The sequence below is a fragment of the Pogoniulus pusillus genome, chromosome 39 (genome assembly GCF_015220805.1).
Source record: "Pogoniulus pusillus isolate bPogPus1 chromosome 39, bPogPus1.pri, whole genome shotgun sequence".
Lineage (NCBI taxonomy): Eukaryota > Metazoa > Chordata > Aves > Piciformes > Lybiidae > Pogoniulus > Pogoniulus pusillus.
Window position 1 is genome coordinate 7,254,742 of NC_087302.1, and position 58,470 is coordinate 7,313,211.

The 58,470-nt window shown below is 45.0% G+C and overlaps 1 protein-coding gene across 2 annotated transcripts; it reads right to left on the reverse strand.

Annotated features, from left to right (window-relative positions):
• Window positions 1-14,705: 14,705 nt before the first annotated feature.
• NGF (nerve growth factor) lies at window positions 14,706-42,053 on the reverse strand. Of its 2 annotated transcripts, none has more exons than XM_064173622.1 (3): window positions 41,604-42,053; window positions 18,578-18,706; window positions 14,706-15,625 (listed from the first exon to the last, which is right to left on the reverse strand). In XM_064173622.1, the coding sequence occupies exon 3, from the start codon at window positions 15,611-15,613 to the stop codon at window positions 14,894-14,896; it is 720 nt and encodes a 239-aa protein (XP_064029692.1). In that variant the 5' UTR covers window positions 15,614-15,625; window positions 18,578-18,706; window positions 41,604-42,053; the 3' UTR covers window positions 14,706-14,893. The 2 variants fall into 2 exon arrangements, with proteins under 2 accessions (XP_064029692.1, XP_064029693.1); XM_064173623.1 differs by having other exon boundaries at window positions 41,278-42,053.
• Between the last annotated feature and the right edge of the window lie 16,417 nt (window positions 42,054-58,470).

Sequence of the window (58,470 nt, forward strand, 5' to 3'; positions counted from 1 at the left end):
CACGAGCCCGCAGCCCGGTCCGGTCCGGTCCGGTCCGGTCCGGTCCGGTTCGGTTCGGTTCGGTTCGCCGTGGTGCGAGGGAGCCTGCTCGGGAGCCGCAGCCGCCGAGGCAGCAGGTAAGCGGCGGTGGGGCCGGTCCGAGGTCTGAGGTCCTTCCCGCAGGGCTGGTGCCCGGCGCTGGCTCTGTCTCATCCCTGCAGCCTCCTGCTCCCCAGCCTGCCCCTGCGCCTGCTTCTCGTGGGAAGTGTTTTACCTCCTGGTTCTGCTTGCCCTTAGTTACTGCTTCTTTCCTTGCGTTTAAATGGCTGCTTCTGGCCCTGGTGCCTCTCTTCAGCTGCTTCTGGCCATTTTTATTTCCCTTGCATGCAGATCCATAAACTCTTTAGTGCATTTGGCTTAGTTCAGCTGATTGAAGGATGCTTTCCTGATGGAAAGGAACTTGGAGGCAACCAAACTGTCTCCATTTCTTTCAGCTCCCAGCTGCACAGGCTTCTGGATAAGCCCAGCGTGATGCTGGGGGGGGTGTCCCCATAGAAGTTTGGCCTGCACAAACTATGCTCACCTGTTGCAGAAGTTTGTCTCAGACTGCTTCTCTGCTCCCCTCTCTTTGCACTCTGACATCCATGGCAGGCAGCTCCTGGGCCAGAATGTTGCAGTTTAGGCACTGCTTGGGTGCCTGCACCTCACCTGTGCCAGCTCAAGGCCATTGCTTCGCAGCTGAGTTTGTGCAAGCAGAAGTGAAGCAGCAGGCACCCAGAATGTGAGGGGTGCCTGTGGCTTTGCAACCACCATGGTGCTCAATGCACCATGTGTGTGCCATGATCCACCCTGCTTTGGGAACACCTCTACCAACCACCCATGGGTGGGAAATGAAAGGGAATTTGGGAGCAGAAGGCAGCACCACAAACTTCAGTTGGGTTGCAACGCATACAAAGCCGTGGAGAAGCAGGCTTCTGATCAGAGGGGTGCAAGTGCCACACTGGGAGCCAGGTAAATTGTTTTGGTTGGTTGTGTTTGGTTGTTGGCTGCCATTTTGCTCTTTAGACCTCATTACTGTCTACAGCTACCTGAAGGGGGGGGCATTGTGGAGAGGCTGCTGCTGGGCTCTTCTCACAGGTAATTTGAGACACAGCAAGGGGGAATGGCCTCAAGCTGAGGCTGGGGAGGTTTAGATTGGACATTAGGAAAAAGTTTTTCACTCAGAGAGTGGTCAGGGACTGGAATGAGCTGCCCAGGGAGGTGCTGGAGTCACTCACCCTGGATGTGTTGAAGGGTCATTTGGAAGTGGTGTTTGGGGATATGGTTAAAGGTGAATCTTGTAGAGTTCTAGATCGGACTTGGTGATCCTGAGGGGCTTTTCCAACTTGGATGTTTCTGTGATTCTGTAATTATTTTTAAATGATTTAAGGGTAGGAAAACCTTTGAAAGAACAAAGTTGTATTGCTGAAGTGTGGCTGTTGACTTTCTGTTCTGGTTTCCTCATGAGTAGCGAGGCACAGTGGGAGTTGTTACTGATCAGAGTGGCTCGGAGGAGATGTTATTTGACAGTCCGACGTGTGCGTGATGTTTCCTTTAGCATGGAAAAACTGTGTGCAGGGGATAAAGTTTTGCTAATAGCTGGCTGAGGGCTGTTGGACAAGCCCTCACAGGATCTATGAAGCAGCTCAGATCTCTTCTTGCATTCCATTCAAATGCAAGGTGTGCTCTTTTGATCTGACTCCAATAGCAAGCCTGGCACAGAGTGAAATAAGGGTTCCTCTGCCTGTTTTCCCATGGCTGGGGAAGGAGGGAGGGAGTCTTGTGGCAGATGCTGGTTTTGCATTTTAGATTACTGCTGCTTGTGCTTGGAAATTGTTAATGACATTAGTGCAGAAATGTGAGTGGGATAGGAAGGAAGGAAGGGGAAACATAATCTGCTCTTTACTACAGACATGTTGATCTAATCTGCTGCTTGCCATGTGTATCCTGCATCACTTCTGCATCTTAGTGCATACGAGGGTGTATCAAGAGAAGTTGTTTGGATAAATGGCAACAAATCTTGTGTTGGACAGTATTTTCTTTATCAAAACCTGGAGAGTATAAGAGAAACTCTGGAAGCAATTTCTGAATGGAAACAATGTGCAAAAAGCTGCCAGAGTGGAATTAAAAATGAGTGACAGATTGGAGGAAACCTCTAAAAGAGTAGCTGTAACTTAATAATGCATTAAATGAATGTAAGGGTCACAGAGCACTGGCACAGGCTCCCCAGAGAGGTTGTGGAGTCTCCTACTCTGGAGGCTTTCAAGGCCTGTCTGGATGTGTTCCTGTGTGACCTGAACTAGACTGTATGGTCCTGCTCTGGCAGAGGAGTTGGCCTCGATGAGCTCTTTGGGTCCTTTCCAACCCCTGACATCCTCTGATCCTGTGAATGCATTTATGGAGCAATAAGCATCACAAATGCAGCACTGTGGGTAAATAGCCCTGTGAGATCTGTAGCAAAGAACTTGGGAGATGCTGCAAATTGCAAGCTGAGCAAAACAATGCTGTAGGGAAGGAGACAAACACTGCTTTTTAGAGACAAATCAGAGTTTGTGGGATGAGTGTGACAGTTGGCATTCACCCAGCCTGCTCTGGGTTCTCATTCCCAGGGAAGGTGGATGGAGATCACCCAGGGACAATCCCGACCAACTTTTAGCACTCTTTGAGTTGTAAACATGAGAGAGTTCCAGGATAGCTCCTGCATGTGTCCTACACATGTCTCAAATCTTAGCGCTGTGACCTCTGCAAACAAATACTGCAAAGAATAATAAAGTGCAGCCCAGATGAGGTAATAGCAGGCTTAGAATGTAGACGGAAAATATACAAATAACAAAAGCAGAGTGAGTGTGGAAGCCTGCTTCTTTGTAGCACTGCCATCAGAATTCTGATTTCTGTCTTTATTTAGCTGCCTTGCTTCAGTTGCTCAGCAATGTGGGAAGTCTAAATCCATTTCCTTGAGTCTTGCAGTTGCCCTTTCTGTAGGTCTATTCTGCATTTCTAGCCTCTGCAGGTAACTTTTCATGGATGCTTGTGGAAGGTGGTGATTCAGAATGCCTTTGAAAACGATTGCCTGTGGAGCCATTCAAAAGATGTTTGCAATAACAAGATTCTTCTTGCTTCTGATGTTGCCTTGGATCCATTTTTCTTCTCGCTTGGCTTTCACAGGTTTTTGAGTATGAAGCACTTCTGGCTGTTCTGGCGCTGCTGTTACAGGACAGTCACTGTTCCCAAATCACCAATTTGTCTTTACATGCTCGTTTATGTTGAGTGCTTATGTGCCTGCCTGCTGTGTACTTAACAGGCATCCCCTGCTGCAAACAGTTGTCAGTCTTTGTTCTCTGCCAGGATGCTGTTTTAATGCTTTTAAGGCAAGGGTGATTATTTTAGTGGTGAAAATGTAACCATACACCCCAGCCCTTCCTGACCTGGCTGCCCAAATGATGACTGCAGGGGCAGGCCACAGATAGCCCATCAAAAGAATGCTTACTCCTCAACATTTGGAATCACTTCTTTTTTTCTGAGCTCTACTGTGGGCGTTGGATTTTGGTGATTCTGCAGTGCGTTCTGGACAGAGTTCAGGTATCTGAGGTGCTCTTGGCCCTGTGTTATTGGTGTGTTGGCTAACATCTAAATGTGTGTTGTATCCTGGCTGATAAAGTTGACAGTTTGGAGCTTCTCTGTAGTAACACCTCCTGTAGCAAATGTTTCTAAAGCAGTATCATTTGTTTTGTAACTTTTGTTTCTTTCCGGATAACAAAAGCCTCCTACGCTCGCAGAGGTTTGCAAGAGCAGCTCTGCAAAGAGCTGGAAACTACTTCCTAGGGATATAGCCTCTAGCACGGGCATAGGTACAGTAAAAAGATCCATACGATGGCATTAAGATCCTCTGAGGAGGAAGAATGGCTGGAAGCAGCTTGGGTCTCTGCACTGATCTGCTAAAAGTTGAACCTCCAAGTTTCTAATCAAAAGCTGGAACCAGATGGAAGTAAAATTTGAGAAGTAATATGAAAAATGTGTTGCAAAGAAGATCAAATAGAAGAAAGAAAATGAAAATATTCTCAGTTGACTGCAGAGTTCTTCTGGAAGCAGCTTTGGAGGGCAGTAACCATGTTGATAGTCACCTTTATTTGCACACAGGTGGAACAAAGGTAGAGCCTTGTGGAGCTGGCTGCACACATTGTGACACAGCATTGCAGAGCTCAGGGCTTTTGTGTCACTAAATTAGATGTGAGAATTTAACAGGCTTCCTGTGATCTCTGGAGGCTCTCTTTGCAGTATCCAGTTGAAAAGACAAAACCTGAAAGCAAGTATCTCCTCTGCTGATAACATTTTGCTCTCATTTCTTTGAGGCATTAGGATGACTTCTGTGCCCTCATGTGGAAGAGCAAGAATTAGAAGGATTGAAAGCCTCACGATCCAAAACTCCAACAATTCAAGAGGGAGAAGGGAAAGCAAATAATTAAATGACTCCAACAAGCAAGCTGTGTCCATATTCAGAGTGCAGGAATACCATTCTTGCCTTCTTTGGGGAATACATGAGCAGAAAAATGAACCGAGAGACAATAACATAAGAGTGTTGTCAAAGTAGTCCAAAAAACAACTGAGACTTGTGCAGATGCCAAGTCTAACTTGGGCTGATTCTCTTTTAGGAGTTTTATAGAACAATTTTCTGAATTCTATTAATATAACAAGCAAATGTACTTTTGGATCCTCTGGGTCTACATTGTGGGAAGCAAAGGTGATTTTTTTTTTTAGAGGCTGAGAGTGTGTTATGCTTTCAAAAGGCAAACTTAAAAGCTAGTGAAATGTTCAGGAAAAGCGGAACAAAAAGAATAGACAGTGAAAGTGGAGCCAGCTTTCAAATGTACAAATAATATCATGATAATAATTTGGACTGCATCCCACGGGAAGTTTATTTGCTGAGTCCATACCCAGCATTCAGAGTTTTGGATTTGCTAGGATTGTGTTACTATTTCCATCATGACAGCACACAGCAATGTGAGTGGGGCCTGCTGTTGCTCAGCCCAGGAGAAGGCTGTGCTGTCACTTGACCAGACACTGTAATTCGTTGCTAACATATTGTATGTTAGCACTGTTAACCTCTCGAGTGATGCAGCTCAAGGTCATCAATAGCAGAGGTTTCAATGGTAAAGCCTATGAGATATGCAGCCCGTGGTAGTGGATCACAGAATGTTAGGGATTGGAAGGCACCTCCAGAGATCACAGAATCCAACCCTCCTGCCAAAGCAGGGACACTCAGGGCAGGTCACACAGGAGCGCATGCAGGTGCGTTTGGAATGTCTCCAGAGAAGGAGACTCCACAGCCTCTCTGGGCAGCCTGCTCCAGGGCTCTGCCACCCTCACTGTAAGGAAATGTCTCCTGGTGTTGAGGTGGAACTTGCTGTGTTCTAGCTTGTACCCGTGGTTCCTAGTGATTTATGTATGCCAACCATGGCAAGGGAGATGATGAGAGGTGGTACCTACATATCTCTTAGCTGATTGCTTTTCGTAGCCTTCTGCCTCCTGCTGCAGGTTTGTGTCCTGCAGCTGAATGTACATTGATGTTTCCTTCTGCATGGTTCAGAAGGGATCAAAACTGAACTCTTTCCACTGCTGACCTGCAGTTCTCTTTCCCAGGTACACATTTCCCAGGCTCCTGCTGACATTAGCTTATTGCACACTCCAGTTCTGAAACCATAGCTGTTTTGGTCATAGTGCACGGGATAGTGCTATATATAGATTGCTTTCCCTCTAAGTCTATTCAAGAAGACAAAGATCTGCCTGCACATCCATGGTCTCTGAGTTCAGGAGTTTAATTAAATCTATTCCTCTGGCTTTCAGCCTGTAACTTAATGAATACAAGTTTGCAGTTGTCTCTCAGGGAAGCTGTCTTAATGAGGATAATTGAATAATGGAGCTGCTAGCTAAAGCCTCTTTCTCCTGCTGCATTCCTCCTCTTTTTTATACCTTCTTAGAGTTGATGATTCCTCTTTTCCTTTCCATATAAAAACATAACAAGTGTTTCTCTCCTGAGTGGCAAGATGCATGCTATGGATAGGCTCTTCAGATCTCACAGACCTCAGACCCATAAGTGTTTTAGTGTGTTTTTTAGGCCTTAAATTGTATCCAGATCTTTACAGCTATTAAGCAAATATGCACAGTGGCCTTTTTTCTCCTCTAAGCATCCAGTTTTGGACATTGTTGGAAGCAGAGTGCTGAAATAGCAAACCTTTGGCCTGACTTGAATGCATCAGATATTTTTTTAATGATCTAAACATATTTTTAAAGCATGGCTTGGAGCTACAGGGCAGCAGGGAATTTTCAGGGAGGACTCCTTCAGTTAAATCAAATTGTCTTCCATTCATTTTCTCTCTGCTATGACTGTTATTTGACTTCAAGCAAATACGTTTATCTCAGAGAAAGATCTTTTAATTGAGTTGAGGAGAGAGTGCATTTGTGTCTCGTGGTGCTCTCTTTAATATAAATTGGGGCCTCAGTTGTGCAGCTCTAAAATGCATTTGTGCATTCCTATGGACAGAGGAATCAAGTGCATCCCCAGCAAGTGTGCAGATGGCACCAAGCTATGTGGCACAGTCGACTTGCTAGAGGGCAGGGATCCATCCAGAGGGACCTGGACAGGCTGGAGAAGTGTGCCCAGGGCAACCTCATGACATTCAGCAAGGTCAAGTGTAAGGTCCTGCAGCTGGATTGGCACAGTCCTAAGCACAACTCCAGGCTGGATGGGGAATGGCTGAGAGCAGCCCTGAGGAAAAGGCCCTGGGGGTGTGGGGTGATGAAAAGCTCAACATGAGCCTGCAGTGTGAGTGCAGCCCAGACACAACCCTGTGCTGGACTGCAGCAAGAGCAGTGTGGGCACAGGGCAAGGGAGGGGATTCTGCCCCTTGGCTCTGCTCTCCTCAGACCCCACCTGCAGTCCTGGGGGCAGTTCTGGAGCCCCCAGCACAAGCAGGACATGGAAGTGTTGGAGCCAGTCCAGAGGAGGCCACCAAGATGCTGAGAGGGCTGCAGCAGCTCTGCTCTGAGCACAGGCTGAGAGAGTTGGGGCTGTGCAGCCTGGAGAAGAGAAGGCTTGGAGGAGACCTTGGAGTGGCCTTCCAGGATCTGAAGGGGACCTACAGAAAGGCTGGGGAGGGACTATTGACAAGGTCTTGTAATGACAAGATGAGGGGGAATGAGTTTAAACTGGCAGAGGGGAGACTGAAACTGGATATTAGGAAGAAGTTCTTGGCAGTGAGGGTGGTGAGACACTGGCACAGGTTGCCTGGTTGTGAATGCTCCCTCCCTGGAGGTGTTCAGGACCAGGTTGGATGAGGCCTTGAGCAACCTGATCTAGTGGGAGGTGTCCCTGCCTAAGGCAGGGTCTTGGAACTGGATGATCCTTGAGGTCCCTTCCAACCTAAGCCATTCTATGAGTCTATGAATAACATCACCTTTGGTAGTGTCTTGGGTGGTTCCCAAAGGCGTAAGGAACAGCCTTGTGAAGTGGTGATCGTGGCTGCATGTTTGCTGGATGCTCTTTTTTTTTGCCTAAAACCTCTTTGGGATGTTACTGCCTGTGATCAGGTCACTCACTTCAACACACAACCAGAGCATGACATTTGTTCATGTTTTTCTGTAACCTCACTTTCTCTTACAGGCAAACCACAGGCACATCTCTCAGGAGTGCTGTTTGGTGCAGCACTTTGTCTAAACATTTTCCCACTGGATCTAATCCAGTTTGGGATCGCAACTGTCGTGAGAATGCAACAAATCCTTCTGGGAAGTATCTAAATTTGCTGCCATTGGTCAGAGCAATGTTTGTGTGCACTCAGAACCACATGACAGAGGAGAGCATACTCTTGAACCCTGTTAGCAATATATGCTAAAAAAATATGAAAGCTCCCCATTTTTTTCTGTGAGTAAACCACCAAAACTACTGTTTGCTAGTTTGAGCAGCCCTTTACTTGAACATCACTGGGACAATGCCAGGAAAGCAACTGGAGCCAGCCCAGAAACGTTGGGGATTTTTTTTAAACCCCTTGCAGCCACTTTTATTTATTGATATAAACAAAAAACAACTCAGGGGAAAAAAAAAAAAAAACAACCCAAACAAGCAACAAACCAAAACACTCAAAAAGCCTCTGCAAAATGTACATTTTCTTTGAAAAGCATTTTAGGGCTTTGCAGTGCTTGAGAAGTGGCACCGAGGGGAGGATTACCAGCAGGTAACCATCAAACATAACACAAATGCCATGGCCTTGCACTTTTTTGCTTAGTTTCAGTCCTGCCTCAGATCAGGATAAATCAATGATTAGTTTCTTACATGGTAACTTCCTTACCTCCAGAGGCTATCTGCAAATGTTGAGCCGTACAAAGAGGTATATTTAGCATTTTTCCAATGGACTGGTTTGCAGAGCTCTCATACAAACAGGGCAGAAGACCAAGAAGGTTTGCTATTCCCATGGGTTATTTAGCTTTCTCTCCAGCTGTAGCTGATGCTTAATACCTGAGAGAAAGACCAAAGGTACTTGGATGACAGAGGCTCTGTCAGTCAAAGAGTGAAGCATGTTGACAGGAATCACAGAATGGCTTAGGTTGGAAGGTACCTCAGAGATCATCTACTCCAACTTCCCCACCATGGGCAGAACTTAGCTCTGAGAATAACCATTGTTTTTTATCCTAGTCAGGGTTGGAAGTGACCTCAAGAATCATTCAGTTCCAAACCCCCTGCCATGGGCAGGGACACTTTTTACTAGATCAGGTTGCTGAGAGCCACATCCAGCCTGACCCTAAAAAACATCCCAGGGATGGGGCTTCCACCACCTCCCTGGTGCTAGGAGCACTTCCAGTTTGCAAAATCTCATTTATTAATCTGATTACATCTCTGAGCCTTTGCATAGCTTTGATGTTCAGGAGTCAGCGTTTAATAAGCCTTGCTGCGGATGGCAGCAGTTATTAATCACTGAATGAGTCATCTCTTCACCTGCATTAGATGATGTCTAAGCAGTGTGATAAAGCTGCAGATGACCTGAGTTTAGGTAAGATGGGATTAATACTCTTTTTTCCCCCCCATTTGTCCCAAATGCATTGTAGATAAGACAGACTCTATGTTAAGTCCTCCAAAGAAATGTCTGCTTACTTTTAAACCAATCAGGAAATTAGGAGTGGTGATGTCTTTAAAACCTTGGTGAAACAGAGAGGGCAATTTAGTATTTCAAGTGCAAATATGAAGGAAGTTTCTAGGCTGATTATTAATTCAGTTGCTGGGAACACCAGCTTCCAGTTTCAGAAGGATAAATCTCTTGGTGTAATTTATTTGGGTGGAAAGTGGTGCATTTATCACAGCTGAGCTTAAATTCCTTCAATATATGTCCTTAATTACCTAGTGCCACTTTTGCTGGTGGGAGAAATTGCAATCAGAGTAGCTGATTCAACTCAGAACACAGCAGAAAGCCTTTAACTTTTTTTTTTTTCCCCAGAAACTTTATTGCAAAAGTTGTCTCTCTTTGGAAACTCAGAGACACAACAAGGAGGAAGCACAAAAACTTCCACCGGAGGTTGTTAAATGCAAGAAAATCCAATGTTTGCAGTTGGGGTTTTTTTGTTGGTTTGTCTGGGGGGTTGTTGGTTGCTTGGGGTTTGGGTTTTGTTTGCTTGCTTGCTTTGGTTTTCTGTTTTGTTTGTTTTTTTTCTTTCATATGTCAGCAATTAGTTATAAATTGTAACTGTGTCTTGAGCACACAATAAGCTGCATTATGTGTAGGTCACTGCACTTACATGGCAAGGAGCGAAGCAAGATGATGCTGTCTGTTGTAGGTGGCTTTTCTGCACCAGCAAGTGCTGGCAAGAAGTAGCTGCACATGGCCTGTTTCTTACCTGGTGTCTACAGTTCAGTGGCACAGTTGTGTGTGCTAAAACTGGAGCTGGCAAATAGCTCTGTGGGAGATGTAAGCTGGATGGCTGCTGGAACCGGAGCTAGTGCCTAACTGCTCTGAATTTAGCTTGCTTCAGTCAATCATCTAAAAGGTTTGCTGCAGACTAACAATAGCCCTCGCAAAGCTTGTTGTGTTTGGCTTCAATGATCTGCTTTGGGAGTGCACTTTGAAAGAGAACTCCAAGAACTCTTCTCTTCTTAGAATGAGAGAAATGGGCTTGCATCATTAGTCAGTAAATAGTCCCAGTTTAGAACAGCATTTCCCCTTTAGACCCTGCCTTTCCTATGTTACTACTCACCTGCAGGTATTTATAGGATACTAAAAATCATCTTTGTGCTGCCCTTGTCTGTTCTGATGTTGTAGTCTTAGGAAACTAATGGAGAACAAAGGACTTTTCATATCCTCTTAGCTCACTATGGTTCTTCATCTTACCTAGATACAAGCAGCTGTTCTGATTCAGAATATTTTTAACCTAAGGCTCTAGTTTTTCTACTTGCTGAACAACATTTATGAATATCAGTAGAGCTTGAATGGTACTGCAGTGTATCAAGCTGAATCTTGGAACCAGTACACAGTTTAACTCCTAAATCAGACAAGTTCTAATTAGAACCTGTAACAAAAGTCTTGTTATTTATTGGTTTGTAGATCTCTCACAAGGGAATTTGGATTGTGTGCATTCCCTCCTTCCTGCCACAGCTTAATTTGTTCTCAGAGCTGGATTTTGTGCAGTAGGATTGGAATCTGACCAAATCAAATGATTCCAGAGGAAAAAGGAAAACAACAGCATCCCCAGAGGATGCATATGATCAGTAGCCACAGCAGATGTGCTTTTCATAGAGATGCCGAGAGCATCTGCACTGTGTCCACGAGAGGCTGAAGGTTGTTACCTAGGGTGAGTATTATTGCATTGTTCACAACTCTATGATTCATCTCTCAAATGATCACACTTTGGAACATCAGTGTAAGGGCAGGATCTTGCTAAATGCCTGAAAGAGAGACCACTGTGTACACTGGATTATGTAGACAGAAGTGCTATGAAAGAGACAATCCACGAGTCAGTGCATTCAGTACAGGCAGAAGTAACTCAATTTCAGCGTTAAGTGAAGCATTAGTTTGGAGAGCCAAGTGTGGTGGATTTTGTGCAAAACTGTATTTAAAAGCCATGTGTGCCAGAGCAGTGCTTCAAAACAAGAAGCATTTAAAGTAGTAATCCATTTAACAGGCTGGGCCATGGGTGTTGTGAGAGGGCTTTTGGTTTTCTTTCGGTGTAAAGCACGAAGAATTTCTTTTCCAGACAGTCTGGCAGAAGCACAAAAGAAGAACCTCCTACTCCACCCCGGTGAGGTGTGACAGTCAGATGTTTAGTCACACTCAGGTTGCAGTTTCCCCATCAGCTTGGATCCCAGGTAGCAAAATGATGACTTTCCTGAAAAAGGTGCACAGTAAAACTTTGCAGCTTCATCATTCCTCTTGATTTCTTGAAGAGTTTAGGGAAAGTCTCCAAAAGCTATGAAATTTATGATTCCATTAGGAAATACTTGGTGCTGTTTGACGTCTGGGAGGACTCAAAGGAGAATTCCAAGAACACTGAGGAAATGCTAGACTGATAAAGCAAAAATAATCACTGCAGGAACAGTTATTACCAGGAGGGTAGGGATAAGATATTTTATCTGATAATTTGAGGCCAGTGCCTGGGATCTGCTCTAGAAGCAAAGAGGTAATACCTAGGTCAGAGAACTTGATCCTGGAGAGACTTCTCAAGCAAAGGCCCCTACCTGTGAAGACTCTTTTTTACCTACTGTTGACACGTTTGGGTTATTGTCTTCTGTTCTGTGCTGCATGGCAGCCTTACCTTTTCCTCTTTGAATCTTGGAAATACCAAAAGCAGTCATCTGCCTGGACTGAGGAGAGCCCAGCAAGAAGGTCGTGCAGCTAATGTCACCATTTCTTTAATCCTTTAGGGAGCAGTTTTGCTCTTTGCACAAACCAAACCGAAGGAACACTCACTTTTCTAACAAGATGTTGGTCTTGTCATGATTCCCTGCTACTGTCTCCTGGCCAAATTGGAAACTGAGTAATTCTATCTTGTATTTAATTAGTTTCAATCCTGCTTCCTGTGCCCAGGTGTTCTGCTTGGATAGTTTTCTCTCTATATCAAACTAAAGGATAGTGATTATTCCGTATTTTGTTCCACTTGGAGCTGCAATATTCAGTGTTCCTTAGGTTTTCCTACTTTCTTTGCACTTTATAACCCAACTTGGTTGCAGTATGCTGCTGAAGTCTCATTACATCATCTTGAATGGTTATACAGACCTAGTGCTGGAATTCAGGATTGCATATCAGGTCCAATGACTGTCATATAATACCAGAGATAGAATATGAGAACAGTTTCTTTGTAGGCATATAGAAGCTGACTTTTCCAGAGCAAAGAATTCCTCTAGAAGACAGAGGAAAATGAAAGTACAGTACACAGCGATTCCAAGCCCTACAGCCAGGTTCCCTGGCAGTGGTTGTGAGTGCTCTGATAAAAAATGTTGTTTACTAAAGAAAAGATAGCCAGGGAGTGGCTTCTAGAGTGTTTGTCCTGAGTGCCATGTTTGAATTAAGAGATCAGGTCATGAAGCAGCACTGTCATGTAAAGGATGAAAGTTAGCATGTAGGAAGAGCCTGGCAGATATGTAACCTGGCTCTTTCTCTGTCAAAGTCAAATGTTTCTGCCTGTATTACAGTTGAAATCAAAGTAATTAAAGCAAGGCCCAGTGAAATATAAGCTGAGTGCAGGCCTAGGAATGAGAATGTGCTTTCTGGCATCCCAGACTTTGGGCATCGACTCTTGCTAGCAGTGTGTCATCCTCTGCATCCCCCCGCAACAAACACCACCGCCGAACCAAAAGAGCAGAAACAGCAGTGACCAGAGGTTGAGTCCCTTGTTAGGTGATGGAAACTGATTATGGTTCACCCACTTTCATCTTTCTTGGGAATGATCTGTTTTCCTCCAGGTGCAATTTAACTTGCACTCCTTAGTCAGCGCAGATGAGCAGTAGTGGAGTCATTGGCGTTACGCCTGTGGCGTTTGGCTAAAGGTGAACCCAAGCCTGGGCTGATTCCCTTTTTGAATATAAGGATCTTGGTTCTCCTCAGAACCTAAAGGGATGAATTTCAGGTTATTTCAATAATGACTATGCAATTCTTCAATAAAGCTCCATTTCTTAGCTGTAATTGTTTTCAGTTGTTGTATTTATAAGTAAGACTAAGAAGAAATGAAGGCATTTCATCTAGGGAAGCAGTTTCTTGTCAAGCTGCTATAAATAATTAAAACTTGGTAGACTTCTTAGTCAGAAGAGAATCCAGCAAGCAGTGTGTAGCACTTGGCTCAAAAGAAGTAGAGAAGCTGACACCTGCAAGCAGAATGAAGCTGTAGTGCTGCAGAGGGAATCTTACAGGTTGGGTTTGTGTAGGTTAGAGATAGAGACTTAACCTGACACTTAAGCACACAGTTCATACAAACATCGAAACGTGGCAATGGTTCTTAAGTATGCACCTTTCTACCTTTTCCCAGTATCTGACAGGGGACCTACAGGAAAGCTGGGGAGGGACTATTGACAAGGTCTTGTAATGACAGGACAGGGGGTAATGGGTTTAAACTGGAAGAGGGGAGATTCCAACTAGATGTTAGAGAGGTGGTTCTTTACAGTGAGAGTGGTGAGACACTGGGCACAGGCTGGCCAGGGAGGTCGTGGATCACAGAATCACCCAGTGTGATCAAAGATCAAAGATCACATTGGGTGATTTTGTGATCCACCTCTCTGGAGGTGTTCAAGGCCAGGTTGGATGAGGCCTTGAGTGACCTATTCTAGTGGGAGGTGTCCCTGCCTATGGCAGGGGGGTGGAACTAGACGAGTTTTGAGGTCTCTTCCAACTTAAACCATTCTATGATTCCATGATTCTTATTTTATAATCACAATCTTCCACATTTCCATTAATTTTATTAAACACTTCATCACTTCTCACTAGATCATTGGTAGGGAGAGAGTTTATTTACCTCCTTAAAACTGAAGTTACAGACTTGGTTTTGCAGCTCTGAGATTGGAGTTTGAGACTGTGCAGTTAGCAGTGGAATCGAGATAAGTGGGAGTGCATGGATCTGCCCTTTTAACGCCACCCTCCCTTTGGAGAGTTCTGTTATGAATATATAGGTATCACAGTATCACAGTATTATCAGGGTTGGAAGAGACCTCACAGATCATCAAGTCCAACTCTTTACCACAGAGCCCAAGCCTAGACCATGGCACCAAGTGATCCAGCTCTGGCAGGAGAGTTGGACTAAATGATCTTTTGAGGTCCCTTCCAGCCCCTAACATTCTGTGATTGTGTGAAGAGGCGAGAAACGTCTTGAGCAACAACAACTAAGTGTTCCTATCAAGAGTTCACTAAGGGGATCCATTATAAAAGATTCATATCTTTATGGATAATGAGTTAAAGTGGAAACAAGTTTTTGAAAGGTCTTTTTCTGTCTCTTGGTAGTTGGACTGAACATTTCCTTTTAAAATAAACCTCTAAGATGTTCACAGTCAGCTGGAGGAAAATTGTTTTGTTGTGCTAGGGAGAGGACTGTGTGAAAACCATCAGAGACATTCTGTGGGATGCTGAACAAAAAGCTGGTTCAGAGAACGTTTCAGAGCTGTAGGGCTGAACGAGGCTAAGGTGAACAACTTTTGAAAGGTTCTGCTGGTAAATAAATTGCAAAACACAAAAGGTTTCCAAAAGAGTTTAATAAATAATGAGGTTTGATTTTTTTTGTTGTGTTTTTCTTCTTCTTTTTTTTTTTTCTCCTGTATTGTATAAACTATAAATATACCATGCAGTCCCTTATAACTTAAAATAATTTACAGACTGAGGTAGGGGGGTAGGAGGATGTTGTCACGGGCTGTAGATCCGTCTCAGGGTCTCCCTGTCTTCCTGCTGAGCACACAGACACAGGCTGTGTCAATTCGAATGAACCTCCAGGCTGCTTGCTTGCCCTCCATCGTCAGTGCTTTGACAAAGGTGTGAGTGGTGGTGCAGTAGGAGTTCCAGTGCTTCGCGTCGATCCCTCGGCACCCACTGGACACTGGCTTAGGGTCCCTGCACTTGGTCTCGAAAAAGTACTGCTTGAAAACGTTGTTGTTAATGTTGACCTCTCCCAACACTGTCACCTCTTTGCCTTTAATGTCGGTGGCCGTGGTTTTGTCCCCAACCCACATGCTGACGCTGTCGCACACCGAGAACTCTCCCCGGTGCAGCACGGGGTGCGCAGTCCTCTTGGTCCTGGCAGTCCTGTTGAGAGGACCTGCGCTGCTGAGCAGTGCCAGGCTCTGTCCTTGCCCTGCCAGCGGTGGGGGCTGAGTGCTGAGCAGCACCCGAGGGGAGCGGAAACGCCGCTTCTTGAAGTACTTTGGGTCCATGGTGATATTTACAGCTTCTCTTCTACCTATCGTCCAAGTGGAGTGGCTGTGGGATGACTGCGGAGCTGCCTCGGGAATGTGGTGGCTGTTACTTGGGGAGCTATTGCGCAGGGAGCGTTCTGCAGGGTACTCCAGTGGAACATTGTCCTCTGACTTTGGAGCTGCCTGTGTGCCGATCAAAAAAGCTATGATCAGAGTGTAGCAGAGCATGGACATTACGCTATGCACCTAGAACAAAAGAAAAACGCAAGGTTACTGGCAGCCGTGCTGGCACAAACCCATGCCATTCCCCATGTAACTGCCTAAGATACCAGCATCCTACAGATGTCAGCAGGTATTCGTCTGGGTGCCAGATGTTTTCCTTCCGGAGGGGCTCGTTCAGACAGCATAAATGTTCTTAATAAAGCGAGAACATTAGAAAATAATAGCTAGATTATTATTAATTCCTCTGGTATTTGTTATTAGAACACTGTTTATGAAGCACTTCTGTGGTGTTATTAATGCGGAGACCATATGGTGACGGCATGTTCCCAGGGGGAAAACCGCCAGTGAGTTTTGCAGCAACCTTTCTGGCCAGGGCTGATCTCTTGGCTGCAAATACCCCAGAGCAGAGAGTAGAAGCAGTCCCCTGGCTAAAATAATTCTCCATTCAGTGAATTTGTCAGCAGAAGTGTTCCTGGGGCTAGGGTGGAGACCACCAAGCCAGTACTTGTGGAAGGGAGGCAGCCCCGATGAACTGTGCCATTATCACGCACTCAGCAGCCGTGCTCATCTGCCATGTGGACAGGCCCCACCGCCACCCTGCCTGGCTCGGCAGCATCCGTGTGTCCCATCTGCTCTTTCTGGACGCACCACAATGCTGCTTTTGGGCAGATAAAGCCCAGGCTCCTTCCCAGGAGGGCTCAGACACCACACGTCACAAGCGCAGATGGGACTTTTCTGTGTCCGAGCTGCCTGCTAGGACAAATATGGGTGTTACATGGGAGCACTGAGGGCAGCAGGCTGCTGCTGGGCTGGCACCTTAAAGTGTGCCATAACAAAAACTGTTGTGGTGTTAGTAGTGGGAATTCTATACAGGGAAAACCCTTCCTTTATTCAGGCTGCCTTGAGCAAGAAGCTCCACAAATGCTGCTGCACAGCAGATCCAGTGCCAGTCATCCTTCGATCTGGAGCATATGCATATCTGTTCTGATGTGGAAAAGTGTCAGATAAGTGTTGGAAACTTTGCTAAGAAGAAGTATTTGCTACAAGACCAGCAGCAGTAGGACCTTGTTAGGTAACTACCATGTGCTGACTAATTCAACCACATGCTGGGTTAACAAATCAGCAGCAGGCATCCTGGGAATAAGAGACATTCAAAAACGATCTGCAGTTGCAGTTAAGGGCAGACATTGTATTTCCTCTGTGAAGACTTAATAAGCAGAGACAGGGTATAAACAGCAAAAACCCTAGCAAGAGAGGCTCCTCCCCTGTCTCTGCCTTGTTTTGCCTGACATGTCTCAGCTGGCCCTGAATGAGGCTGTGTCCAGCCAGCAGGCAGACAGCCGCACATGGACTGGACAAACAGGGTTTTGTGAAAGAGGAATCAGGCACTGCACTTTACTGTGATTTCCCAGCATGTCTCAATGTTTTTTCTGGGTGTGGGACAATTATTGTTGAAGTTACCCCTTGCAATTTTTCTGTAGCTTTCTCAGACTAGAATCCCAATCAGCACTGAAGCACTCAACCAGAGCCTTCGCTTTTCTAGAGCACAATCTGGTAGCAAATGCAGAACCCCAGGATGTCCCTTTTAGGATCCTGTGTGGATAGGCTTATCTCAAGCAAGAGTGGAAATGAAGTAAACAGCAGTGTTTGTGTGTGGCTGGGCAAGCATTTAAGGAATCATTAGGAAATGCCAAGTGAAGGTAGTGACCCGAGAGGATGAAGATGCTATGGTCAAGGGGGAAAATGAAGAGAAATGCCAAAAGCCACATGGGCTGCTTTCTGTGCAACAGTTGGGTGGAAGAATTAGGGACAAAACGATGATGAGGAAGGTCAGATCTTTCACAGAGATAATCCTTACTGTTCCAGTGTTGCTTTAATTTGCTTAAAACAAGGCTGAGGGCTGCTGCTTTCCCACATGCTGCTCGTGCTTGAGCAGTCATCATCATCTGTATAAGGAAACAGAGCTGGGTGTAGCTCAATGGCTTGGCTGTGCACGATTCAGAGAGTAACCCCTTATTTCACAGCAAAATTAAAATCAGATGCTTCATTACATCTTAGCTTTCCTGACAGAAATGTTAATGGAAAAGGTTTGCAGAACAAAATCCAGGCACAATTTAGACATGCCAATAGCAGCCTCAACCTATTGTGTTTAGGCATAAAGCCTTATTTTTATGATTTCCTTCTATAGAAAAGAGACATTGCAGTGTCAGCAAAGAGCTGGCTCTGGCTTTGGGCTGTGCGAGATGCACTGCCCTAAAATGCAGCCACATTTGTCTCTCTGCTCTGAGTTTCTTAACCTTGCATTATTGCTTTAAGGCCATTAACACCCAATCAGATTGGTCTCACCTTGCCTTTTTTTTTGTTTTCCTCTTAAACTCGCTTTGCATTTTCTTTCTTTATGATAAAACAACCTCCTGTGCTGCTTCCTGGAGGTGTTCACAGTGCATGCCAAGTGCAGCCACCTGAACTTCCAGGGAGAAGCCCAGATGCCAGTTCTAGTCCTGATAGTGCATGAGTATCTGTTTGTACCATTGGCCACAAAGGCTATCACAGGCATTTCAAAGTACAAAACCTATACTGAACCAGAGGGTGTTTAATGACAAATGTGACATCTAATGGGACCATCTCTCATTATAAGCAAACTTTCCCCATGAAAGATACGATGTCTGGAGACAGAATAAAGGCAGGCAGAACAAGTAGAAACACTCATTTTAGCCAGACAACAGCCAACTAGCAGGTACCAGGGAAGCAATGTGCTTCATAAGTCAAATAACTGAAGTTTTCCAACCAGTAAGTGTTAAATGCAACCCTACTGGCTTCCAAACCAGTGCTTATTTTTCCGAGTTCACAGTGACAATTCTCCTCTCCACTTGCACATGAGTCAAGTTGCACTTAAACACTTCTTCTGGTATATGTCAGGCTACTTGGTGACAATTTCAGTCTGTTCTGAGGAGAGTGTGTGTGAGTTGTGCTTACCTCTGAGCGTACTGCATAAAAAACAAGGTCTTTATTTCATCCAGATGCTGAGCTGGGGTCGGCTGCAGTGTGCCATCAGGCCAGTCTGGCTGCGTAGCTGAGTCTGGGAGTTGCTTATTCTCTGTTCCACTAGAAGCAGAAGTACTTATTTCAGTAATTAGCCAGCAAAGAAGTGTTCTCAGTACCATTCTGCATTTGATAGCTGGAGCAGAGGGACAAATCCACTTGCTCGGCTCTCTGCTCTGTGCCTTTTTGACTGCTACAGTGCAGAGATTGTTTAAAGTGCAGTTTTCAACTCTCAAGAGCAGCACATTTGTACAGTGTACAGACAGAGCTACCTTTCTGCAGCACCTTTACCAGCAATCCACTGCTCCCCATCCCTCTCAAGCATCTTCCAGGCTCACCAAAACCAGCAGTGATGCAGCATGGTGAGGCAGTGTCTGCTGATGTCACTATCTGAGCTTAGTTTATGCAGTAGAGATAGACAAATGTGGGCTCAGACCAGCCACAGCATCTTTGTCTGAGAATCAAATGTGGTTACAAGGCACCACAAGTTGTGTGCCAGCAAGTGTAGATGATGTAAAACTGAGCAGCTACTCTGCTTGGTTGTCCAGACTGATCTAAACAGCAGCACCATTACCAGCCTTGTGTCTTTTTGCTGTCACAGTGCTTCAAGATGGTGCACTCCTACTGTTGGTACCCAAACGTTCAAACTCAGTGACATGTTTAGTACCTGCAGGACGTGAACCTATGTATGCCCTAACCACAGAGCTGCTATCTGCAAGTCTTAGACTCCACTAGACTCAGCATGGAGTGTCAAACACATCTGCTAATGCCCAAGCATGAACTGCTTTCACTTTGTACCTGCACATTTTCTGTCCACAGCAGAGCTGGCTGCCAGTAACCGTAGCCAGTGGGTTTGGCTCATACCAAGATCCAAATACAAGCTACTTAATTCTTTTAAATGCAACTCTTTCAAGCAGTGCAGAGCACAGGACTCAGTCTGTTAGGTCCTGGTTGCATGATGTTGTGCAATGTTTCTGCAGTGACTTGGCCATTCTCTGCATTTGCTGCTGTCTGTAGGTCATGGCTTATGTTCTACTCTACCTCTATGGCTGAAGTATGTAGGCATTAAGCTAGTTACAGTGATAGGAATGTGTCAGAAAGGTCAAGCAGAGTTCTGAAATCCTAAGCTTCTTGCCACCAGACCCAGTGTGCTGTATTTTTGCAAGAATGTACCTTTCAGTGGACTCTCGACAGTTTAGTAACAGTAATGATAGAGCTGTAATATCCTGGCCACTGCCAAAAATAATCCCAGAGCTTTTCCAACTGTTCTGCCATCCTAAGAAAACACTGCTTCAGTTCAAACTGGCTGGGTTTTAACCACAAAAGAGTTTATTTTCAGCAGGGCTGAAAAGTTCTTTTCCTATCTTCTTCCCGTATTCCTGGTTGTGGCAGAATCCAGTAAATCATGAAGTGTTATTCAAGTGATGCTGAAGACAACATCTAGAAACTATTCCTCTCTACCTACAGTTTCAGGAGATTAAAGAAGTATTAGTTTTTGCCATATTTCAGGTGGCATTTTGTTGTTTCTTATGTCAGAGCTGTTGGAACAGGTCCAGAGGAGACCACAAAGATGATCCAAGGGCTGAAGCAGCTCTGCTATGAGGACAGGTTGAGGGAGCTGAGGGTGTGCAGCCTGGAGAGGAGAAGACTCTGGAGGAACCTTAGAGCTGCCTGCTAGTGCTGAAGGGATCCTGCAGGAAGGCTGGAGAGGGACTTCTCCTGAGGGTATCTAGCAGTAGGAGAAGAGGGAATGGTTTGAAGCTGAGGGAGAGAAGGTTTAGACTGGATCTTAGGAAGAAGTTCTTCAGTATGAGGGTGGTGAGACTCTGGAACAGGTTGCCCAACCTGAGCCATTCTGTGATTCTCTAATTCTGTGATTCTGTGGATCCAAACGTTTTAAATAACTTTTCTAGGGGGTCTATTTTAAAACATAACCAGCTCAGGAGAGTCTTTTTGCAGTTATGTGTTCTGAAATGAGCTGTCTTCAGGGAGTAGTATTATATATATTTGATGGTAACTGGCAAAACATCAACCTCATCTTCTGCTGCATTTCAGGGGTGTTTTCACATGTGCGTTTGAAGTGGATCGATTTTGCCTTTTAATCGACTCAAGAGGAAAGGCTTGGGGAGGCAGAGCAAAATGTGCCACTTGAAAACCCTCTAATTACATTGCACAAAGCTTCTAACATTTCTTTTTTCTGGTTGCATTCGACTGTGATACCGTGAACAAAGGACAGCTTTCCACTAGGGAAATGCACTGTGGAGCTTGTAAGAACTTCCTAGTAGCCATCAGTGCCAGGGTGTTCACATCACTCTGGGAAGAGTCATCCTTGAGACTAAGAACAGCTTTGTCTTTTCTTACACCTGTAGGATGAAGAGGGACAGCTGCTTTCTTCCTTGCTGCCAATGCAGTGCAGTTAAGGTATACTTAATCTGAATTAAATTCTAGCCATTCAGTTTCTATCAGAGGTTGTAGTCTCACTGTACTGCTTTGTTTCAACTAGAATCTGGCTTGAAATGGATCAAGAACTGGCTGGAGGGCCAGGCCCAGAGAGTGGTGGTGAATGGTGCCACATCCAGTTGGCAGCTGGCACCAGTGGTGTGCCCCAGGGATCAGTGCTGGGCACAGTCCTGTTCAATATCTTTATTGATGATCTCGACCAGGGGATTGAGTCCTGCATCAGTAAGTTTGCAGATGACACCAAGCTAGGAGCTAGGTGTGGATCTGTTGGAGGGTAGGAGAGCCCTGCAGAGGGACCTTGCCGGGCTGGATGGATGGGCAGAGGCCATTGTGATAAGATTGAACAAAGCCAAGTGCAGGGTTCTACACTTTGGCCACAATAACCTCAAGCAGCACTGCAGGCTGGGGCCAGAGTGGCTGAGAGCAGCCAGGCAGAGAGGGAGCTGGGGGTGCTGGTAGAGAGTAGCTGAAGCTGTGGCAGCAGTGCCCAGGTGGGCAGCAGAGCCAATGGCATCCTGGGTTGGCTCAGGAGCAGTGTGGGCAGCAGGACAAGGGAGGTTCTTCTCCTCCTGTGATTTAGATGAGGCCACTGAAGTTGGCAAGTTGAAAAGCAAGTGGGTTTTTTATTCGAATGATGACAATGCTTGTCTGTCTGTGCAGCAGATGGGATCTTGGAGGCCCTGAAAATAAGCAGCAAGTAGTTCATTAGCTTTATCTCTGGTGGTGTGAGAAAGGAGGGAGGCAGTTGGTGCTGAGGTTGCTGTTACAATGATGGTGTCCATTGGCACACCTTCCTTACATTTCAGCTGGTGTTTGAATGAAAATGTGGCAGGGGCAATTCAGGGAAAAAAAGAGTTCTGTAACCTGAGAGGCCTTGAAGGGAATCCTTAAGCCATTATGACTAAGAGTAGTGTCACAGGCACTGCATTTCAGCTTTCCCTTGTTCTTAATTGATGAACAAGAAAACAGGAATTTCTGATGGACTTAGGATTTCATTCCTCTATTACATCTCCAGTGACTCATCCTGTAAATAAGAGCTTTCTGTATGCTAAAAGAGCCAGCTGGAAGCTACCTGTGTCTCATACACTTCCTTTTGTTCCAAATGCCTCCAGTACTCAAATGTTCCTTTGAGTATTTCTAGGGAGAGCGTCAATGACTGACAAAAATACTGCCCTGCAGCAGTCAGCATGCATCATGTCACCTTATCATCAGCATCACAGGATGTGCAACAAATGCCTGCCTCTGGATTTCTGACTCAAGTTTAGTCTAGGCAAGGGTAATAACAGGAATGCTTGATAGCCTGTGATGCATCTGCCATTTGGGGTACCTGAGGGTGAACAGCACTGTGAGTCTCTGCCTGCAGGGTGGGGATTCACCAGATCAGAAATGAATAAGGCTTTGGAAAAGATTTCCTAGGGATTATTGCATGTTTACTGGGGCATAAGTAATGAGAATGGCTTATTTGAGGAAGTCTAATTGTATCAGTCCTGTCCTCCTGAAGCAGTTTCAGTTGCTAGCAGTGCCTCTGCAGAGAAGCCCCAAGAGAGGAACAGTCTATTGCCCATCACCTGCATTGGCAGTCCATTCCCTCAGAACATGTGCCAAGTGATGCTACCCAATGGGAGAGATTCAGGCTGCAGAAACATTTAGTGTGACAAAGGACAGACAGAGCTCAACTTTAAAAGGCTCCCTTTTTAACTCCTGAGTTGAAAACATAATGGAGACTTCCATTTCAAAATACTTAATGTTTGGCAGTGTGATGCTGTTACAGGTGGAGCACACTTATGGGGATTTAGTTATCAACAGTCCTCTAAAATCTTCTAAAATCTCATCCATCTGAAATCCTTTGGACAGCAGTGCATGGATTTCAGGTCGTGATGGCTATCCCACTAAAAACTTGCAATGGGATGCAGGTCTGTGTAGTGTTAAAATGCACAGAGCCACTCTGACAAGAGAGAAAATGTAGGACCTAATTAAGATAACAACCAACAGTCATTAAATAAAAGATGAGAATTCGTCTCAGGATAAAAATCCCTTTGAATACAGTGAAGGAAAAGTTAATTAATGGCCATTTATTATACTAGGGGAAAATCTCTCTGAAAATAAATGACAGAAAGCAGCCTTAGAAGGAGCTTGTGGATCTGAATCCCCTCAAGTGCCTGGCCTCAATGACATAAAGCTGGAGAAATTCAGTGAGCTAGAGATAAAAATGCTGGTCAGACACAAGATGCCTGAGCATACCAAGTTTGTTTGTCAGCCCTGTGTACCACCTGTAAAGCACGTTCTGAAATTAATGATGGACATGTGATGGTTACTTTGGAACAGGCTCCAGATTTTATATACATTTGGTAGGGCTGTAGGGTTCCATAAATCCTAATCCATTGGCACAAAGGAGTGGCTGAAGATCTCAGGCACTGACAGGAAGGCTGCCCTAGCATAAATGGGATAAATCCATCCTACCCATATAAAGTTGGATGCCTTTGAGGTGTGTGGAAACAGAAGCCTCCGTCCTAACCACAAGCCTGCCTGAAAGATTACTGCTTACCTACAGCTGCTGCCCAAACACAAGAGCAGGACTTGTTCCCTAGCTGCTGCTTAAAAGGAGGAGTCCAAAGGAGCTGCGTGAGAGTGGATGCGTGGTCTGTCCTCATCCACATCTCTCCTAAGTGCATCTTGAGCTGCCTCTGCCAACTGTCTGCTGTATTTGGTCCTGAGCTTTTGAATATAAAATGATCAGAAATGTAAGTATTGGAATTTCAGACTTTATGAAACTACAAAAATCAAACTGGAATTCCATCTGGAGGGGAAAAAAAATAAGTCTGAGGGCAATCAGACCGAAATGTTTGTATCCCATCTTGCAGCCAAAAGTAGTTAAGGCAGAAAAATAGATTATCTTTAAGGGCCAGGAAACTTTTCCAACTACTGATCTTATTCCAGCAATTCAGAAGGGAATATAAGACTTGATTCTTGTCCAAAACTTGATTAATAAGAACCATCTGAATCCTGACAGCAATGCTAGCATTTAATTTTTATTCAAGCTCTTTGTTTTCAGTTTTATTATCCTTTTTACCTTCTTATACCATGCAGAGAAATTTTAAACCAATGAGTTTGTTAGCAACTGGATGTGCTTTGTGTTGTCTTTTAGTGTAAAGCATTAAATGTGATGACTCCAAAAACGAGGGAGAAACTGAAAATGAGTTGGTATGTTATGATCAAATTCCCACAGATAGATTCCATCATCTGTAGTGTTTCTCTAGATCTTGAGTCTGGAAAAGAACATTATGTAAGTGCAAAGAGCACCCAGAAGTTAAGGCCAAGGTTCACATGGTTTTTAATACTCGATGTCTTGTGTGTTTCAGGCTTTCCTGCTCTGTTAGTTCTTTGTGTCAAAAAGGAATTATGTTTTTTACAAGTCTCCCAGTGCATTTATAACTGCTTATAAAGCCTCAATGATACAGTAATGGGACAGTAACTCTAAAAATGCAAAAGGGAAGTGGAAATGTGTCTGTGCTTGGCAAGTCAGAATACAGGAATGATGCAGCAGAGAAGGCTTGAGTTGAGAGACATTGGAAGTGTGAGTTCTGGTGAAACTGAGCATCTGCCTGTAGATGACACCAAGCTAGGAGCAGGTGTGGATCTTCTAGAGGGTAGGAGAGCCCTGCAGAGGGACCTGGACAGGCTGCATGGGTGGGCAGAGGCCAAGGGGATGAGATTTAACAAAGCTAAGTGCAGGGTTCTACACTTTGGCCACAACCACCCCAAGCAGCACTACAGGCTGGGGATGGAGTGGTTGAGAGCAGCCAGGCAGAGAGGGAGCTGGAGGTACTGGTGGAGAGGAGCTGAAGAGGAGGCAGCAGTGCCCAGGTGGGCAGCAGAGCCAATGGCAGCCTGGGCTGGCTCAGGAGCAGTGTGGGCAGCAGGACAAGGGAGGTTCTTCTGCCCCTGTGCTCAGCACTGCTCAGGCCACCCCTTGAGTGCTGTGTCCAGTTCTGGGCTCCTCCATTGCAGAGAGATGTTGAGGTGCTGGAAGGTGCCTGGAGAAGGGCAGCAAGGCTGGGGAGGGGCCTGGAGCACAGCCCTGTGAGGAGAGGCTGAGGGAGCTGGGGGTGTGCAGCCTGCAGCAGAGGAGGCTCAGGGCAGAGCTCATTGCTGCCTGCAGCTGCCTGCAGGGAGGCTGTAGCCAGGTGGGGTTGGGCTCTGCTGCCAGGCAAGCAGCAACAGAGCAAGGGGACACAGCCTCAAGTTGTGCCAGGGCAGGTCTAGGCTGGATGTTAGGAGGAAGTTCTTGCCCAAGAGAGTGATTGGCATTGGAATGGGCTGCCCAGGGAGGTGGTGCAGTCACTGTCTCTGGAGGTGCTCAGGAAAAGCCTGCATGAGGCACTTAGTGCCATGGTCTGCTTGATTGGCTAGGGCTGGGTGCTAGGTTGGACTGGATGAGCTTGGAGCTCTCTTCCAGCCTAGCTGATTCTATGATCTCGAAAGCTCATCCAGTCCAACCCCTCTGCCAGAGCAGGATCACCTATATCACATCACAGAGGAACACATCCAGGCAGGTTTTGAACATCTCCAGAGGGAGACTCCACAACCCCCCTGGGCAGCCTGTTCCAGGGTTCTGTCACCCTCACAGTTAAAAAATTCCTCCTCCTGTTTAGATGAAATTTCCTATACTTCAACTTCCACCACTACCCCTTGCCCTGTCCTTGGGCATCACCGAGTCTATCAATGATGTGTTAGACATTTTTTCCCCTCCATTCAATAAAACCACTCTTAACAACTTAGAGAAAAGACTGTAAAGTAAACCTGCCACCTTTCCAAATGGAGCTGCTGTTGTGGCCATTCAGAATTTCTGAGAGAGTGGAAAAGAGTCCATAACTGAAGCAAGGATTTTACTTTGCATCTGCAGGATTTTCCATCCAAACCCAGCAAATCACTGCACATAGCACTTAATCAGATGGGCCTTGCCACTAGCTTGTGGTCTATCAGTAGAAGTCAGTCTGCAGCAAGTGAAAAACCTGAAGAATAACAGAGGCTTCTTGCCAAGCAGCAGCTATGTTTCTTTTCTCCCTTGCTCTTTTTGTTTTGCTTTTAGAAAAGCAAACACAACAACCCCCGAATTTCAAGGATACTCTTTCCTGTTTCTAAATCTATTTTACTTTCATGAGACCTATGGAATTCAGTTCACTTCTTCATGAATGATTTTACTTTGCACGACAACCACAGAATCATTGAGGTTGGAAAAGACCCTTTTGATCATCAGGTCCAACCATTAACCCTACTCTACCAAGTTCACCACTGAGCCATACCGCTAAACGCCACATCTAAACGACCTTCAATCACCTCCAGGGATGGTGACTCAACCACCAGGCTCCCTGGGCAGCCTGTTCCAATCCCTAACCACTCTTTTAGTCATTTTTTTCCCTTATGTCTAGACTAAACCTCCCCTGGTGCAGCTTGAGGCAGTTCCCCCTTGTTCTACCACTAAATAGCTGTGAGAAGGGCCCAGTACCTACTTCCCCATATTGGAAATTGTGACAAGAAAACTCAAATGAGAGCTTTAGAATTTGGCTTCCTTCTTTTCTTTGCAATTGAAAATGGGCATTGACCCCATGGCAGTCCCATTCGTTCTGTGCCTGCTCTACTGTAACTGCATTTAGCCCATTTGGTTAAAAGTCTACATAAATGCATTTAATTAACTTAAGATGTTAATATTTTTCTTTAAATCAGCATGTCCCAAGTTAAACTGAATGCATAAAAAAAGCCTAAGTAATTGGACCGTTGCTTATTAGCAGCTTAACTTCTCCATTCTTTGATGTATCCTTCATGTTTGAGAAGGGTGCAATTTCTAGCTGATGACTGGACAGAAGCAATGGAGAGCACTTAGCTGTGTCCTGCTCTACATGAGGCAACACGCAAAGGTTTGGGCAGGTATTTCTGTGTCTGCTTATTGCACAGCATGAGCTTGTTCTGAAGCCTGTAAAGCAGTGCTAATGCTCAGAGACTCCCATGAAGATGGTCGGAGGGATGGAGCACCTCTCCTATCAGGACAGGCTACAAGAGAATCATAGAACCAAGCAGGTTGGCAGAGAACTCCAAGCTCATCCAGTCCAACCAATCCCCCAGCCCTATCCAATCAAACAGACCATGGCACTAAGTGCCCCAGCCCCCACACCTCCAGGGATGGTGACTCCACCACTTCCCTGGACAGCCCATTCCAATGCCAATCACTCTCTCTGCCAACAACTTCCTCCTCACATCCAGCCTAGACCTCCCACAGCACAACTTGAGGCTGTGTCCCCTTGTTCTGGGAGAAGAAACCAACTCCACCTGGCTACAACCTCCCTTCAGGTAGTTGTAGACAGCAGTGAAGTCTGCCCTAAGCCTCTTCTTCTGCAGGCTGCACACCCCCAGCTCCCTTAGCCTCTCCTCACAGGGCTCTGCTCCAGGCCCCTCACCAGCTTCATCACCCTTCTCTGGACACCTTCCAGCACCTCAACATCTCTCTTGAATTGAGGAGCCCAGAACTGAACACAGCACTCAGTGTGTGGCCTGACTAGAAGAGCTGGAGCTCTGCAGCCTGGAGAAGAGACGACTTCGAGGATACCTTAGAGTGGCCTTCCAATATCTGAAGGGGGTTACAGGAAGGCTGGGGAGGCATTATTGACAAGGTCTTGTAATGACAGCAGGAGGGGTAATGGGTTTAAATTGGCAGAGGGAAGGTCTAAACTAGATATTAGGAAAGGGTTCTTTACAGTAAGGGTGGTGAGACACTGGCACAGGTTGCCCAGGGATGTGTTCAAGGCCAGGTTGAAGGAAGCTTCAGCAACCTCTTCTAGTGGAGGTTGACCCTGCCTGTGGCAGAGGGATGGAACTGGATGAACTCTGAGGTCCTTTCCAACCTAAACCATTCTGTGATTCTTTTCCATGTGCCTTTCCCATGTAATAGGTGTTCGGAACTTCCTTAGAATCCCTAAGTACTCCACTACAGCAATGTGAAATATGATGCAGCTGCCATCTAAACTAAGCCATGCTTTAGAGCTGCCATCTAAACTAAGCCATGCTTTAGAGCTGCCATCTAAACTAAGCCTTGCTTTAGAGCTGCCATCTAAACTAAGCCAATGCTTTAGAGCTGCCATCTAAACTAAGCCATGCTTTAGAGCTGCCATCTAAACTAAGCCTTGCTTTAGAGCTGCCATCTAAACTAAGCCATGCTTTAGAACTGCCATCTAAACTAAGCCATGCTTTAGAGCTGCCATCTAAACTAAGCCTTGCTTTAGAGCTGCTATCTAAACTAAGCCATGCTTTAGAGCTGCCATCTAAACTAAGCCATGCTTTAGAACTGCCATCTAAACTAAGCCATGCTTTAGAGCTGCCATCTAAACTAAGCCTTGCTTTAGAGCTGCCATCTAAACTAAGCCATGCTTTAGAGCTGCCATCTAAACTAAGCCTTGCTTTAGAGCTGCCATCTAAACTAAGCCATGCTTTAGAGCTGCCATCTAAACGGTGTAAGAAAAACTTTCAAATGTAAAGGCTTTTTAGTATTCTGATGACTTAAAAACTGAAGGTTTAGAATCAACCAACCAGGTTGGAAGAGACCTCCAAGATCTTCCAGTAAAGTTTAGTACTACAGAGGTGGAAAAAAGGGTTTTCTTTCTCTGCATACCAAGACTCTTTTAAATGTGGTGCAACTTTGAAATGAGAGGGTAAAACCTCCTCACTAAGAACAGGTTCCATAGTAGAGCTGACCACAACAAAAAAATCTGGAAATACTGCCAAGTAAAACAAGGGAAATCAAAGAGACACTGAGAGAGTTTTCAGCTTTCAGTGTCATCTGCGTAACTGTTGTCAAGTTCTCCAGAAGCACAAGTAGTTCTTACGGGAGGAAGAGTCTCCTGGTGTCTAGGGTAGATGACCAAGAAAAACACAGAGTTCTGAGTCTTGCTTAGACTTCTAAGCCTTTTGTTCTGATACCTTGGCTCATCTAAACATGATCAGAAGAAGGAAAATAGGATTTTGCCTTCTAGCACCTCGGAAGCAGTGATGCTAAATGATTCTCTGAAGAGACAGCACTTCCATGACCTCTGCTGCTGCAGCTGCAATTTTTGCCCCTGTGCTTTCATACTTTGTATGTTTCTATTTGGTACTTAGGATTAAAGTATGGTTCCTGTGTAAATGTGTTGGTATTATGCAAACCACTGCAGACCTACAGTTTTGCTTCCTTTATCTTTTCTATTCTGAACTGGTTTTAGCCTAGAAGTTCACCGTGGTTAATTTGCAGCAAAGTAACCATTGCAAGACCAGTCTATGTTCAGGATCCTATTTCTTTGCACTCTTTTATTTGCCCTTATTTGTTCGTTGTGTGTGTGTGCCTCAAGTAGTGGAAAACCACTTGAAAGTGTTTGTAATCCTTGTCAGTATCAGTTCATTCTCTCTTTACCGTAGTCCCTTTTTGCTCCTTTCTTTGTGGAATGAATGGATTGAAAAGCAGTAGGAGAATGGGATTCCCATCACCAAGTCCACCCTGTGATGACTCAGTGGTACAGCAGCAAACATGCCTTATGCACTTGAGCCAGATCATTCCATCAGGGCCATTCCTTGTCTAAACAGTGCAGCTTTTCTGTACAGCAGTTGTGCTGACCCAACAATGATTTCCTGGGCAGCAAACTCAAGGACTAAGGAATATATTCCTTCTGGTAAAGTCTCCCATTCTCTGGAACTCAGTCTTGCCCCTGGTCATGCCCATGTCTTGATGTATTCTCTTATTTAGTTCCCTTTCCAGCTCCAAGTGCTGTCTGCTCTACTGTATCCTCTCCTTTATTTGCAAGTCTCCCTACCTTCTCCTTTCATTGAGACCAGCTGCCTGACAGTTACTGCCCTACCCAATCTTTGCTGCAGTGCACATTGGACCTCTTGCCTTAAGCATGTTGGATTTCATCTTCTGTGGAAAGTATTTACTCATTACTGTTTTAACCCCTTGCACAGTGACTCACACTGTTGCAATGCTAGATGACTGCTGGCAGCTATAAAGAAAGGCAGCAACAAAATGCAGTAGGTTCTATTCATTGGCAACAAAAAAAATATTCAGCAAAGCTGATTAAAACTGCAGTTCCTGGTACTAAGTAACCACACTGCCTTCATTTAGCAGGTTGCTTCATTCCTGTGTTCTGAGGATCCTCTGCTCTAGTTGAGAGCATGACACTAAACCTGTGGGACTAGAAAAATGCAGTCTAAGCTCCTGCATTGTGCAAAGCTTGCAGCATCCTGAATGTATCAGGCAGCTGCTGATCTGAGTGATGCTCCCAGGGAGCAAAGACAGTTTGAATTGAGTCTGTATTTTAGCTGTATGCTGTGGGCTTCTGGGCACACACCCCGGTGAGCAGTGGGTGAGCAGGAGTTTTCTCTTGTCTGTGTTATGTCAGAGCTTGATGGGAGGCAGCTGCTGAGAATGTTTTAAGAGGGTCTTGGGGGGGTTTTACCCACACAGATATTGAAGGTGAAGTGGAATTTTAGGTGAAATTTAAATATAGGAAGGGATTTGTCTGTGTCTGGAGCCTGACCACTCTGCAACATCCTTGCCATAAAGCTTGAATAATGATGAATGTAATATGCAGAGAAGTGAATGATACAGAGTGCAAGATCTCCTTTGCTGGAGGTCTCTGAAACAAATGCCTGTGTCTTTGAACACTTCTGGTCAGACAGTTCTGCTCTGCAAAAGGTAATTAAACAGAAAAGTATTTGTAAAGAAAAGATCTGATCCTCCTCCTGCGTTTCACTCCTTGCACCTGGGAGTCCTTTAAGCAAAGAACAAAGTGCAAAGAAGCTTAAATGAAGTTCAGGCCTCAGCAGTCTCTGCTTACCAGGCAACAAGGCACTGGACTAACCTGTCAGCCTCAACAGTTCTCCAAGTCTGCCTTTGGCACTTGTGTGTCAGGAGCAGCTGCAGGCTGCTTACAGGTTCCTTTTCACTTTCCTGGCATCATCTGATTGCTGAATGCAGGTTTTGCTGCAGTCAAAATGATAACAGGCAGGATGCAGCTCTAGCTTTTAATTGTGCATTTGCATGTTTCTACCACTTATTCTAGAACTCTCTGTGGCCATGTTTCAAGTGAATAAGTGACTGCCTGGATTGCAGAGCTGTGCTAATCACTGCTGTGCTTGCATGTCCTTATGCTGTTCATGCTTCAGCCTTCTGTGGGTTTGCTGACTTCCCTGGCACGCAGGGTTTGAGGAGTGGGAATTCTAATAGACGTGGGCCAGGCTTAGAACACTTCTGTTACTGTGTTTCTTTACCAGGGTATTCTTTTCCTTGCTGTCTTTTATTAGATTAGGTATGAACCTTTTCCATTTCCATAGAGAGAGCAATCAGTGGATTGGGTGTGTATAGTCTTGGAACTGGGATGGCTAAACCACTTTAGCAAGTTTTCTCTCTACATTCAACAAACAATCTTGCAGAGACTGAGTATCACAGAATGTCAGGGGCTGGAGATGACCTCAAAAGGTCATCCAGTCCAACCCCCCTGCAGAGCAGAATCTCCTATACCAGGTCACACAGTAATGTGTCCAGGTGGGTTTTTAATATCTCCAGAGAGGGAGACTCCACAACCCCCGGGGCAGCCTGTTTCTGTACACTGTCACCCTCACAGGGAAAAAGTTCCTCCTCATAGAATCAACCTCCAAGATCATCCAGTCCAACCTATCCAATCACCCAGACCATGGCACTAAATGCCCCATCCAGGCTTGGCTTCAACATCTCCAGGGACGACGACTCCATCACCTCCCTGGGCAGCCCATTCCAATGCCAATCACTCTCTCTGCCAGCAACTTCCTCCTAACACCCAGCCTGAACCTGCCCTGGCACAGCATGAGGCTGTGTCCCCTTGTTCTGTTGCTGGTTGCCTGGGAGAAGAGCCCAACCCTACCTGGCTACAGCCTCCCTTCATGAAACGTCCTATGCCTCAAACAAACCCAAACCCTTCTTTTAGAGTCTCATGTAGCTTATAGAAGATACAAGGGGAAAGGAGTCAGAGTGGGAAGAGGTGCTTTTCTGAAAGTTGTGGAAGGGTATGGGAATGAGAAGCTATAGAAGTAATAACAACTCATAAATAGTATTTGAAGTCTACAGCTGCTAAGTGCAATGCAACTCGAAGTTCAGATCATGCTTCTGGTTTAGTAAGTGAACCCTGTTGCAGGCAAGTGCACATATGTTCCTAGCATGACAAGGTGTGAGGAGCTTGCAGTTGGATCAGAAGGATGGCAGCTCCAAAACCTGTAAACTCCTCAGCTGGAGGCAGCCCTGCAGCTATGGTATGCAGATGCTGTTGATATCAGTACCACAAAATGAAATGTGTTCCTCAAAGCAGTGTGGATAAGGAGGCAGGGCCTGCATGGAAGAATGCTATCTTTGTGCAAACTGATGTTAATGATAACTTGAACTCACAGAGACACTGATTACCCTGCTAAAAGGAGACTTTGACTCTCTTCCCAGAATTACAGCATTTTAATTAGAAGACTGTGAGCAAAGTCTTAATCTTGTTAATAGGGTTAGATATGGATAAGGCAGAAACAAAATCCACAGCAACACAGTCTAAACATGAACATCGAGTAACAGCAGTGCTAGCTACAGCAACAAACCTGCTTCCTTGCCTCTAGTTTTCATGCAAGACTAAGCTTGACAGTGATTAAGCTGAAATAAATACCTCTTCTGTCTTGCAACACTGATCTACATCACACACAGCTACCTGAAAACGTACAGCTGAAATGTAGGGAAATGTATTTTAAACCCACAGATGTGTTGTCTGTTTGTTTGAATTTCCTTTTAGCCCTTCTAAATTCTTGTGACACTCAGGGATTGATAAGAATCTCATCTGTAGCTGATTCTGACAGATATTTATCTTTCTGTTGGCTTTGCATTCTGCTTGAAATAGTACTGCTTTCTTCACATCAGGCCTCTGGCAGTGCTCACTGGAATTCGAATTACAGTCTCTAGTGAATCCCATTTTTACTGTCATTAACTTTTTAAACTGCTCCCCATAGCTGTCAACCTTTCTATACTTGGAGACCTACTTAGTGGGAAGCTGGGAAAGCCTTTTTTGTCTGCCTAGAACCATTGTGCCTTTAATTGAAGTTCAACTTTGTCATTAGGTCTGTTTACAGGGTAGGCATTTCATCAGGATGATCATATACTTCACTTGCATGCTGGCTGCCTTTCTCTTCAGATTTACCTGTTAATGGAAGGAAAGAATAAAAGCTCCATGTTTACTTAAGGTTTTTACCCATAGCCTTTCTTTACCCCCTTCCATTAACTGGGTTAATAAATTCAGCTTTTTAATGGAAGTTAGAGGCATGGCTCAGCTGTAGATCCTCTGCTATGCTCTGGCTCTGGAGGTTTATTTAGCAAAGTCACTGATGCCACTGGATCTATAAACCCTGAGCTTATGATTGATTCCAAATTAGGGACAAATCTCCCTCAGAAAGCAACGGGAATGGAAAGATTTCTCCCCCAGATGCAAAGGCCTTTATGGTGAGCAGAAAAGGCTGCTGCAGGGTTGCTCTTAGTGTTCGTCACGCAGATGGCAGGGTTCAGGTCACTTTTCTTTCTCAGAATGGGAGTCAGCAGTGACCAGAACTCTCTGAGTTATAACTTGAGCTTGACAATGAGCACTTTAGCAGATGGGGAAAGCAACGACTTGCTTCTCAGCAAAGAAAAAGAAATCTGATTAATTAGCTGAGTCATCCTGCTTACTTCAGTGCTGGCATGAATGGCATTCCCTATAGATCAGCCTACACAGGGAAATGCCAAGCCAGCAGCATGACTGACTGACTGAGTTCAGTCAAGGTTTCAAAACATTACCCACAGGTATTAAAAAGTAGAGATATTCTCAGTCAAGCAGTTAATTACTTACATAAAACTTGTATTGTTCTTTTCTTTGCAATGATTTCTTTGCTTTCAAATAGAAAAGGAGTGGGGGAACTGAAAGGGCCAATGCACACAGAGAGAAAAGTGGTTTGTAGTACAGCACTTCACAACATCAGTCTGCTTCCCAAAGGCAGTTTACAGTGCAAGAAAGCACATCTAGCGAGAGCTGGTGGATCAGAAGTCTCTCTGATGCATCTGATTCTGCATGCTTTGGCAGAGCCAGAAACTCACACTTTTGGCATATATGAAATGTCCTGGAATGTGAGGCTGAGCAGTGAACCTTTGCACTCTTCTGTTTACAGCGTGTGCCTTAGCAAATGATGAGAGGAAGGTTTGGCAAGAATGACTGAGGCAGGGAGGATTTGGATCTAGGCAGAACAAAAACATAGATGTTTAATGTTTATAGTGTTGATAAGAGACACCAATAACAAGGAGAGCAATGGAAAGGGATTTTGAATGGGCAGGCACTGATTTCTGTGGCTTGACATCTCTGTAAGTAAAGCATGAGCTGCACAGGTCCTATAGAATCATAGAATCAACCAGGTTGGAAGAGACCTCCAAGATCATCCAGTCCAACCTAGCACCCAGCCCTATCCAGTCAACTAGACCATGCACAACTGAGTACAACTCTCTTCATAAAGCATTATGGATTGCTGGGTAAAGTGAGTATAAGCAAACAACAGGCTATGAGACAGCCAGTACTTAATAGAAATACAGAGGGATGTCATCCATACCAGCCTTATCTACAGGACTGGCATCTTTATTAAGGGAAGAAGGGAGTATAAAACAGCCTCAAATGAGTGTTAGATAACAGGCTGAAAAATAACTAACTCCATGCTGTGCCCACTGCAAAAAGAGTTAAAACAGGATAAAGAGGCAGGTTTCTCTTGGTGCTTATTTCTCATGATGCAGTTTGTGTGCTTTTGTTCCTTCGGCTTAAGAGGTACAGATCACAGAATAACAGAATGTCAGGGGCTGGAAGGAACCTGGAAGGATCATTTGGTCCAACACCCCCCCCCACTGCAGAGCAGGATCACCTATAACAGTTTCTATGATGAATTTTGCTGAGGGAAATGGATAGAATTGCTCACGCTGCAATGAGAAGAAAGAATAATCAACTCACTCCCCATTACAGAGACCCCTTTTGCCAGGCTGTCAGTATGTAAGAGTGACTGTGCTGGATCAGATGAAAGGTTCATCTTGTTGCTACAGAGGCAAATAGAAGACCCTTAGGCAAGTGTCTAAGAGCAAGATAAGCACAAGTGGTACTTCTGCAACCACTCTCCTCCTATCCTTCTGCAGTGTCTGGATGAGCTACTTGCTGTGCCAGAGTGGTATATGAAATGTTCAGTGTATTTCCCTTCCATGTACCTGCCTACCTGTTCCTTGAGTCCATTTGCAGTTTTAGCAGCAAAAATACCTTGTGGCTGGGAGTTTTGCAGCCTAACTACATGGTATGTGAGCAGCTGCTTTTTGTTGTTATTGATCATGTCAGCAGATGGTTCCTTTTGATGCACTTGGCTTTTGTAGTAAAAGAAACAGCAAGCACCTGAGCCTTCTGAATCTGCCCATGGTTTTAAAGCCTTTGGGACTATTACTGTTTTGCTTTAAGTCCAAAACTATGGTAGTGGGGAGAGCAGAAGAGTTGGGCCCCTAGTCCCCAGCCGAATAGTGAGGAAAGAATTTAGGCTGTGAAAGGATATCATTTTTTATAGGTGATGGAAGCACTTAACCCAAACTCTTGCTCAAAAGCAATATATGATAAAAAGAGAAAATAGCAAAGCTGGTGACAATGAGCTGCAGCCAGCTGGAAAGTAAAAGCAAAAAGGAAGCCCCTAAAACTGAAACCTCCAGACTGACTGCTAAGAGAATGGGTGGCTTCTCATCTGGAAGACTTCACAGTGTCAGAACAATAATAAATACAGGCTGTTACCACGTGGAAATCATCCTTCATCGATGGGCATACAATGGTGTGAAGGGCAAAATTAAAACAAAGTCAATCACTGAGCCAGACCATTACAAAATAAATCTGTGCTACCTTTCCAGCTGTACAATGCAAAGGGAAAAGGATGAGACGCTTTGGACTGGGGAAAATCAACATAGGAGTTTTTAGACTTGCAAAGCCATGCTTAGCAAATAATCTGCTTCCCAACGGTATTTATACTGGAATCATTTACTCATTATAGGTCAGAGCTGTCAGAAAGTGCAATCTTTTATTATTTTTCTGAGCAGTTGACAACAAATTGAGCTAAATGATTTTGTTGTTGTTGTTGTTGCATATTCTTTAACTCAGCAACGTTTCTCACAAATAATGGCAGTTCAAAACAAATGACCAATCAGGAGTGTAAGAAGCAGATTCATTTTATTGATTATTCATTCATTTCATTCATTTTATTCCTGGAAGGAGCAAAGAAACAGCCTTACCATCTGTTTGCCTTTTTTTTCCCCTCTGCATTTGTCCTCAGATCTTCTTTTCTCTAACATCAGTGGGAGTTTGATATGTAACAAGTTGAAGGGAGCAGACCCTGATGTTTTATTTGCACATTGTTATGGACCCTACATGAAGAGGAAATTAGATTTTGCAGCCAGGGACTTAAATTAGGGAAAGATTTTTTATTTTAAGATCAGTTTAATGGTCTGTGTTTGATGTTTCATCTTAGGAAATCCCTGTGCAAAAGATGTTTTGAACTACCTCAGGTGGTCTGGTTACTGCAGGTACAATTTCTGACAGTGATCAGAAAATATTGGTAGGGACTATCAAAACTGAGGGGAGTTCTGCCTTAGGGTTTTGAGTTGTAAAGTTCAAGCTAGGCAATTCCTCTGGATTTTTGCTGTGCATTGTCACCATCTCACATTTTCTTCCACTGTGAAATGTGTGAGCCACATTCCTGTGATAAAACTGATGCCAGCAACAGAGAGTGTGAGTCTGATAGATTTTGATTTAAGTCATCTGGTAGTGTTGACTACTATGCCATAATGCAAGAGCCAAGGGGGGGGGGAAAAACAAAGAAAGGCTCTTTACTGGGAAATAAACATTGCCTCCAAGATATGGCAAAGCTGAAGGTGTTTCATTCGTTCAACTATGGCAAAGGAAATTCAAAATGATGCTTCAGAAGCCTGGCTTCTGAACTATCAAAAGGATATTCTTTCATACTACCTCATAGAATGAATTTAATTCTGGGTTTAGGTAATATGTAGATAATAGCTGTATATAGGACCTGATTTCTGCAGGCATACAGTAATTTTCTGGCTGTGTACAGGCTCAAAATATTGAGGTATGCTGTATATATTTTCTTCTCCTGTACAGTAATGGTGTCATCTTAATGTCTTTCACATGAATATAGCCACACAGACTTTATGCCTGAAGCTACTCAAGTAGTGCATCTTTCTCCTTCCTCTAAAGACGTGAAAGCAGCTGTGAGTGTGGTGTACTCGAGTGTGCTTCACTTGGAGCTCATGCATTCAGAGATGTGCTGACTAGTGAATTGCTGTAACCAGCTCAGTACATCCTTACTGACTTCCCAACTCTGCCACTGCAGTCAGCATCTTAGGTCTTCATTTGTGTACCCATTAAATTGGATTTCATCCCTTCTATTTACAAGTGCCAGGTGTTAATGTTTCAGTACATCAGAAATAATTTTGAAGTACTTAATTATCTCAAAGGAGCAAAATTTGTGGCCAGAAACTCCCATTTTTATGCACAAGATGCTCTGTAGCATTGTAGTGTTTCTGTGTGCATACTGGAGAGTGATAAACACAGGTCAGCTGCACTTGGGAACAGGTTGGCAAAGTTGGGCTGACATTGCACACCTCCACCTTTCAACCTTGGAATATGCTGGCAGTTCTTGGCATCCAGGTTTCACTGTCTGCATTACCATTCTCCTGACCCTGAGTTTTGCAGGGTGATGCAGTTCTCAAAGTGAAAGATTTCTTGCCAGCTCCACAAACTATCGAGCATCAAAGACAGGAGGTGAAGTCGTATTTTCCCATTTGCAGTGTACTGACCAGTTAGGTACTTTCCCAGGCCTTTCTCCAGTATCCCATCTGTAATCTATTTAGACACTGATTTGCATGAAGAGCTGTAAATCTCAGCTGTGGAGACTTACATGAGCACCTGCCTACACCAAATCCTTGGCCACAAGTCCAAAGAATGCCACCTTTACCTATCTGTTCTACTAGAATCAGCATTCTCTCAGCAGTGAACCAGCACCACACAGCAAACAGTACACAGTCACCTTCTTCCTTGCTAGTACTTGACAGGCTAAACCACTGAGAAGGTTGGGATGCTCATCCAGGTCAATATTCTGTCTCCTGCAGTAGCTAATGATGTTTAGGGAGCAGTGTACAAATACCCATGTGATGATCATCTCCGTGATGTACTCTTCCACTCAGCAGGCATTTTTGACTCGTGGATTTCCTGAGCCACAGGCAGTGCCTTTGCTTTCAGTATATCTGATTACTTTCTGAAACTCTACAGACTGCAATGTCCTGTGGAAAGGAATTCCATAGTTCAATTATGCATGGAGAGAGGAACCACCTTCTTCTCTTTGCCATGAAATTGTCACCTGCTAGTTCTGGTTTCTACTCCTCAATTGTTAACTAGGAGACAAGACCACAGGAGTTTCTTTTTAAACATCTTAAGGGCAACTATGACTCTGAATGCCTTCATGCTACCCTTCCTCAGCCATCTCTTTTCCAGACTTAAAAGCTGTAATCCTGTGTAGTTCCTCTAAATATGGAACATGTTCCAGACCTTTCATCATCCTGCACCTTTTAATGTTCTGCTTTACTCTTTTCCTGAGACATAAACGATGACCTGAACTACAAGCAGAAATTTATGTCAAAGGTCTGAGTTTTTCTTTCCACCAAGTTGCATATCTTACTTCTTCGTGGAACTGAGCAGATAGGAGCACACATAAATGAACAGATACTAGGATCTCCTGGCATCAGCAAAACCCATCCTGCACTGCTCGGCCACATGATTTTGGGTAGAAATGCACACACATGCCAATATTCAATGAACTGAGCAGAGCTGCACAAAGGCCATTGTGTCAGAGCAAGCCACATGCATCCCACAGGCCAACTACCCCCGAGTGGGAGGCACTTCTGCTGCAGAGACGCTCTTACGGATGTTGGTCTCTGTGATGGGCTCAAGCCAAATCCAGCACAGGGAGAATTTGCCTCTCGCTGTGAAAGCAGTGCAGTGGTTACATCTGCCTTGCACTTCCTATACCGTGAGGACACTCCAGAGGTGTTTATCTTACAGGTCTAAGTGTGTCGGTTGGTGAAGTGTTTTAGTTGTGGTCACTCGCTGAATGCTCTGTAAAGATCTCTTCACCAGAGGGTGGTTGCCAGCAGAGGTCACCGTTTCAGCAGCTGCTCTGAGAGGAGCTTCTGCTGGGCTGAGATTTGAAGGACAGGCAACTATTTCCAACCCCACCAATCCCACGTTAACATTTGGCGTTAAAGAGTGAATCTTTTGGAATGAAAACATTACTTTCATTAACCCTTTGATTGTTTGGGGGTTTTTTTAGCAGTTCGTTCTTAAAATAGAGACTTTAAAAGATGCCAAAATTGTGTTAACTTCTCAAAATTACCTTTTCCCTCACCTGCCATTTCATTAGTGCTAACCTGATATGTAAGAGATATTTTGTTAGTTCTAAAGGCATTCTGTAAGCAGTCAGTGGAATTTGTATTTAAAGGAAGATTTTATATGGGCAAAACCATAGAGCCAGGAGGGGAATTTATGGAACTTACTCTGCTGATTGAAATACTCTAGTTTTTAATTGTGTGCTGTGTGACCCTTGTTCTAGGTATCTTGTAAAGAAAGGCAGCTTGCTCTGGAAAATGCTAAGCTGAAGAGATATTTTAGGCATTTTTCTCACCTGATTCTTAAAACGAACAACTTAAGAGTGATTACACAGACTTTAGTTACTCCATGTAGCAATCTACTTAGCAGATGGGTTAGAGTGGTCCTCTGTACTCATTGTAATGCTTTACCTAACTTAAATGAAGATATCTGAAAAGATAACTTAAGATTTTGGATAAGAAAATGCACATTGCTTAGCTAAGAGGACGAGAAAAGTAAAGGCAGTTTCTGTCTTTGCTACCTTATTGTGAGACTGACAGATCCCTTTGGGGTGAGTGGCTGGGATTGATTAAGATGTGAAGTCATTATTGCTCTGCTGTACAGTTTCATCAGAGGGCTTCTCTTCAGACCTTGATGAGATTTGTTGGAAAATGACTCATATATAGTTATTAATGTATTTAAAGGGTCATTTTTTCTTGTCCCACTCATGAACACTCCAGTTAATTTGGTTCCATCGCTGCGACCTCTTCATGATAAAGTGCAAAAATGAAATCTTGTAACCACTTGAGTTTCAGACAGATGTCTGAAGTGGGACTTGCCAGGTTCTTTTAAAAATCCTGTTTTCCATAATATTTGAAGCAGCTCCTTAAGTGCAGAGACTATGAACGCACGGGCAAGTTAGCGTCCCCTCCTTGCAGAGAATAGTCGCATTTTGTTTTGCCTTAGCACAGAAAAAAGTGTCCAAAAGACTTTGCCTGTGGTACTGTAAGGCAGGAAAGCAGCCATAAATTATCTGTCTTAACAGTCACAATGCAACTTGGAAGTTGTGACAACTTGGACAAACCAGCCTGACAAGCACGCTGACTTTTGCTGCTTTTCTGAAACTTCCTGAGCATATAAGGAGAATGTAAAAGTGAAGGAAGCGACTGGAGCACAAACACTTTTGTTCTCAGCACACAAATTCCTTCTGTCTCCCTGACTGGGGTCTGCATTTTTGTCTCTGCCTGGTTTATTGGATCAAACAGTGTTGGCACCAGATATTAATCAATAAGTGTTGTCAGATTCATCCTGTCACGACAGGCAGGCAGCAGGGAGTTTGTAAGCGTTTCCAAGTGGACACCCTAAAGGATAGTCTCTGGAGAAATACTGCTCTGCCTATAGCTGAAGGTTCTTGCCTTGGGCCAGGCATGCTTTGATTTACCAGGATTCCTATTTATTTATATTAATAAAGAAAAGAGTTCTTGTTTAGAGCAGAACTATCACAGAAGGCGGGGGGGAGGGAACAATAATAATAATAATAATAATAATAATAATAATAATTTAAAAATGCTAAGTAAATCTTAATATTCAGAACAAAGACAGTAAAGAATTTCCATATAGGTGGAACTACTGCATGATGCAAATAAAAGTGAGTTCTCCTGTACCTGGATAAAAAGAAAGAAGAATACTTACGTTTCTCTAAGATTAAGCTCTTCTTCCTAAAGATGGTTTTCAGGCTTTGAGCTTAAAAGCACAAATGGTTCACGAACACCTTCCAGATGTGCGTGCGGTTAACCTGCCTTAGTAGATGAGCTTTTCAGTTTCGCTAGACCACGCTTTCCTTGCAAAGGCTATTTTCAAGCAGCGAGCGCTCTGTGTTTCAAAGACATCTGATCTGTTCCTCTCAAGAGAGTGAAAATCACTGTACAGCAATAATTTCAAGGATAGTAAACTTCCACAACTGGTACGACAGCCGCATTGCTCGCTGTGTGAAAGCTGACTCCTGCAGGGTCACTCACCTCAAAGCAGTATCACTGGGTGCGGGGGGTACAGGCAATCCGGAGGGCTGTCCAAGCTGTTTTGTAGTCTGTAGCACCCCAGACCGTCGACACTTTCCCAAGCCAGAAGAGCCATTCACATTCCCTCTGCCTTTCCAGCCTCATTCACTGCTCTCAGGGCTCAGCTAGCTGCACTGACTCACAGAAATTAAGCTCCCTCTGGGTCCTAGTGCTGTAAACGTGTGGGAGCTGCACGGACTCGTAGGAATTCAGCCTCTGGCTTGGTGCCTAGTCCATGCAGTGATGCACAGATGTGCAGTGAAAGTTTCAAAGCGTGCACTGGTTGTATGACTCTGCATACATAATACCGAGAAAGCCTCCAGCTTCCTGGTTACACTGTCAGGAGCCGAAACCCTCTTTAAGGGACGTTTTGTCTTCAGCCTGCTACTTTGCATCTTAATCCTTGCACTTCGTTAAAAGATGAGAGCTCAGAGACGTAAAATCCAAGGTACGTGACGAATGGGTCTGCTTGAAAATCGTCTCTGGACCCCTTTACTCATGTCATGGGTCTGTAACCAAACCTGTAGGAACACTAATAGTTAACTAGGAGAAGCGGTGTAAAAATTGTGCAGTCCCTGTTATCAGCTCCCTTTAACAGAGGTCAGCCAAGCACTGATCCAGAGTAGCAAAGAAATATTTGACCCGGACTTGGAGCGGAGGAAAAGATTATATAAGAGCCCTTCCAGCCGTGATGTTCCCTTTAACATGCTTGCCTTAAGCAACAAAGAGATATGGAAATGTTTGCCATTATGTTTGTGGAGGAGGATTAGGCACTTTACAAGGAAACAATGGTGTGTTTTAAGCACTGATAAGTACAGGAGAGAAATACAAACGTGAAACATGTCATAAGATACCAAAAGAAAAGGGAGGGGGGAAAAAAGGCAAGTTGGCTAACTGCTCCCAGAAAGGCTCGGCTGGCTGTCTAGGGAATTGTGAAGCAGCTCCTCAGAGCCTTCCACTGCCATTCTGGCATAGTTGAACCTTTGTGATCACACGGACACGAGGAAAACGTAATTGTCACACACTGCAAAGCAGATGGCACTGCATTTTGTCTGCGGAATGAAGCGAACACTTCGTGATTCCATCCAGAAGAGGGCAGCCAGCTGGAAAAACTCGTCCTTCAAATCCTGCGGGCAAGGGAAGGATGTGTGGAAGGTGCTCTGGAAACTTGTAGAGCAAGAAGACGAAGTAGCTCTGAGATCGTAATGTTTATGTGCCGCTTTATGCTGCTTGCAGAACCCGAAGCGAGCATATCTTCATATTTTATTACAACTAGTAGTCAACCCTTCAGTTGCTTTCCCACAGTGCCAATCCTAACAGCGGCACCAGGGCTGGACTCGAAGGTGGTTGCATTTGAAACTGCCTGAAGCGTCCTTAAGGAAGCTGCAGCACAAAAAGGCAGATACAAGTGCTAAAATTACCTCCCCGATTTGCCGGGGTCGTGCAGCTTGCTTTGCTTTTCCAGAAGAAGTCTGCTTTCCACACGCGGTGGTAGTCACATGCCAGAGGATGATGTCACACAGGCAGCTATCAGGGTTTCTCAAAGTTTTGCCTGTAAAACTTGACCTCAGGACTTGGCCTTTGCTTCACATTGAGCTGCAGAAAAGCGAGGCTGTTCTTCTGCCCAGCGTCCGAACCACTTCGTTAGAGTATCCTCAGATTAAGACTTCGTGCTGGAAAACTTGCAGGAGCATCACAGCCCATCAGGACTGTAACAAACAGTTAGGGAAAAACAAATATTCCCCCCCTTTATTTAAAAGTTACTGCACACTTTTGTTTAGTACCTCTTGGTGAAATGTTGCTGAGTTTGGAAGTAATGCAGGTGAGCACAGTTGCTGCTCATAACATCTTGGCAGGTCACTGAGGTGTTGGGTGACTAAGAAAGGGGCCCACAGAGCATCAGTTTTCAGAGATCCCATAATAGTATAGGGGAATGGGATGAGGTTAACAAATTCTGTTTTCTTCAGAGACATTTATGGGTGTGGGTGAACAGGTACAGTCAATACTTCCTTGTAATACTAAGCCTGTACAGAAAAAATGATGTATTGAAAATAACTCACTTCCCCTAGCTGCCCTGGAGGTGCCTTGATATGATTGCAGGGTAAGTTATAAACATCTCAAGTAGGCATTCAAAGTAGAAGAGTGTCTGTTTTACCTAAAAGAATGTTTATCATATCCAGTTTTAAAGGTTTCAGTAAAACACAGCATAGCTATCTTGCATAAACTTGTCTGAGAACTCTCTTCCTAAGGCTAAATTCTAAACTGAATGTAAAGAGATATGAAACTTTCCTCTTAATACTCCGCTGAAGGACGCTTACTCATGTTTGGCTAAGCAGAAATTAATCAAGGGGTTGGAAGGAATGATCACAATGTGAATTCTCCTCTTTTGTTAGTACAAAAAACGAGAAAGTTGATACAGGAATTAAGTGGCCTCTTTGGGGTTTGTTAGCTTGGGTAGCATTGCTTTAAGTATTATTAGTAGAAGTTATTAGAAAAAAGCAGAAGCTCACTTATGGGTCATGAATAAATAGGTCAGACAAACAAGTTCATTACTGATTTACTGTAGGACTCAGTCTCCTGTAAATATTTTCTTAACTGCTTCTGCCACACTGAGTCGATAGCACAGGCTGCAGATTGGGTGCATCGGAAAATCCATCTGTGCAGGATGCGTTCCCGGTGCACTGCAATTCAAACCAAGTGGTGCCCAGGGACAGTCGTTTATGGTGGATTATGGAGGTGGCCTGCACTAATCTTTCCCTTCTCTTTTGGTTAGGCAGGTAGTGCTCAGTGGAAGGAAGCCGTTTCACTGTAAAGGAAAACAGCTCAAAAGCCTGAGCTCCCTAAAAGCTAAATGTCGATTTTTCAAGTGCTGTTACAGACCAAGATCAGGATTCTAATGGCAGAGAGTGACACACACACAGGGCAGAGTTAGGAGCAAAACTTGAGATTGCTTTTCAGGCTCAGCACAGATTTTGCCTGATGGCTGTTTGGAAAGCTCCAGTAAGTACAAATATTTCTGGGATAGACAAGGCCTCACATCTGTGGGAATAGCTTTTGTTGTTAACACTCAGCTATTGGTTGGCAAGGAAGGGTCAGGTGAGAAGCCATATCAGAAATATTACAGGAGCTATGGCTTTTGAAATCAGCACTCAGGGTATTTGTTCTGTGCTCTGCCCTGAGAAGTTTAAGATGCTCTGCTTAGCCAGCTGCAAAGCTCTTTCCCAGGATGTGGCTTTTTGCATTGGGATGAAGTCTGAATTCTGCTTCAATACCAGAGTCTGACAGTCAGAGTTCAGTAGCTGTGGGCTTTTCTAAGAGGTCTCTCTCCATCTACAGAAGCTCCTTTGGTGCAGTTTTATGACGAGTGCCTATTGTCTGCTGTAACTTCCATCATCATCTCCGTGACAGAAGCATTTCAGGAGCTAATAAAATGCTTTCTTTCCATGTTCTGGGCTTGGGGGTGGTTGACTACTTTTATACTACTAATGCTGTGCTAGCATTAATCTTTCTATGATCCTCAGAGTCTGGCAGTAGTATTCCTTTGGGGGGAATACTCATAAAGCTCATAGCTGTTTAAAGACTCACCCAGTGTCAGCGTGAAATGAGACCATTCATAGGAGGTTTGGCCATGCCACCTGTTGCTGGAGGTCAGTGACAGCAAGGCTAGCATTTGCCGGTGCCATGCCTTGCAGCACTGCTCCTCTGCTTGCTGCAGAGGATTTGGGACCAGACAGGAGTATTGACTGGTGCAGAATGACTCCTCTGTGCTCTCATCTATGAAACGGGCCTCATGTGTTCTCCCTTTGCTGTCTGCCACTCTTCTGCCATGCTCTGATAGGAGCTGTGTCTCCCTGTCAAAGCCTGGCTTCATCACATGTGCACAGTGCGCGCTGAGATAATGAGAATAATTTGTCAGCACAGCCATATTTGCTCATGACCTTTGGGAGCTGGCAGCTGCTTAAGAGATTTTGTATCCACAGGGGATGAGTATAATAATCTGATCCTTTTTGCCATGTTAGTGGGCAAATGAACATAGGATCATATCAGGACTTCTCCTTCTTTCAGACTTGCGTTGCTGAATCTCCATACAGAGCAGCAGGTCTCAACGGAGGTGTCGATGTGCCCCGGTCTGACCTACAGGCAATCCCCGCGGGGCAGCAAGTCCTACTTGTTCTTGAAGGAGGATTCTGTGGTCCTGAACAGCAAATGGCTTCAAAATATCAGAGTAACCGTGAGCACTGCGCCAAGATTCTCCCACAGAAGTATGTGAACACCACTCCTCATTGCTAAGAGAAGCTTGTTCTGCCTCTTTTGGAGCCCGTTTATTTAAAGCAGTTGTCACTCATCATTTTTTGAACTGCCTTTCTCTTATTAGATACCAGAATCTACAACTTAAAGCCTGAGGTTTGTCTCTTGCATTATGAAGTATTCTCTTGCTATGTGTGTGTGTGCACACGCAAAGGAAAACATTCAGTGTCCAGCCGTGGCTGACCCTCAGCTGTAGTCCCTTCAGTACTATCCAGGGAAGGTTCAAAGGACATAGTAGGAAGTCCTGCTGTGAATTTAGGAACATAGGTTTAACAACAGACTTGGATTGAGATGCATTTGACTCTTGAAGGTAGTAGGGCACTTTAAAATAGCTTTAAAAATGTGCTCCGTTTTAGGGATCCTGCCCTGACAGCAGGAGACTAAAAGGATGGATTTGCTCTTCGCTATCTCTGGGCTCAGTATCTTCTTGTCTTTAGTAATAAATCTGAAAGAGGCTTTGGGGGAAAGCTGAAAAGTAGTGCACATGATTTATTTGAAAGCAGTGTTCTAGAAGTACTCCATATCATACTTGTCTTCCAGGACCTGCACTCTGCATTGTGTAACAACAATAGAAGTGGGGACAGTTTAAAAGTCTGGGCCTCCCTGCCAGTGTTACAACTTGTCTTTACTACTAAAAAAGGCAGCAGAGTGGGAGGGTATACCAAAGAGTGAATTGCTCTGCTGTTGCCCTGTTTCTTGCACTTATTTTTCTACACATCTTCTGGACACTGTTGGAGACAGAACTCCAGGCTGGAACTGCCTTCGGGCTGAGACAGTGTGGGAGGGTTCCACGTGGGAGTGCTTATGTGTGTGAAGTTGTTCTGCAGTAAAAGACATGGTCCTGTGTGTGAGAAGTATTCTAAGCTGGAAACTGAGTGAAGGTGCAGCTTTTGAGTTTTGTTATGAGGGAAGCAAAGCATGGAGTCAGCAGCTGGTGGGACTGTGGTGCCTCTACCCCATGATTTTCTTTCAAAACCACAGACATTGTCTTGCCTTCACCATGATTGTCACCTCTGCATTGCTGGGTAAATCTCAGAGCCTGCAAAATTATCATCAGTGAAGTGAAGCTCTCAGCTGACTCACTTTTTTGTGCCCTGCACTTACTTGCTTTATATGCCAGTGTGGGACCCAAGCATTAACAGGCAGGTAGGGGAGACTGGGGAATACAAGGCTTTGAGGAGAAGTAGTGAAACAGCTGTAGTAGAGATGTGGGATGCAGCAGAGAGTGAGGTGAAGTAGTGGTAAGAGGCCAGGTGAGATGGGACTAGAGGTACCCAGGAGAAGCAGAAGGCCACTAATAACCACAAGTCTGTGTTGGCATAGGGAGAGAGTAAAAATGTGCAGATACTGAATTATGACTTTGTGTGCTGGTTAATAGTATTTTCAGAGGGCTAGCAGGACAGTGAATCAACCCTTGAAAACGGGAACAGTTCTGCTTTTCAGGGACATTTTCACACACACATCCTCGTGGGTACCATGAAGAGGCTCTGTGGTACTATCAGTGGACTTGCAGTGCTGTAGAGTGGAAGTCAACCAAACAAATCCAACTGCAAGTTTAAGACATGCAGCTGCAGCACTACTTGAAAATGCTGTCTGCATGCACAGGAGGAATCCAAACCAATTTGGGCTTGAAGAAAGCAGAGTTTACTCCAGGACACAATGTGCAGTGTTTGCAGATCATTGGACAGCTCATTCTAGTACAGATCATGCCTTTTTATGGGGACATTCCAGCTCCAAAGAAAGCAAATTCTCCTGAAACACATTGTCTTAGTTAAACTTTTAATATGTTTTGATATTGTTAGCAGCAGCTTTATGTAATGTGGTCATGGAGTGTGCAGCAAACAAAAACTTATCTGCATGCTATTGAAGAATTGGAGGCTACAGATGGAGTGGAGAGATTAGCACTACAGGATCTGCACAGTGCTTTATACTGGGAACCAGCGGGTCAGTTACCATGCTGGCACTGCCTCAGGTTTGGTGAAGTAGAAAGTATCTCAATGAGGATGCTGATCTGGAAGCAGTGGGAGAAGGCACAGGTTTTGCTTAACTCATTTTCTCCCTGGGTTATGAAACTCATGAGAGTCCTCTTTGGATGGCAGGAAAAACCCCAAATGAGAGCCAGTTCCTGATTCTAACCTGGATGTCAATTTTATTCCTCCTTCCTTGGTGCAGTGCACATGTCATAGCTTCTTTACAAGCATGAAGAGAAGACCTTAGTAGAATCATAGAATCAACCAGCTTGGAAGAGACCTCCAAGATCATCCAGTCCAACCTAGCACCCAGCCCTGGCCAAGCAACCAGACCATGGCACTAAGTGCCTCATCCAGTCTTTTTTTGAACACCTCCAGGGATGGCAACTCCACCACCTCCCTGGGCAGCCCATTCCAATGCCAATCACTCTCTCTGCCAACAACTTCCTCCTAACATCCAGCCTGAACCTGCCCTGGCACAACTTGAGGCTGTGTCCCCTTGTTCTGTTGCTGGTTGCCTGGGAGAAAAGCCCATCCCCACCTGGCAAGTAGTCATTGCCATGTGAATTGTCTGTCCCATGAGTGCTGTTCAGAGCAGTGTGCAGGTAATCACTATTGCTTAAGGCTCTTGCCTCACTCTGTCTTCATTCTTGTAGTCACAAGGACCATGCAGTGTAGCTACCAAGGACCATGCAGGGACTAGACACAGATGTGTAGCTGCTTTGTGGGCAGCACCATGCCTGGCTTTCCCTGTGACTACCCAAGGTGGGCAGTGTTGGCTTCTCAAGCGTTCTTGCCTGTCTGCTGTGTGTCTTGGTGCCAGTTTCCTTGCTGTGAGAGGAGACCTCATTGCTGTCTACAACTACCTGAAGGGACATTGTGGAGAGGTTGCTCCTGGTCTCTTCTCACAGGTAATTGGAGACAGAGCAAGGAGGAATTGCAGCAATGTGAGTCTGGACATTAGGAAAAAGTTTTTCATGGAGAGAGTGGCCAGGGACTGGAATGAACTGCCCAGGGAGGTGGTGGAGTCACCCACCCTGGATGTGTTTAAGGGCGGTTTGGATGTGGTGCTTAGAGATATGGTTCTAGGTAAATCTTGTAGAGTAGGGTTCTAGGTTGGGCTTGGTGATCCTGAGGGGCTTTGCCAGCCTGGTTGTTTCTCTGTGTGTGATTCTGTGTGTGTGCATCCTCCAGGTAAAGCAGAAAGGAAGAGTGATGCAGGACCATGTTCCCAAGGTGATGGAAAACACTTTTGTTTGACTGAAGGGCATGTAAAGGTTCTGCCCAGTGCTGGAGTGGAAGTGAAGCTGTTCACCTCTATTTTTAAATGCCTCCCTTTCTTTCAGGATCCTATTTAATGTAATGCTTTTAGATGTCAAGCATTTAAATTATTCACATTTACATAGTGGATTGATGAGAGACTGCAAACCAAGTTCTAGCATGACTCAAAAAGAAAGTATTTATGTAAGAGGTGACTGACAGAAACTTGTCCCACTCTGTCTGCTAAGTTTCTTCTGTGACTTCTGTGTCAAAAGTGAGTTCCTCAAAACCTCCAACTCCCTTAATTTTTTAACCTGCTTGCTGGGAACAAGAAAATCTCTCTTTCCCAACATTATCCTTTTCACACTGCCCTTATTGCAAGGAAGAGCTGAGTGAAACAGAGGAAAACTCAAAGCAGAACAAAAAAACCCACCACACACACACACACCAAAAAAACCAACACAACCTTCATTCCAGAGTCAAATTTGCAATGAGAATCTTTGAGTCTATTTTTGTCCAATTCCATTTGGACAAAACTCAAGAATTTGATTTTTCCCATTGCTTTCCCCTGTACTCTAGTTGACTTAGAAAGCACAGGCTGAAACCAATGCTGAACCACAAAATTCAATTAAAACACAGGGAGTGAGCAGGGAGAAGAAATCAATGGGTGGATTATTCTATCAGCTGCTGTTCCCATGATCTTCTTATCTTACCCTGCACAACTAGAAGAGCTGTTGGGAAGTGGAGTCTTTGTAAAATCAGATCAAACTGCTGCATCTTCTCAGCACATAGCAGAAAATTGGATCAATAGCATGAGCCTATTCTTCCTTGCTTGCCTTCTGAGCAGCTGGGCTGCCAAATCCATCCATCCTATGGAGGCTAATCTGGGGTTTAATCCTCTGCTCTCCCACTATGAAGTTAAACAACAGTGCCTGACACAAACATAAATCAGTACAGATGCCAGGCTTATACACACTCTGGAGGAGAAAGGGATTGCTGATGAGTCCCTTCACAACCACCTGCACTGTGCTGCAGACCAGCAGACTTGGTGTGGCTGTTCATGTGCTAAACATGAGAGAGAAACATTGCACTCTAGTAAATGCCATTTGCAGATGCAGCTCTCTGACATCCATGCCACAGCACCATACCTCTTCTCTTATTTACACAGGCTTAGTTCTCGTCATTCCCTTCTCGAAACTTGCTCTCTTTGACAGTTTGGGATTTTCACCTGGGTTCAAGTGGTAGACACCAACATTCCATTGAATCATGGAATCAGTCAGGGTTGGAAGGGACTGCAAGGATCATCCAATTCCAACGCCCCTGCCATGGGCAGGGACACCTCACCCTAGATCAGGCTGGCCAGAGCCCCATCCAGCCTGGCCTTAGACACCTCCAGGGACAGGGCCTTTCTGCTGTTGAAGTGGAAATTGTAAAGCATGTAGGGTGTGAGATGGGCTGCAACATTGTGTAGTGATGAGTCCACTCATACACACTCCTGTGTACTCAGAGTGTGCCAGTGAGAGTCCTCTCAGTGTCTGCTTACACAGCTAGGTGGATAGGCACAACCAGCATTGCCCTAGGTAGTTTGAAGGGCTTTCTGATACTTCATTGCCACCAGCACATCGTCCCTTTAGGCACCTACAAGCAAGCACAATCACATCTTCTTTTCCTGCACTTCTCCCAGTGTATTTATTTTCACAGCAGAGAGGGGGAGGTGGAAAATCCTCTGTGCGGTAGCCACAGAAGTTGATCTACCAGCGAGCAGGCACACGGCCAAATGGATGCATGGGCATACATGCAGACAGCCGAAGGGACAGATGTATCAAATCAGATTTATGAGGTCAGTTTTCCCAGCCAATAAAGTCCAGATTGCTGTCTGCCCTGTTATAACCTTCCTGTGTTTAAATGGATGTGAAACAGATAATCCAGGCTGTGGCGGGAGCAGCGCTGATAAAACACAAACATTATTTCTGTAGCCACCTAAGATTGTTTTTCCAATTCAGCAGAAAGTATTGGCTTGAAGACTGCTAAAGAGGTCACAGTATTTTTATACTGGTTGTGTGTGAATAAAAATTTTCTCAGTCCAGGAGAAGGGAGAGGGTAATTATTTAATAGACTCCAGCAGGAAGGGAATTTGTATCTTAGAGTAGTGCAGAAGTGGCAGCATAGCAGAGGGTTGGAGCACCTCTGTTGTGAGGCGGGGGTACAAGAGCTGGGGCTCTGCAGCCTGGAGAAGAGAAAGCTTCCAGGAGACATTATAGAAGCCTTCCAGTATCTGAAGGGGGCTGCAGAAAGGCTGGAGAGGGACTATTGACAAGGACTTGTAATGACAGGATGAGGAGGTATGGGCTTAAACTGGCAGAGGGAAGATTTAAACTGGATGTTAGGAAAGGAGTCTTTACGGTGAGGGTGGTGAGACAGGTTGCCCAGAGAGGTTGGGGGTCACAGAATCAAAGATCACACTGGGTGATTCTGTGACCCCCAACCTCCCTGGAGGTGTTCAAGGCCAGGTTAGATGAAGCCTTGAGTGACCTGTTCTAGTGGGAGGTGTCCCTGCCTATGGTGGGGGGTTGGAACTGGATGAACTTTGAGGTCCCTCCCAACCTAAATCATTCTATGATTCTGTGTCCTGAGCAAACACATGTAAATGATGTCTGCTCTTCAGACACTGGCCATCAGCCCAGGCTGTTGTGAGCTTCCTGAGCAGAGTGGACAAAATGCCAGTCACAGTTTTGTGAGCAAAGTACCTTGGAAGTGTAAAGGAAAGAACCAATTTGAGTGTGAGCTGTTGCTGTCCCCTGAGGTGGAACTGATTCCATCTTGCTAGGTCGTTTGAGTTTTGTTTGTATGAAGATCTAGAAGGAATTGTGAACTGAACTCAAATGCCCTTGGCACAAAGAATCACAGAATGTCAGGGGCTGGAAGGGACCTCCAAAGCTCATTCAGTTCAACCCTGCCAGAGCAGGATCACCTAGAGCAGATCACTCTGTAATGCATCCAGGCAGGTCTTGACTATCTCCAGAGAGGGAGACTCCACAACCCCCCTGGGCAGCCTGTTCCAGTGTTCTGTCACCCTCACAGGACAAAAAGTCCTCCTCATGTTTACATGAAACTTCCTATGCCTGAAAACAATGTTCCTGAGCCCTAGAACAGGCAGGTGGTTCCTCCAGAAACAAGCCTGAAGGTTCCCACTGCTTCACCCTCTGCCTGTGCCAGAGGAACACTCTGCAACCTGTGGTTCCACTTGAGCAGGCTGCTGAGACCTTAAGGGGAGATTGGGTGGCATGGGTTTGGGCAGAGCATCTAATGCTGGGCCAGGAAATGCCCCTTCCATGGAGCAATGGAGCATGCACACAGATGTCCCCAGCCTGCCTCTTGAGGGGCCAGTTGCAGCAGTTTAAGAGATTGTTCTGGAGACTGGGACAATATTTTGGCACTTTTTCATCCTATCATCCATAATGATAACTGAGGATCTTATTTTACCACATCTGTACAATTAAATCATAGAATCGTAGAAGCAGTCAGAAAGGGACCACAAGGATCATCCAGTTCCATTCCAGCTGCCCTGGTGTCATCCAGCCTGGCCCTTAAACACCTCCAGGGATGAGGATTCCAACCACCTCCCTGGGCAACCCAATCCAGGTTCTCACCACCCTCATGGTGAAGAACTTCTTCCTAACATCCAGTCTGGATCTCCCCATTTCCAGCTTTGTTCCATTCCCCCCAGTCCTATCACTACCTGACAGCCTAAAATGTCCCTTCCCAGCTTTCTTGTAGCCCCCTTCAGATACTGACAGGCCACAAGAAGGTCACCTCTGAGCCCTCTCCTCTCCAGACTGAGCAGCCCCAACTCCCTCAGTGTCTCCTCACAGCAGAGCAGCTCCATCTCTCCTGGCCCTTCTCTGGACACCTTCCAGCACCTCCATATCCCTCCTGTAATAGGGGCTCCAGAAATGCACATGGCTCATTCTGCTGGTGCTGTATCTGTACCTCCAGTCTGAAACCTTAAGTTGCTTTCCCTCCCCCCCTTCATTTTTGGTAAAATAAAGCAGGTTTTGTGGCTTCCTCCCCCCATTTTATAGAATTCTTTCAGCAAACAAACCTAAGCTCTTTCAATATTGTTGTTTGAATCTTTATTTACTTATCCTATGGGAAAAAAATGTGAATTAAGATGTGGACATTATATGCAAGACACTTTGAGAGAAGATCCTGAAAATGAATAGCAAAAAATAGCTTTCTGATGGGAATATATTGAATAACATTGAACATAAAGGCTCATTGGCAGTGTCAATTGCCAGCTGCAAAAACATACAGTGCTAGGATGGGAAACACACTAAGAAGAAGCAGGCACTTGGGAAGAGCACATTAATAAAAATGCTATTTTTATTTAAAGTTCTATACAGTCCAAAGTTCATCTTCCAGTGTTTTCTAAAGATTATGATTTCAGTGACATTGAAACTTTAGGGGCACATTCTTGGGCTCATATTGTCCTCACTGGAAGCAGATTACAAGATATTGATGCATTTATTGGAACATGCACTTCTTGTGGACTTCTCAAGCTACTCTTTTTTCCCCCCTCAGGTATTTGTCTTGCATTGTAGAACTGCAGAAGGAAGTGATAATTGGGGTGCCCCTAGAAAGTGGGGCTGATGTGACTGTTAAAGGCAGCAGGGCACAGTGGCAACTATTAGGGAAAGAAAAGAACAGGGATAGGCAATTCAGGTACTCTGTTCTACAAAGCTGAGTCTGGAGTGAGATCTTCACTGTGGACCATCATAGTTAAGACATCCCAGTTACACAGTGGTGGAAAAGTCTTGGCTGCAGCATGGATTGGCTGACACAGGCAGGACTGAGCTGCTCTTCAAAGCTTAGGAGAGAGTCCAGAGGAGACCACAAAGATGATGCCAGGGCTGGAGCAGCTCTACTATGAGAACAGGCTGAGGGAGCTGGAGTTGGTCAGCCTGGAGAAGAGAAGGCTTTAGGGGGACCTTAGAGCTGCCTGCCAGTGCCTGAAGGGATCCTGCAGGAAGGCTGCAGAGGCTTTTCCTGGGAGTGCCCAGAGACAGACTAAGGGGGAATGGTTTGAAGCTGAGGGAGAGCAGGGTTAGACTGGAGCTGAGGAAGAAGTTCTTCAGTGTGAGAGTGGTGAGAGTCTGGAACAGGCTGCCCAGGGAGGCTGTGGCTGCCTCCTGCCTGGAGGTGTTGAAGGCCAGGTTGGGTGAGACCTTGAGCAAGAATGTAGTTGAGAGCAGTGCCTGCCCACGGCAGGGGTATTGGGGTAGATGGTATCTGAGGTCCCTTCCAACCTAAGCCATTCTTTGTTTCTATGATTCTCTGACATTTGGTGTGCAGTTAGAAGCAGACCAAATGCTGCCATTTTCAGACTTCAGTATCCTAGTGATGTAGCAGGCATGATGCTGAAAACCTGTATCCACATCTCCCTTACCCCAAATCTACTCCAGCAAATTCATAGAATCAGTCAGGGTTGTAAGGGACCACAAGGATCATCCAGTTCCAACCCCCCTGCCATAGGCAGGGACACCTCACACTAGATCAGGCTGTCCACAGCCTCATCCAACCTGACCTTAAACATCTTCAGGGATGAGGCTTCCACCACCTCCCTGGGCAACCCCTTCCAGGGTCTCACCACCCTCATACTGAAGAACTTCTTCTTAACATCCAGTCAGAATCTACCCACTTGCAGCTTTGTTCCATTCCCTCTAGTCCTATCACTACCTGACAGCCTAAAAGTTGCTGCTTCTCTGCCTGGATGTTTACCAGGGTGGAAAAAGCAGGTGTTTAGATGCAACAGTTCCATCAAGAGAAGCAAAATGCAGTTGTCCCTGCAGACTTGAGCTGAAGATTGGGCTGCTGACATCTTGGAAAAGAATGGGAAATCTCCTGCAGTTGGGAAAAGAATCAGTGACATACTCTATGTGAGAAGCTGCTTGCACCACAGAGGGAAAAAAGCTGCTGTCCTTTGTTGTGTGTTCCTGTGCTCCCAGTGATTTAATTGTTGTGATGTAAATGTTAAGCACATGGTGAAGATTACTTCAGAAGTCTGAATTTTTCCGTTTCCTTCCCCCCCCACCCCCCTTTCCTTTTGGCAGAGGTAGTTATGGAACTGCCAATAAAGCCTGTGAGGAACAATAAGGTGATAGCACACAAATGTCAGACTTCATCAAATTAATCCCAGAACAGTCACCCGGATGCATTTACAGCAGATAATCTAAACACAAACATAGTTCTAATCTCTGTCCTGGTGACTCAGTAACAGATGCTGAAAGCTTCCAGCTGAACCTTAAGGCAAAGCATCAGCATCTGTTGCAGAGATGTTGAAGACAGTGTTTTGCTTTTATTTTCATTACAGCTGCAATCACATTCACAGTATTGAGCTGTCCCCTGGAATTCTTAAAGAGCAGCAAGCAGTGTAAAGTGATTTTTCATGCAGTGAGAGCTAAGGGAGCCAGGCACAGTGAACCTGATGTGCAGCATTCTCTAGTTTCCTTTAGATGCTGTTTCTGGTGGAGGAGGTGCCTGTTGTCTGCGGTGTACCTGTGGGTTAGACTGAAGCCTAAGTATCTGGTTCCATGTCACAGATGCTGGAGTCTGATTCTTTCTCATCTTTTTGTGGTGGGGGAAGTGGTTCTGTGGTCTGCAGCACTACAAACGTAGCAACTGTGGATTTCTGTTCCTGTTCTGGATACTCTGCAGTTCTGCTTCTCGTTTGCATATGCTGCTAAATGTAGGGAATTCTGCACTGTCTTCCACTTAGTAAAGCAAAGGATGATTGCCTCTCTTCAAAGTCTGCACTCATCCTTACCTGCAAGAAAAAGAACAAGGTCTGGAGTGTCATTTCTGAGGAGGTAATATCCTGAGGCACCAAGGCTTTCCTTTTACCAAACGAAGCTGCAGTGCAGCAGATCACAAGAGTCAGGTTTGATGTGGAGTAATATATCTTAGCCATGTAGCATTATCCAATAATCCCATTCAGTCATTCCCTATAGAAAACAAAACCAAGTTTCACTGACTGCCTCTAGGAGATGAGAACAAATCCCATGCAGCTCCTGAAATGTTGCCAGCTGATCCATCACTGACTCTCAGTTAATGTCATGCTGCACCTTTATTGCTTCTTTGATTGTTTGCAAGTTTTAAGCTTTCAATAAGTCAGGATGGTGAATCTGTAGGCTCAGTCAAGTAATATCAAACAATAACTTCTCCAAAGAGGGGTAAAGAACCCCAAATTCCAGGCTTGGAGAGGGGACATGACTCCATGACACAGTAAAAACCCTAAATGTTAATTCAAATACCGAACAAAACCACAGCAGAAAGTTCTCAGACTGAGGCTCCCAGAGGACACAGAGACATAACTACAAAATAAATATGAAAGAATCTTGGATATAAAGAAGTTCTATAAAAATTTAATGCTACCAAAAATATCACCTCCCATCCAGCTTGGGTAGCAGGTGACATTTATGTGTGGTCTTCCAGATTCAAAACACTTTACATTAAGAGCTACTTTCACAGTGCAAGACAAATCTGAGGGCTTAGAGTGTTCACCTATCTTTAAAATAGGGATGTGGGAAAAGTTCTACATATCTCCTGCACCAGCATCAGCTGTCAGCTTACTCTTCTGTTGTACAGCTAATGAAGTCCCTAGAGGAGCAGCAGTCTTGGGAAGGCTTAGCTGTTTAGTGCAGCCGTGAGGCTCTGGAATGATCTAAGTAATTGTCTTCCCTCTGCTAGGGAAGACTTAGGTGGGAAGGGGCCACAGAGATCATCTACTCCACTCTCCCCACTGTGGGCAGGGATGCCTCTCAATTAGACTTGGCAGCTCAAGGCCTCAGCCAATCTGGCCTTGAACACCTCCAGGGAGGTGGCATCCACAGCCAACTTGGGCAACCTGTTCCAGAGTCTCCACCCTCATACTGAAGAACTTCTTCTTAAGATCCAATCTAACTCTGCTCTCCTTCAGCTTCAAACCATTCCCCCCTGTCCTATTGCTAGACATCCTTATGGAAAGTCCATCTCCAGCTCTCCTGTGGGATCCTTGCAGGTATTGGAAGGCAGCTGTAAGGTCTCCCCAGTGTCTTCAGTTCTCCACGCTGTACATCCGCAGCTCCCTCAGCCTGTGCTCATAGCAGAGGTGCTCCAGCCCTTGGATCATCTTTGTGGCCTCCTCCTCTGGTCTCACTCCAGCAGCTTTGTGTCTTTCCTATGCTGGGAACACCAGAACTGGACACAGTATTCAAGGTGAGGTCTCACAGGAGAAGAGTAAAGGGCAGAATCCACTCTCTTGCCCTGCTGGCCACACTCCTCAGGCTCAGCCACAACTTCCCTACCTGTACTCCAAACAAGCCAGGTAACCTGGTAGCTTATTCCCTGCTCTGCAGCTTTGTCCTTCAGTTGCAAGATAGCCTCAGCATGCTGCAGACATGGAATTCCAGTATGAGAACACTAGGGAGTTCCCCTCTGTATATTCCTCTCCCTGAGGAGATGCAGAAGGAAGTGGTTACATTATGTGTCAAATGAAATGAGAGACAGAAGTCAACACAGCTAATGAGAAGGGGTGCACTGGGATTTAGAAAACCCAAACAAACAGCTCCTCAAAGCATCATTGTAGTAATTGGCCCTAAGCTGACTAATAAAACTCAGGAAAATACTTGTAATAGTCATTGGGAGGTTTTGCTTTTAATTGGTCTGCAATGATGAACAAAGCAAAGGGACTTGCAGGATAAATTGTCACTAAAACATTCCCCATGCACCCAGGCAGTTCTCTTTCCCCTGCTTCAGAAGCTAAAGAGTAGAACTGGCAAAGCTTTAAAGCAAGATGCCGAAGGGTCTGCAGTTACAGCTCATGCAGAGGCAGCCTGATGAGTCTGGAAAGGAGTGAAATGATGGGAGAGGTCTGATAGAGTCGTAAGGCATGAGGAGTGTTGCAAAGGTAGTGTCAGTCTGCTTTCTGCAGCATGAGAAGTAGGGGGCAACAAAAGCCACTGTCGGAGTAGGGAGAGGACTTCCTCCCGTCGCAGGAAAATCCTCTGGGTGTGGGAAATCCACATTGGTTCCAGGGCAAATGAACACATTCTTGGGAAGGAAATCCAGAGAGGTCCTCTGATTTCACAAAGCCCCTAAAATGCAAGTTTCTGGAGAGTGTGAGAATATTCTAGAGCACTTTGATTCACATCTGTCCTAAACTTACTCACTTCCATGGTTATCCTTTAGGCTTGATTGTAGGAAGCAAGATACGGAGCTAAGCAGATGTTTGGGCTGATTTACTGCTTCTGAGA

Excerpts from the sequence above, each read along its gene's own strand:
- NGF (XM_064173622.1), bottom strand. The coding sequence starts at position 15,613 with ATGTCCATGCTCTGCTACACTCTGATCATAGCTTTTTTGATCGGCACA.